General features: G+C 33.7%; 1 protein-coding gene and 2 long non-coding RNA genes across 6 annotated transcripts; all 3 read right to left on the bottom strand.

The window, feature by feature from the left end:
• Positions 1 to 26,857: 26,857 nt before the first annotated feature.
• Positions 26,858 to 28,437, bottom strand: LOC140013697 (uncharacterized). The gene is made up of 2 exons (XR_011820524.1): positions 28,068 to 28,437; positions 26,858 to 27,179 (listed from the first exon to the last, which is right to left on the bottom strand). It is a non-coding gene; the product is annotated as an uncharacterized lncRNA (long non-coding RNA).
• Positions 28,438 to 33,616: 5,179 nt separating this feature from the next.
• On the bottom strand, positions 33,617 to 34,976 carry LOC140013828 (uncharacterized). The gene is made up of 2 exons (XR_011820643.1): positions 34,179 to 34,976; positions 33,617 to 34,087 (listed from the first exon to the last, which is right to left on the bottom strand). It is a non-coding gene; the product is annotated as an uncharacterized lncRNA (long non-coding RNA).
• A 2,184-nt stretch (positions 34,977 to 37,160) lies between these two features.
• Positions 37,161 to 47,771, bottom strand: LOC113705370 (thiamine-repressible mitochondrial transport protein THI74). Of its 4 annotated transcripts, XM_072063462.1 has the most exons (9): positions 47,675 to 47,691; positions 47,259 to 47,604; positions 44,962 to 45,351; positions 44,016 to 44,230; positions 40,780 to 40,850; positions 40,572 to 40,673; positions 39,911 to 40,028; positions 37,618 to 37,753; positions 37,161 to 37,534 (listed from the first exon to the last, which is right to left on the bottom strand). In XM_072063462.1, the coding sequence occupies exons 2-9, from the start codon at positions 47,337 to 47,339 to the stop codon at positions 37,475 to 37,477; spliced, it is 1,173 nt and encodes a 390-aa protein (XP_071919563.1). In that variant the 5' UTR covers positions 47,340 to 47,604; positions 47,675 to 47,691; the 3' UTR covers positions 37,161 to 37,474. The 4 variants fall into 4 exon arrangements, with proteins under 4 accessions (XP_071919563.1, XP_027083001.1, XP_071919564.1 ...); XM_027227200.2 differs by having other exon boundaries at positions 47,259 to 47,771; XM_072063463.1 differs by having other exon boundaries at positions 44,962 to 45,272; positions 47,259 to 47,771.
• Between the last annotated feature and the right edge of the window lie 7,749 nt (positions 47,772 to 55,520).

The following is a 55,520-nucleotide window of genomic DNA, read 5'->3' as shown; positions in this document are numbered from 1 at the left end:
TGGCGGCAGATAAGGGAAGAAGAAGAATAGGAAAAAGAAAAAATGACCAAAAAAGTGTGAAAATACCTTTATATCCCTACTTTTTTGGTTTATAACAATTATACATACACATTAATGGAGCGTGCCCCCCACCACCTTAAGCTACCGTCAATTTTTTGGATTCTATCACAGATTTTATTTAAGTGGATTAGATTTTATAATTTAGGAATTTAAGTGTCCCATTTTGAAGTTCAAGAATTGAAATGGGATTCTGTGTATAGTTTAAAGGGACAAAGTAGAATTAACCCCAAAAGATATAGAGTAGTTTTAGTAAGAAAACACTCTCCAAAGAAGATTTGTAATCTTGGTGGTGTGAAATTCATTATAAATTTTTCATTTATGAGTAAATATTTCAATAGTGTAGTTCTGTGAGGGTTGTCCTGAGGAATAGTAAAACTTCCTAACTTGACTGAGTAGAGCTTGGAAAAAGGAGGAAGTGAGCCTTCCTTTGTACATAAGATTGGTTGTATTTCATCAATTTAAAGAAACTTATTTGAATTGATCTACAAGATCAATAGGAGCTTGGTAGTCAATTGGTTTGCAATTCTTCCCTTCTTATTTACTTATTATTATCGTGTGATCTTTAAATTGCTTATATCTTCTACTTCTTTCAAGTGATTTTGTTCGTGATCATTTAGAAAAGAGGGTAAATTTTATATTGAGCAAAAAGTACCCATAACTTGATTAGCTTTATAATCAACCTAATTCACCTCCTCTTAGGTTGTTTTCGATCCTTACAATAGTGATAAAAATAATGCCACCATTATGTAATCTCTTTAGCCTCGATAACCATGTAAATATGAGCCTTTAATGTCAAAAGGTTACTCTTCTCATAACTATTCTGCTATCTGCTTTGAACCCCTTCAATCTTCGATATCAGTGAACCATATTTCGCCATCTATCATAAAATGTCCTTTTCTAGCAACCTTTTACGATAAATTGTAAGGATTGTCTTTTGGCAAAATCCAATGAAATGAATAAGATACATGAAAAATTTTAAACAATATGGTTTCGCACGTAATTACACAGAATCGAGTAAAAAAAATTTATTGAATTATGAACAAGAATTTAGAGATTCTAAACAAGTGAGGGTACATATTTGATCAGATGGCTTTTGGATGAAGAAAGCAAAATGCTGCGCTCGACCTCTTTTGATGTCATCTATTTGGAATCCAATGTTGGCAGAGAAATGATAGTCTGAAGAGAAATCCAAATAAATCTAGTCACCAGCTCTCCCAAATTTCAGCATCTTCCCCTCCATTTATGATTCTCTTGTATTTCAAAACCCTAGCTTAGCAGCCTTTCGGGTTTTCACAAAGATTGCCCCACCTTTTTTTTTGTTTTGTTCTTTTTTTTTGTTTTTGTTTCTTTTTTTTTTTTTTAAAGAAAAGGTATCCTTTCAAGTTTTCATCTTGAGACATAGACAAGATAATTTTAATCTCAACTGTATCAATCCAGTCATATTTTGACAATTATTGGCATCGTTGAGACAATGTTCTGTGACATGGTTCAGAGAAGCTATATTTACAACATTTGCCAATTGATTAAGAAAATTTTTCTCAAAATATTGCAAAAGATGAAGGACGACAACATTTTGGGCTTGTAATTAGGATCAGGTAAAGTATAAAAGAAAGGCTAAGTCTTGAAAACAAATCATATGATGGATGTGGGATAATTTTGAGATCGCATTCTTTCAAATTTTACCCCAGTTTACATTTGTTTGGGCTTCTCTTTTTTTTGTTTTTTTTTGTTTTTTATTTCCTTTTTTTCTTTCAAAGAAATAAATTTGGCCCGGTATGGGGGTTTGTGATCTTAAGGGATTGCCAAGTGAAAATGGATAAGTTATTCTAAAAGGTCAAAGGGAAAAACTAAGGATAAAATATCCACATAAAAAAAAGGAAAGAAGGCTTGTCTTAAACCCATCTCTTGCAGTAATTTTAAAAGAAAATTTCATAATCAAATGAAAATTTTTTGCACATATCTGAATTGATTGGTTGAAGAAAAATTTACCCATCAATTTTCATAAAATAAGCACTCCCTCGACTAGCACTCTTCTAACAATGAATGGTTCTTGTCAATTTGGAGCAAATTTTTCTTTAGTCTCCTCTTACACTGGAAGAATTCGCTTCAAGACCTTATTCCCGACTTCAAATAAACGAGACTTAACTTTTTTGTCGTAAGTACGAGCCATTTTTTTGTTAATAACATTGTCCATGAAAGACAACATTTAATCTCCTTTCATCAATTAAACACAACTGCTCATGATGTTCCCTAACCCATTCAATTTCTTCTATCTGGGCATCCATTAGAACGCGTAAGAAGAGAATCTCAACTTCTGCGGGTAACACTGCTTCCATTCCATACATAAGCTAGTAAGGAGTAGTTTCGGTAGAGGTCCTAATCGCAGTCCTATATGCCATTAGTGCATAAGGTAGTTTCGCAGTCCTATATGAATGACTTTTTTCAAATTCTTATTTGCAACTTTCACAATTCCATTCATCTGAAGTGTGTAAATAGCAAAATTTCAATGTCTGATTTTGAACTACTCACATAATCCATCTGCCATGTTATTATTGAGGTTCTTTTGCATTGTCAGTGATCAGCATTTTTGATACTCCAAAATGACGAATAATATTATTTCTCAAGAAATTTGACATCATTTTTTCAGTCACATGCTTATAAGATACAGTCTCAACCTATTTAGTAAAATATTCTATCGCCACTAAAAGGAATTCATACCCATTCGAAATAGGAGGATCAATAGTTTCAATCACATTTATTTCCCACATTGAACATAACCATAGAGCAATCATACTATGAGCTCTATAGGAGAAGCGTGTATAATATCACCATACATTTGACATTGACATACTTTCTGACAAAATCGCACAGTCATGCTCAATGGTAAGTCAAAACTATCATGTTCTCATGATTTTCTTAGCCAGTAAATGTTCATTTATATATGGTGCACAAACGTCACTATACATTTTCTTTATCATATAATCGATTTCTTCTTCATCAATGCACATCAAAAAGCTCAAATAAGATGTTTTCTTGTATAGCACTTCTTCGTTCAAGAAGAATCTTGACGACATTCTACGTAAGAAACCTTTTGTAACATAATCAACGTCAAGAGGGTATGATCATGTCTTTATGAATTTCTTAATATTACTGTACCAGGGACAACCATCAAAAACCTTTTCCATGACTAGACAATGTGCTGTCTTATCTTGAAGTTGAATCTGTATAGATTCAATCATCAGCTCATCTGGATGTTGGATCATCGAAAATAAAGTGGCTAAAGTATCAGCAAAAATATTGCAAGTGCGGGGATATGTCTAAATTTCAAATTTCTGAATTTGCTGGCCAAACTAAACAAGTTACAATGGTACAACATAATTTTCGAATTTCAAGTTGCCCATTACTTAAGTGTCTGGTGTAAAAGTAAATCGGAATCACTAAACGCTATCAGGCCCTTGATCTCCATATCCAATGTCATTTTCAATTCGAAAATACAAATTTCATATTCAGCTATATTGTTGGTATAAGGAAACCGTAACTGAACAGGTAGATCAGAAGTAAAGAAGAAAAGAAGAAAAGGTCCCTAGGCCGCGTTTTCTTTGTTTCTTTCTTTACGAAATGACTGTCTTCGGCTTGAAAACTACTTCAATTCCAACTTCAAAAGAATTCGAAACACTATTAAAGAATAACCTCCATCCAGAATACTGTTCACTCATGTCTTCAACAGCTCCAATGAATATAATTTTTTTATACGGAAAATAAGTATGTAGTGGCTAGTAATCATCCTCTCTTGAATTTTCTGTTAAATTGATTGCCTTTTGTATTGTGAAGACAATATCAAATTCTAAAAGGACCATCTGCCACTTAGCCATATGCCCTATGGGCATTGGCTTTTCCAACAAGTATTTTAGAGGATCAGAGCCAGAAATCAAATAAGTAATATAACTAATTAAGTAATGTCTCAACTTCTGAGTTGTCCAAGTCAAAATACAACAACTCCTTTCAAAAAACGAATAGTTGGTCTCATATGCTGTAAATTACTTACTGAGATAGTAAATGGCCTATTCACTTCTCCTAGATTCGTCATGCTGCCCCACAACCCATCCAACAGCCTTATAAAGTACAAACAAATACATAATTAGAGGTCTTCTCAGTTGAGATGGCACTAAGACCGAAAGATTTAATAGGCAATTCTTGATCTTATCAAAAATTTACTGACAATTTTCATTCCAATCCATCGACGCATTTTTTTCAATAATTTGAATAAAGGCACATAGGTGAATGTCAACTGTGCAATGAATCGATCAATGAAATTAATATTTCCAAAAAACTTCTCCATATATTTCTGAATTTTTGGAATGGACATATCTTGAATTGCTCTAATTTTATAGAATTTATTTCTATACCCTTTTTACTGACAATAAATTTCAATAATTTTACCAACCAGAGTACTAAAAGTACACTTCATAAGGTTCAATTTCAAATGATACTTTCTCAACCTTTCGAACAACTTCTTTAAATCAATCAAATGATTCTCGACCTTCTTGAATTTAATTATAATATCATCCACATAAATCTCCATCTCTTTGCGGATCATATCATGGAACAGGGTAGTCATGGTCTTCTGATAAGTAGTTCTAGTATTTTTCAATCCAAAAGGTATGACTCGATAACAAAACGTTTTTCATGGAGTAATAAAAAAAATTTTCTCTCTGTCCTCTTTTGCCATCAAGATCTGACGATACCCAACAAAAGAATCACCAAAAGATTTAATTTCGTGTCCAACATTATTGTCCAAAAAAATATGGATATTTGATAAAGAAAAATCATCTTTCGGACTGGTCTTGTTTAAATCCCTATAATCAACACATACTCGCACCTCTCCAAATTTCTTAAGCACTGGCACAGAATTTGAGAGTCAAACAGTATAATGAGATACCATGATGATCTTGGCAATGAACTGTTTCATAATTTGTTTCTTTATCTTGAGATTCATTTCTAGTTTAAATTTACATTGCTCTGCTTTATAGCAGAAAAATTTGGATTAGTTTGCAACTTGTGAACCACTATGTCTATAGAGATTTCGAGTATATCATCATATGATCATACAAATACATCTTGAAACAGTATTAAGAATTTGATCATTTTCTCTTTCTGTTTTCAAATGAATATTGATTTTAATTTTCTTAACCTCCGTTTTAGTACCAATATTGATTGTTTCTATTTCTTCTAAGTTTGATTTGAGTTTCTCTTAATATTGTTCTAGATCCTTTGAAATGTATTCATATTCTTTCTCAGTATCGCTCTCGTTTTAAATTTCAGATTGCATGATTTCAAAATTCATAAGAGATATCAAGATTGCAACTATCGAATTTCAAAATGGTGACATTCAAAAGGTCAAAAGATTTTATTTGTGACCATCTGAAAAAAAAAGAGCATAAGTAATAAATAAATAGAAAATAATTTAAAATGCAGGAGAAGTCTTCCATTCCATTAATTTCAAAATTCACTGAAACTTAACAAAATGACATATATATATAAGATTATTATTTAAAGACATATGTTGATCTTAATCCCTGTCTTTTGATGTTTACAAAATAAATGGATAGTACTAATATCTTTTTTAAGAAATTTTTTCAACTTTGAAACAATTTGATTTAAAGAACAAGAGCATTTGAAAGAAAAAAAAAGGAAGACGAAAGCTGTCGGATGCTCACAAAGACAACACCAGACATCCGATAGAAATTTTCTGTCTGCTATCGGACGCAAGTATCGGAAGTACCGGACGTCTGATAGAATCTTTCAAACTCTTTGTCTACTATCGGACGCAAGCATCGGAAGTACCGAACGTCCGATAGAATTCTTCAAACTCTCTATCTGCTATCAAACACAAACAACGGTAGTACCGGATGTCCGATAGTCCCAACGGCTAGTTAACTCTTCAACTATTTTCTATCAATTGAAAGCATTAATGAAGCACTTTTTTGGTTTCATATAAATAGAGTATTGTCAGAAATTTCAAACAACTTTTGCACACTGAAGAAACAAAAGATATAGAATAGTTTTAGTGAGAAAACACTCTCCAAGGAAGATTTGTAGTCTTGGTAGTGTGAAGTTCATTGTAAACTTTTCATTTGTGAGTCAATACTTGAATAGTGTAGCGCTGTGAGGGTTGTCCTGAGGGATAGTAAAACTTCATAACTTGACCGAGTGAAACTTGGGGTAAGGAGGAAGTGAGTCTTGCTTTGTACACAAGATTGGTTGTATTTCATGAACTTGAAGAAACTTGCATTGTGAATTGATCTTCAAACTCAAGAGGAGTTTGGTAGTTAATTGATTTGCAACTCTTCTCTTCTTATTTATTGATTATTATCTTGTGATTCTCAAATTGCATATATCTTCTACTTCTCTCAAGTGATATTGTTCTTTTATTGATTGATTCATTGTGTGATCATTTAAAAAAGAGCGTAAATTTCATATTGATAAAAAAAGTGCGCATACTTGATTAACTTTTTAATCAACCTAATTCACCCTCTCTTAGTTTGTTTTCAATCCTTACAATTGATATCAGAGTTTGGTCTCCTACAAATTAAGTTCAAGCGGTTTAGGAGTAAAGATGACAACCAACAATATCATGTTTTTTTAAGGACAATCTGTTATTAGACCTCCAATGTTCAATGGGTCAAATTATGTGAGTTGAAAAGAAAGAATGATTATATTCTTGCAATCAATTGATATTGAGTTGTGATTTATTATCAATGAAGGTCCACATGATACTTCTATAATAGATGAATTACTCATATATCAAAATAAAAAATCAGAAATGAATTGACTGGTGATGATAGAACTCATCTTACTTTGAATGCCAAACCTATGAATGTATTATATAGTACTTTAGATTCAAATGAATCAAATTAGGGTCAAAAGCGGCAAGTCAGTCAAGAAAATTTGGGATAAACTAAAAGAAATTCATGAAAGTAGCGAAAATGTTAGAGAGCAAAAGAAGTCTATCTTGGTTACTAAATATGAGTCGTTTAAGATGGAATCTCATAAAAATATTGACAAAATATATTATAAATTCAATGATCTAATTAAGGATTTAGAAGTGTTAGAAAAGAAATACTCCTTAAGAGAGAAAAATAGAAAAATCTTGAATATTTTATCAAAGGATTGGAAGAGTAAGGTAACTGTCATAAAAGAGACTAAAGATTTGAATTCTATACCTATTGAATCTCTTATTAATTTTCTAATCTCTTATGAGTTGAAATTTAAGATTAAGGTACAAGAGGAAAAGGATGCAAAGGTAAGAAGGAGCATTGCTCTAAAAGTTTCTCAAGATGAAGATGACTTGACTTCCTTGGATGAAGAAGATATGGAGGTGGATGATAATGATCTTACTCTCATCACAAAAAGTTTCAAAAGAATCCTCAATAAAAGAAGATTCAGAAAAGGAGAACCTAATAATTCAAATTTCAATCAATTCAATTTTGCAAGAAACAAAGAAAAACAAAAGGTCAATAAAAATAAACTGACAAATGCTATGAATGCAGCTAATTTGGATACTACATGAGTGATTGTCCAATGAAAAAGAAGAAAGGAGGAAGAAAATCAAGATTCAATGACTTCCAATTTACATGGAATGAGTGCAACTCCGATGGTGAAATTAAATAGGAAGAAGAATCTGCTCAATTGCCTTTTATGACCATTGGAGATAATGAGTTAACAATTTCTAACTCTCAATTTGAAAGTGATGATGAAACTGATGATGATCTTGAATGTTTCATTAAAAAATTGTATGATAATTTGAAATAATTTTATACTAAAAATAAGGAATTAAAATACAAAATTAATTTTTTTCTTTAGGATAATACACGCCTTTTTCAAGAAAACAAGAATCTAAAAATTGAGAATGATTTTTTGAAAAAAAATGAGGTTGATTTATAAAATAAGCTTAATGAAAAAGCAAGACTTTGTGAAATGTTCAAAAAAAAACAAGGTGATCTGAAAAGAAGAATAGATTATCTAAATAAGTTTCTCCAATGTAAGAAACAAAACTGTTTTTAAGAAAATGGAACAAAATCTCATATTGGCACTTATGAGAAGAAGATACATTCTTGTGCAAATGATTTTGCTATTTAAAAGAGAAAACAAGTAAAATTTATTAAACCTGTTTACGCAAATAACTCGTTGGTTATGTGTAATTTTTATTGTCAAAAAGGTCACATAAAAAGCAATTGCTATGTGAGGAAGAACATGAGAAGAGGTATGAAATACATGTGGATAGTTAGACATGATACTAACTCTCAAGGATCCAAAAATTAATGGGTACCAAATATTAGTTCTTGAACTCTTGAGTAGGTGAATTTGGTGAATATTATTAAGAAATTAAAGTGATTCATGGATACTGAATGTTCAAAACACATGATCGGTGATCTATCACAATTCATCAAATTCAATCTAAAGTCTAATAGCATAGTGACATTTGGAGATGACGTGTTTCTACCTCAAGATCATTGGAGCTTTCACATCTTGATTTGTTTGGTCCTACACAAATTGCTAATTTGGGTGATAAGATATATTGTTTAATCATTATTGATGATTATTCTAAATACACTTGGGTAATTTTCTTACTCACAAAGATGATACTTTCAAAAAATTTTGTTTTCTTATTTGCAAAAGTTCAAAATCTGTTTGGTTTGAATATTATTAAAATTAGAAGTGACAATGATTTGGAATTTAAATATTGTGACTTTCCAAAATTTTATGATTACACTTTATCCACTCTAGGGCCATTTGCACTTCATATTAGGATGCATTTTCAATTTTCTTTTGATATTTATGATGCTCTGAACTGGATTTTCATTGATATTTTTTGAATGATTAGTGATTTTAGTTGATATTACTGAATTTTTATGATGACAAAAAGGGAGAGAAAAGAATAATACTGATCTAATGATGCTGGATCTTGGCTGATGATACTTGCTGAATTTTGGTATTTTTAATGATTTTTGACTAATGAACGCTGTATGACTTTCTATTGTTATGATGACAAAAAAAGGGAGAATGGATAATGAATTAGATGCTGTATATAAGGGGGAGTTATTGGAGAGTTATTTTGTTCTAAGATACTATGAGTAAGGGAGAGCTTCTGCTCGTTTTTTTTTCTTCCATCCATTGTTTTGTCATCATAAAAAAGGGAGAGAATGTTGATCTTGATCCCTGTCTTTTGATGTTTACAAAATAAATTGATAGTATTAATATCTTTTCTAAGAAATTCTTTCAGCCTTGAAACAATTTAATTCAAAGAATAAGAGCATTTCAAAGAAGAAAAATGAAAACGAAAGTTGTCAGATGCTCACAAAGACAACACCGGACGTCCGATAGAAATTCTCTGTCTGCTATCGGACGCAAGCATCGGAAGTACCGGACGTTCGATAGAATCTTTTAAATTCTCTATCTGCTATCGGACGCAAGCAATGGTAGTACTGGACGTCCGATACTCTCAACAGCTAGTTGACTTTTCAGTTACTTTTTATCCGTTGGAAGTATTAATGAAACACTTTATTGGTCTCATATAAATAGAGTATTGTCAGAAATTTCAAACAACTTCTGCACATTAAAAATATAAAAAAATATAGAGTAATTTTAGTGATAAAACATTCTCCAAGAAAGATTTATAATGTTGGTGGTGTGAAATTCATTGTAAATTTTTCATTTGTGAATGAATATTTCAATAGTGTAGATCTGTGAGAGTTGTCCTGAAAGATAATAAAACTTCCTAATTTGACCGAGTGAAACTTAGAGTAATGAGGAAGTGAGTTTTCCTTTATACACAAGATTGGTTGTATTTCATCAATTTGAAAAAACTTGTTTTGTGAATTGATTTTCAAACTCAAGAGGAGTTTGGTAGTCAATTGGTTTGCAACTCTTCTCTTATTATTTATTGATTATTATTCCTAATTTGACCGAGTGAAACTTAGAGTAATGAGGAAGTGAGTTTTCCTTTATACACAAGATTGGTTGTATTTCATCAATTTGAAAAAACTTGTTTTGTGAATTGATTTTCAAACTCAAGAGGAGTTTGGTAGTCAATTGGTTTGCAACTATTCTCTTATTATTTATTGATTATTATCTTGTGATTATTAAATTGCATATCTCTTCTACTTCTCTCGAGTGAGAAAAGAGGGTAAATTTCATATTGAGAAAAAAAGTGTCTATAACTTGATTAGTTTTTTAATCAACCTAATTCACCTCCCTCTTAATTTGTCTTCAATCCTTACAATTGGTATCAGAGTTTGGTTTTCTAGAGATTAAGTTCAAGCGGTTTAGGAATAAAGATGACAACCAATAATGTCATGTTTTTTGAAGGACAATATGTTATTAGAATTCCAATGTTTAATGGGTCAAATTATGTGAGTTGGAAAGAAAGAATGATTATTTTCTTTCAATCAATTGATATTAAATTATGGTTTATTGTCAATGAATGTCTACATAATCCCTCTATAATAGATGAAATTACTCATAGATCAAAATAAAAAATCAAAATAAATTGACTGGTGATGATAGAGCTCATCTTATTTTAAATGCCAAAATTATGAATATGTTATATAGTGTTTTAGATTCATATGAATCAATTAAGGTCAAACGCTGCAAGTCAGCCAAGAAAATTTGGGATACACTAAGAGAAATTCATGAAGGTGGTGAAAATGTTAGAGAGCAAAAGAAATCTATTTTGGTTACTAAGTATGAGTCGTTTAAAATGAAATTTCATGAAAATATTGACAAAATGTATTGTAAATTCAATGATCTCATTAAGGATTTAGAAGTGTTAGAAAAGGAATACTCCTTAGGAGAGAAAAATAGAAAAATATTGAATACTTTGTCAAAGGATTGGAAAAGTAAGGTGACTGCCATTGAAGAGGCTAAAGATTTGAATTCTATGCCTATTGAATTTCTTATTAATTCTCTAATCTCTTATGAATTGAAACTTGAGACTAAAGAACAAGAGAAAGAGAATACAAAGGTAAGAATGGGCATTGCTCTAAAAGTTTCTCAAGATGAAGATGACTCGACTTCCTTGGATGGAGAAGATATGGAGGTTGATGACAATGATCTTGTTCTCATCATAAAAAGTTTCAAGAAAATTCTCAACAAAAGAAGATTTAGAAAAAAGAGAACCTAGCAATTCAAATTTCAATCAATTCAATTTTGCAAAAAATAAAGGAAAGTAAGAGACCAATAAAAAATAAACTGATAAATGCTATGAATGCGGTTAACTTGGACATTACACGAGTGAGTATCCAATGAAGAAGAAAAAAGAAAGAAGAAAATCAAGATTTAACAACTTTCAATTCACATGAATGAGTGCAACTTTGATGGTGAAATTGAAGAAGAAGAAAAATCTGTTCAATTGACTTTTATGATCATTGGATATAATGAGGTAACAACTTCTAACCCTCAATTTAAAAGTGATGATAAAACTAATAATGATTTTGAATCTTTCATTAAAAAATTGTACGATAATTTGAAAGAATCTTATGTTAGAAACAAAGAATTAAAACACAAAATTAGTTTTCTCCTTCAGGATAATACACGTTTTTTTTCAAGAAAACAAGAAACTGAAAACTGAAAATGATTTCTTGAAAAAGAATGAGATTGATTTACAAAATAAATTTGATAGAAAAACAAAACTTTGTGAAATGTTCACAGAGGAACAAGGTGATCTGAAAAGAAAAATAGATAATTTAAATGAATTTCTCCAATATAAGAAACGAAACTGCTTTCAAAATAAATTTCATATTGAGTAAAAAAGTACCCATAAGTTGATTAGTTTTTTAATCAATCTAATTCACCCCCTCTTAGGTTGTCTTCGATCCTTACCACATATCTATCGCAAACCTTTATTTCCGTTTTACCAATTTCCTTGAGTGAGACAAACTATGTTAACTGAAACGAAAATAAAGGTTCAAAAAATAAATACAATTTAATTTAATAGAAGATCCAGACTATAGTTCGATTTGAATATGAATCTAGACCAAAAGATAATTCTCTTAAATTTATCAAAATTTTCTTTAAGAGAAAAAATAATCAGCAATCCAATTTTACATAGTTTCTTGAAAAATCGACAGAAATTCTGAAATCTCATATGGCTCCTTCTGACAAGTAGTTCTGACAAACAATTGGGATAAACCCACTTCAACAGGATCTTTTTCTCTGACTTGATCACCTTTGATGGACGAGAAAAAGTGTGATGTAGTGGTGGGACATATAAGATAATTTGCTTTCCCTTCTTTTCAACTTACTTTCGAACTTGTATTTTCCTCCTATCTTTAGTAGTTGGATGAAATCCCAATCCAAATGTATTTTTTTTGCATTGGAATCTCTATCGGTTTCAAGATTCCTTGTAATTTTTTACCACGATCTTTTCCTATTTCAAATCCGTCTCAGATCATTTTCTTAGCCATCATGACACTAGCCTCTCACAAATTTGATTTAGTGAGCGACTTATCCTTTGATGCCTACCCCATAAAAACTATATCAGTAAAATGATGAGATAAAATTAGAGTCCTTTTTCACCTTTGAATTTTGTATTAACGATCATAGTACAGTTATCTTCAGCAAACACAGTAATTAACTAATCATTCATGATAAATCTCAACGTTTGGTACAGAAAAGATAGAACTAAATAGAAGCATGTATCCAAGATCTTCCAAGTAAATATTATAAACACTGAAAAAATTCATGACTTGGCAAGTAACTTAAAACTGAGCAGGCCCTATTTCTAATACCAGATCGGTTTCACCCATGGATTTCCTCCTTGAACTATCGAATCCTCTAACCACAGTTGTGGACGGATGAAATTTGATGTTAAAAATTTCAAGTTTGGTGAGGGTGTTTTATGGACAGATATTTAACACTTACCCATTATCCACTAAAACACTTGGCAACAACTTTTCATTATAGCATATTGATATATACAAGGCTCTGTTATGTCCAATTCCTTCTGCAGTCAGATAATCATCGGAGAAGGCAATATAATTGACAGCAAGCACATTTTTCACAATGTTAGAATATTTTTTCTCAGGGATATCTTTAGGCACTTGAATCTCGTTCAAAATTTTGAGTAGTGCTTCTCTATGTAACTCAATGGTCAAGAGTAGGTTCAAAAAAGAAATCTGAGCAGGCATCATATCCAATTGCTCTATTTTGTACTCGCTTCTCTTCAGTATTTTTAAAAAATTCACAACTTGATTATCAGATACAGGAGGTTTTGGCCGCAGGGAATTAATCTTAGCTTTGGATTGAACATCGATTTCAGGATTTCCCACAATTCTCCTAGACTTGGTGATAATAGATACATCTTTCTTCAAACACTTCTTATTTCCAATCAATAAAATAGGCTCATCATAATTTCATGGCACCTTTTGCAAATTATTGACAGGCATTTGTTCTGAAAATTGGAGGACAATAGGTTATGATATATTGATGCGAATGACCAAGCTGGCCGTGGTGTTCACATAGACCCGTGACACGTGCACAAGTTAAGAGGTTTAAAGAATCACTTCAAACCTTAGTTCATGCCGTATAAGCTCAAGAGAAACCAAGTTCAAGCAATGAAGGAATTGACTTGAAAGATCCTTGCAAGACTATCAAGATATTGCTTACAATTGAAGGTGCAAGTGATCAAGTTTCAAATGGAGGATTGGGCCTTGATTAAGTAGCTCTTGTTGAGCTTAGCTTCGGCCATGTGGGCCTTAGGTCCAATAGTACTTTAGTTAGTCATTAAGTTAGTTAATTAGTAGTTTAGCTTTTGGCCAAGAGAGACCCAATGGGCTGACTGATTTTCCCTTAATGTTTTCCAAGATTTATTAGGTTTAGTCAAGATTATAAATAGCCCTAAAGTTAATATTACATTTAGTTTTTCGATATTATTCAATAAAATTCTAGAATTTCATCCATTAATTGTGGCAAATTCCTTTAGCTTGTGAAAACTAATTTGAACATCCTAGAGTTGATCCTAGATTGTTTATTTATTTATCAATCAAGCGATCACACTTGATTGTGGCGTCATCTACCGTTGAATTCGTTCTTGAATGGTCCAAGTTTGGGTTCAACTCCGTCGAATCGTCAACGTGCCCTCTAAGATCCTAAATAGCTTCCGCATCTCGTATCATCTGGTCATCAGAGCTAATTAGAGGTATCACGTATATCCCTTTTTATTGTCTTCGAGTCTGTTCTTTATCTTCCATATTCATAGCTGCGTATTAGGGTTTGTGTCTTGAGTCGTTGGTTTCTTTCTTATCAAGTCCGAAACTGTTTTCTTTGTTTGCCTTCATTGTTGCGTTTGTTGTTTAGTTGCTGTCCGTATCTTCTCCGTCCAGATTTGTCTTCGTGCATCGTGTTTTGGGTGTTGCTTGTCGGTATCTTGTCCAACAAGAAAAACAAAAAAAAACTTGTGACGGCTAGGGTTTCTTTTCTTCTCGTCGCATCTTGCATTGGGTTGTCTTACGTCGCAAATCTGTCCAGGTTGTGTTCTCCGTTATTTGCTGTTAGATCATGGCCTAATCTGGTTGGTTGTTGTGTGTTTGGGTCGTGTAAACAACCCAGCAAAGTAAAAAAAAAAAAATTTGGGGCAACAAGGGGTTCTTGTCGCACCTTTGCGTTAGTTTTCCTTATGTAGTAATCTGTCCAAAATTTTCCTTCGTTGTTTGTTGCTGGTTTTTGTCTAGTTCTTGGTCTAACTCTGGCTGGAGTCTTGTGTCATTTGGGGTTGCAAAACAACCCAGGAAAAAAAATAAAAAAAGAGTGTTGCGTACCTTATTGTTGTTTGAACCGCGGCTGGAATTTGTTCCTTTTGGTGGCTGCCAAACCTGTTTGCCCTTTGCCCCTTGAATATTTGTGTTGTTTCTTGCAAATCCTGGATACCAAAACATAATTTGGGAAGTTCTTGAGCTTCTTGATTAGAAATCTTGAAGTTCTTGGATCCACCAAATCTGATTTAGTAGTTCTTGATTACAAAACCAAGGGTTTCTTGAAACTTGAAAAAACCTTCTGTCTTGTTTGCAAATCTTGAATTTGGATTCGAATACAAGGAGTTTTTGGGACTGAAATTACGTTGTGAAAGAATCTGATTGAGCCAAAAAAAAGAAAGAAAGAAAGAAACAAAAAAGAGAAAAAAAAAAGAGAGGAAAGAAGGTAGCATCGGCTCTAGTCTTCTTCTTGGAAAACAAGTCCCATTCTCGATCCACTTCTAATCCTAAGGCCATTAGGATTGAAGTCAGCCAAGAAAATCAAGAAAACAAATCCAAACAACTTTCCTAAAACCTTGTTTCCTAAAAGACAGCTGCCACCTATTACCCAATTGTTCCCAAGGTCGATTGCAACCATAAGTGCAAACCGAATTGACCCATCTGTTAGGGCTGATAACTGAACCAATTGGGCACCCTAAAACAGCCACCTTACACCTCAATTTCGTTGCCAAAATCCCAAAGCCAACCGCCACAACCTTGTGTGCCAAACCAACCCGCAAATTGAATTGGTTGAGCATCACTTTGTGATCCAATTGACCTGCAATTTAAAAGCTGGTCTATACACCAAAACAGCAACCAAAATACCCCAAAAATCCTGACCAAAAGGCCCCGAAACCAGCTCCTCAAAATTCCAGAAAATTTGGTCTTCAGGTAGATTTTTCTAGAATTTTCAAAATTTCAGCCGTGAAGTCACTTGTCTTGTTTTCTTTTTGAGTCGTTAGTTGTTGTTAGCCTAATCTAAGTTTTAGGTCACGTCTAAGTCATCATTCACCTCCATTCATTGCTATTATCGTATGTCACTTATTGACTAGTCAAGAACGAATCTTACGGTGACGCTTAGCTTGTTCAACCCGAGCAACTAGTAAGCCAAGGAATTGTTTGGTAAGACTATTAGAGAGTGATACACTTAAGTGAAACACAAGCATGAGTGACCTATACATTGTACAAAAAAAATAAAAAATAAAAACAACAAAAAAAAGAGAGGAAGTCACTTTCTTTTATTTTCTTTTGCAGGTGTACCTAAGCATGTCTAGTGAAGTTGGTGACCAAACAATGGACATTAAATTACACATGGAGGTCATGATGGAAGAATTCAAGCAGACTTTGGATGAAGCTTTCGAGCCTCTTTATAGGCGCCTTGACCGAATGGTGAATAAGGATGTCAAGAGGAGGGGTTTTCCATAGTGTCACCCCCACGTCCAATCTATCTCTTCAATATATTCAAGGAAAAGGGAGGAGGTTCATTCGACAACAAAGCATGCAAATACATTATCCATAGATGAAGGACTTAGTAGAGTGTGGGAGACATATCAACAACTCCTCCAACAAAAACTTGAAAAAGAGTGAGTTGAATGTGGTGATGAGAGTGCACTTGAGGTAAAAGTTGAGGAATGTGAGTTAGAAAAAGAGGTAAAAAAAATCTGAGGAGATAAGTGAAGCATCAAGTGAACTAATTGTGCATGGGAAGGCGAGTGTTTATAATTTTTCTAACAAACTTAACTTTGTCTTGTTTAGTGTTTATGCTTTTGTACAGATTAAGCGAAGTCAAGTGAAGTTAGTCATGCAATGTTCCATTCCAAAGTCACTTGCACAATTTACTAACTTCCATGAAGTTTGTCTTCTAGGAGATAAATCTATTTGGTATCACTTCATAGAACAACTTCAATCCAAATCTGTCCGCACCAATGGAGAATTAATTCAAACTCATCATGAATGGAGAATTCCATATTTCTATTCTTGTTTGTTACCTATGGTTCATTCATCATCTTTACCTTCTTTTGAGCGTCATTTCCATCCTCACACTTGTATTTCCTATGCAGATTTTGAAGGAAAATGTAAAAAACCATCAATGCAGTCTCAAGTTGAATCGATTGATGGAAGGAATCATGTGTCAAAGGGAGTTTTTGCATTTAACTCTTATTCTACACCTTCTTACCACTTAATTAATGATGTTCCATTGCTTATATATCCAATTTCTGGTTCAAACAAGCTGAGACTTATTTTGTTTTTGTAGGTTGTAACGCTGCTCAAAATTTTCCAACTTTGATTAAAGAGTTGCAACCTGATTTCATGCTTGTGCCAGCTGCTTGTTGTGATCCTCCATGCATATTCATATATCCAAAAATTGGTCACCATAAGCTCATTTTATCAACTCTAACTGGCGCAAATGCAAGTGACTCGTCTGGAGTGACTTTAATTTCATTGCTGCCACTTATGTTAGGTGATGCAGACAAGTGTGTCAATCAAGACCCGAATGTTGCTCTTACCTCACTGGTTCATGCTTCCACGAAAGTGCAACACGAATGGCTCATTGTTCTATCTCCAGATGGACAAGTAGTGCCAAATCAGCAACAACTAGGGTCGAATTATACTACCTTGCACAATCAGATTCGAGATTTTTCTAAACTGAATGAGAGTCATCATGAAGATCCCTATCTAGTGCATGTGAAACGTAAGTTGTCAAGTAGTATTAACCCTACATATACTAATTGTGTGATTTGTTTTGTAGGTTTGAATTTGACATGCAACGACCAAGGGTTGATGAGAGAGTTTTAGAGTGCTACATGGAATTTTCACAAGATTTATACAAGGTGTTTCTTGTCTTAGCGAATGTCCTTGTTCAAGAGTATCACGAGGTTGTCCAAGCGACATGTGACGTGGCTGGTGCTCATTCATCTAGGTCCCACATTGCTATCCTATAAGCGCACCAACATGGAGTATCACTTTTCCCTAAGATTTGAGGACAAATTATTTTCAAGAGGAGGGGAATGATATGAATAAACAAACTGACCGTAGTGTTCACATAGGCCCGTGACACATGCACAAGTTAAGAGGTTCAAAGAGTCACTTCAAACCTTAATTCATGCCGTATAAGCTCAAGAGAAACCAAGCCTAAGCATTGAAGGAATTGACTTGGAGGATCCTTGCAAGACTACCAAGATATTGCTTACAATTGAAGGTGCAAGTGATCAAACCTCAAAGAGAGGATTGGGCCTCGATTAAGTAGCTCTTGTTGAGCTTAACTTCGGTCATGTGGGTCTTAGGTCCAATAGTACTTTAGTTAGTTATTAAGTTAGTTAATTAGTAGTTTAGCTTTCGGCCAAGAGAGACCCAATGGGCTGGCCTATTTTTCCTTAATATTTTCCAAGCTTTATTAGGTTTATTCAAGGCTATAAATAGCCCTAAAGCTAATGTTACATTTAGTTCTTCGATATTATTCAATAAAATTCCAGAATTTCATCCATTAATTGTGGCAAATTCCTTTAGCTTGTGAAAGCTAGTTTGAACATCCTAGAGTTGATCTTAGGTTGTTTATTGACTTATCAATCAAGCGATCACACTTGATTATGGCGTCCTCTACTGTTGAATTTGTTCTTGAGTGGTCCAAGTTTGGGTTCAACTCTGTCAAATCGTCAACGTGCCCTCTAAGATCCTAAGTAGCTTCCGCATCTCGTATCATATATCCCATTCAAAAGATGGCAGATTCAAAATAAAAGAAATTTTAGAATTGTCAACCTCAGAAGGTCCTCCTTCTACTACAAACGGCTCCTCTTTTCCGATCACAAGAGATTCCAACTTTTGTTCAAAGATATCATTCGTACTCTTAGTGATAAACTCTTCAACAGACAGTAGCTTTTTTATTCTTATATGATCAGCCTCCATTATGCCAAACACCTAAGTTTCATCGATAATGTAATGAGTGGGAATCTGAACTTTCGAAATGGTAAGCGCAAATAGCTTGTAGATGATAGCCAGTAGGGATGCTTTTGGGGTAGATTTTGGGGGATACAATACCTATCTTACCTACCGCTGTAAGTTCTTTATACAATTGGTCAATAGGTCGGTCTAAATTTGTGAAAGTTTGGAATGACTTTTGGGTTTGATTGGCATTGACTTGGAATGAATTTTGAATGGAATTATTGTTTTGCGGGACTGAGCTGTAATGATAAATAGGACGAGAATGATCATGAAAGGTAAGTTGTGAGGTTGGGGATAACAGTGGGGTATTCAAATGATTTTGTTGATAATGATAAAATTAGATAGTAGTGTGGTAAACCAGTTGAGAATTAGGGTAATGTGGGATAGTTTTGAACTCTGGGTCTAAAGGACGAGTCTTGATCCCATATAAAAGCAGTTTCTCCTTCTTTCTTCTTGAATGGGGGCTTTTTCCCATTGTTGTTTTGATTCTGTAGAGCCTCCAACTGCAACTTCAATACTGATACATTAACAATCTTTTCTATCTTGGCAAATTCATCATATTCCTCCAACTTGTTAATGATAGTACTAAATGAACTTTCAATCATGCAAAAAATCTCTTCAAAATAAGGTGAGTCATGAGTCTTAATAAAAGTACGAATAATCTCCTCTTTAGTCATAGGAGACTCTACCTTGGTAGCTAACTTTCTTCGCCGTTTTACATAGGTTTTGTGATTTTTTGATGACTTTTTTGTGTACCCTCTAGTGTTGTTTGCGTCAGTGCCAACTCAGTTGAATTCATATTATTTTACAAAATCTATTGACAAAACCAATCAGATTTTAATCTCTCCAAACTTCAAATTTGAGTACTAGTTTAGAGCATCTCCTTTCAAAATTTTTGGAAATAGATGCAGAGGTAAATTTTCATCATCCATGGGTTTACCTAACTTGTTGGTAAACATCTTGAGATGCATCTTAGGATTTTCAATTCCATCATACTTACTAAATTTAGGAGTTTTGAATCCCAATGGTAGTTGAATATAGAGAAAAATGCAGTTTTGGTACTTAAACTTTGACACATGAGCGGTTTTAGTCCCCAAATTTTGGACGAAAACAAATCCAGTACCTAAACTTTCAAATTTTGAGCACATTTAGTACCCTTGACGATTTTTTCCCAAATTGCAACGGGAAAAAGTTATGTGACAATCATATATTAGGCCACTATTGTATAAAATATGTCAAAAAAAGGTCAAATGCCATTCTAATACTAAGTATTAAGTTTAAGGACTAATAATATAATAAAAAAAACCTAAGAACTAAATAACATTACATGAGTCAATTGATTATCACCAAGAACAAAAGCAACTATATGAACACAATTATCAAGATCAGCCTTCATTGTCTTGATTCTAGATCTATTGCATTCATGCTTCTTGACGAATCAAGAATAAGAAATTGATGTCTTCGACATATGTTGGATCACGCCATGCCCAACTTGAATTTTTGTTGAAGTTTGGTTCTTAGGTTTTCTTTTGGAGAGAGAGAGAGAGCGAGAGAGAACACAAATAGAAATGAGTTTGGTAGAGTTTTACATCGTTTCCTTTTTCTTTTATTTTTTAAATGACTCATGTGATGTTATTTAGTCCATAGGTTTTTTTATTACATTATGAGTCCTTAAACTTAATACTTAGTACTAGAATGGCATTTGACATTTTTTATACAATAGTGGCCAGACATGTGACTGTCACATGACTTTTTTCGGTAGCAATTTAGGGAAAAATTGTCAAGGGTACTAAATATGCTCAAAATTTGAAAGTTTGGGTATCAGATTTGTTTTCGTCCAAAATTTGAGAACTAAAACCGCTCATGTGTCAAAGTTTAGGTACCAAAACTGCATTTTTCTCTTGAATATATGGAAAAAGACACAATTCATCATAGTCCAAATCATCATATCTACCCAATCCTTGATTCTTCTTCATAAATTTATCAAATCGATCCAACCTTCTCAATAGATTTTTTGTCAATAGAGACGGGCTATTCCTCCATCATTGTCTTCCCTTGAGAGGCAATATCCAACAAAAAAAAAAATCCTATAAAATGGTGGTGAGGACTCTGAGGGTTGGATGAAATATTCAGATTGATTTGTGAATGAATTTGAGGAATTTGACTACTAATTGAATTCATTAAAAGATAACTCAGGTGCATATGAGAAAAGTCCGAATTCAATTGGGGAAAGACATTTTTAGAAGGATTAGTGAAAGATGGAAAAAAATTGTTTAAATATTGAATGTGTGGAAAGGTTGATTATTTTGTATAGGTGAATGATTATCAATAGGTTCTTGATCGTTCAAAGCACCACTACTACTATTATTTGCAACCAACTTATCAGCAGCCAATTCATTGAACTTGTCGAATACCTCACTTAACTGAGCTCCCAATGCTGTCAAATCCGGTGGCACAACTATAGTAGATTTTTTGAAATTTTCTGACACTGAACTTATGTTTGCAGGTTGTCTTAAAACTCTACTTCGGGACCTGATGATGATGGAGCTTCTCTATGAAGTTATGTTTAAGAGAACCTGAGGGTTTAGAAGAGAAATTGATTTCGAAATTTATTCTCAATGAGACCTGCCAAACATTTGTTCAAAAAGAAGAAAAAGAAAAAAGGACAGAGTTAGTAAGTATTTAAATAATTCGAATGCATGTCATATGAAAAAACCCTTTTATGCCAAGAGTAGGCCTAACATGATGCAACTCCTTCGGAACAAAATTTCAATTCCAAACCTTTAAGTGAATGTAGATACCAGAATAAAGATTCTCATAAAATACTGATAAGTTCAATCATTTTTTACAACTTCATTGATGATTTGGCTAACCATTTTTACAAAATTCTCGTGTTTTGCTAAACTGATACGTTGTGACTCTCTAGAGTTTCCTATACTAAATTTTTGAATTTCTTCTCGAATTCTATCAAATGCATCCAATGCTCTCTCCAACTTTTTAGTTTTTCTTGTCTCTTTCTTTAATTGCGATTTGGCATCTTCCAAGTCATGATCAGCCACTATAAGTTACAACTGATAATCCTCTAGCTCCTTTCTCAATTTCTCTATCTACTCTTCAGAACTGATGGAGTAGACTGCTGCTTTCCCTTCCTTTTGTTCTATTTTCAGTTTGATCCATTCAGCATATTCTGAAATGACCTTTGTGATACTCCGACTTTTAGGATATTACGGTTTCTATATTTTATTTTTTGTTTTAAGACATTGTTTTGTTTTAAAGATTAGAAACCCTACTTGTACTCAAAACTCTAGTTTTACTTGTGACTAACAGGTTTTCTTAAATCTGTCATATTTTAGTCGAGACCCTAATTTTAATCTATGAAATTGTAAAATCCATCATATTTTTCTTAAAAATTCTTTTTATTTGAAATCCATTATCTTATAATATCTATACTACTCATTTACATCCCCAAGAGTTGGAATAAAGAATAGAATTAAGAGTTTTTCCTTTTCATTCATCGTTAGGGTAAACTAAGATTTTTACGTCTTTTTGTAGTGTGGGTAATCGGTACGGAGTATGTACTAAATTTGGTGATTAAGAGTGAGTTTTAGATGATATTAAGTGTGTGATTAGAAGTGATAATAATAAGTTAGTAAATTATAAGTTAAAACCCTAGTACGTGCGAGTTGAGGAAAAACGGTGCGAACTGACGGGTACCGTTTGTTACCGAGTGAGTACACTATTTGACCACCACTTTATTAACTTAATCTCCTTGTAATTAGTGCATAAAATATCAGCTCTAAATCAGATCAAGCTGGCCGAAATTATTGACTAAAAAAAACAAGGGAAAAGAAAAAAATTTGAGATGTAATCTTGTGATGACACTTGGCAAGCATCCAACCATTTTTGACCAACTCAAGTCTAAGCTTCTTATCCCTTTCTTGGAGCTCAATTTCTGTCTTCTAAGCTTCATTTTGGCCGAGACTTAGAGAGGAAAAAGAGAGAAAGAAACCACTTCATTCAAGCTTGCTTTCTTGCTCAATCTTGCAAACTAACTGATAGATTCACCAAATAATCCATAGAAGTTGCTTAGGAGGATGGATTATCATCTTAGAGTGGAGAGTTTTGGTGGTTCAAGCTTCATAGGGGCTGTTGTACTTCTCCAATTCTAGGTAAAGATGGTATTAGTTCATGGTTGTGCTACTTATTGGTTTACAAGTGAAAGTTATGGCTGGTTAGATAGATTTCATGGTTTTAGTAGTAGTTTTGAGGATTATGGTGGATTTGTGAGTTAGGATTTTGAATTGTTTAGCTGTATTTCTTCTTGTTTAGATAGAATACGATGTGAATCAGCTTAGATAAGGAGTTAGAGTAGTGGTTCTATACATGAATAATATGTTAGACCTTGAATGCTTTGGATTCCAGCTTTAAATCCTTAAGATGCCCTGTTCTGACCAGTTTCATTCAGCCATGATGGAGGCCGAATTGGGCTTAGTTTAAAACATGAAAGTTATAATAAATGATGATTTATAGGTGCTTGTAAAATTTCAGCTCAATTTGAGTACTGTAGCATGTGAAATGACAAAAATATCCTTGACTGCCATAAATAAAGTTTTGCGGACAGTTGACATTTCATCATTCTAGCTTCATTTTTTTCACCTTGATCCATATCAAATTAGCATTTGGCCAAAACAAGAAAGTTGTAGTCCTATGTTTTGCTTTCCAACACATCTGAAAACGCCTCAATCAGACTTTTGTAGCCTAAGTTATTGTCATTTGAACTCAATGCTATTAACTAGCCTGACAGTGAAATTCTAGTTCGGTAATCTGTAAATTTGACCTGAATAAACTGTGAACCGGGCTGAGTTGTCTTCATGAAAGGTGTAGCCCTTCATCTTAGCTTCGAAATGATATAAATTTTACCCAATCCGATAGGTGTAGTTTCGGTTGTGACCAATATGTTAAAAGACGTCAAACCTGTCATTTTGTTCTTTACCTTAAATCTTATTTCCGGTCACTTTTCTAGCTTGATTTTGTAATGGAATGACTTTTATCCTATTCAATGGCTATTGTAATGAGATTATTTGTGTGTGATTTTGGGGGCTGATTGAGGAAAATAATGAAGCCATAAATAGTTAAAAAATAGGTAAATACAAAGGGCGTGCTGCCTAAATTTGCACTCGAGAGCTAGGTAGATGTACTCGTGACTTGAGTAAGGGTTGAGGATAAAACTAACTTGAATCATCTAAGGCATTCAAGTCTTCCTTCTTAGAGGTATATAAGTTAGAATTTGGCTGAAACTTGTACCCTTGAAAAAATGAAATTTACGACTAGTCGAAATACATTTTCTTCGTTTCTTCGACTCAAATGGAGATTTCAAAGTTTTACGAGCGAACATAAGTTTTACAAATATTTTACTCATGTTCTTTGGTTTAAATGTACTCTTTTCACTTCCAAAACTATACTTATACTTTGTACTAGTAGTTATTCAGATTTTTTGGTTCACCTAAACTTTGGATGGTTTAACTGTAATATTTTCTCTTGGTTATTATTAGAGTTCATTGGTGATTGAGGGTATTATCCAAAAAGAAACTTTGAACATTATTTTGCTTAAATATGTGAGTGTTCTTTGTACGTTATGTTTTCAATGACTATGTGGATTGTTGTGACTATGTGATTATTTGTGAATGTTGGATTAAATCTTAAATGTTTTCAATGATTTCTAAAAATGAATTTTGCTAGATGAGTGTATACTTTATCGCACTGGACCTAAATGAATGTGAAATTTATAATGATTAAATGATTAAATGTTTAAATACCACTTGTACATGAATGTAAGTCTTTTGGCTGAATTGGGCCCTTGCCCTCCGTTGCCGGTCGATCTGAGTCAAAAGCGGACTCGGTCGGGTGATTGGTAACCCTGGGTTAATGTTTGGTATACTCAAGTATGACCATGAAGTCTGATGGGGACTGGCCAGTGTCTAGTAGGGGAAAAATGAAATGAATGAATGAATGGCAAGAAAATGGAAGGGTTTTCACTTACAAATGAAATTATTTTTAATGCAGGAGGAATAAGAAAATGGTTGGTGGAATGAATGAACGAAGGGCTCCATGTGAGCATGTATCCTTTTAATGAATGTATTATCATTACTTTATATTGTAAATATTTTCTAGATTACTTGTCATTACATGATTAATGTCCTTGTTTAATTATTTGGCTATGTGTATGGAACCTCATTGGGCTTTTAGCTCATTCCGTTAGCTTTGTTTTTCTTACAGGGGATGCAAGCGAGGGCGTGAGTCCTGTGCAAACTAGCTTGGTCTAGTGTTTTGAAATTTTATTTTTTTATTTGTTCTTGCACTAGTGCTTGGATAAGGTTGGATGTAGTACGAACTTAAAACTTTTGTTCTAATTGGTATTATATTTTTGTTTGAGATTGATATGAATGTAAGTATATGTTTCAAGTTGGGAATTGTTTTTCACTTAGTCTCGAGGTTATATCTTATTTCACTTGATGAGAGCGATCGAATCCTGGCGAGAGTTGGACAGGCGACTCGCTAAACCCTAGGGTACGCTCTAGGGGGAGGTGAGGTCGTCACAACCTTAGGTTCTAATTTATTCACATGATCCAAGTGCAGGTTCTCTAAGCCATGAAAATTCTCCTAAACTTCTAATACTATGTTTCAATTCTCAATAACTGTATTGAATCTGACCTCAATTTCTTGTATCATCAGAACTCTTTGTAAATACCTAAATTGCCTCATGACTACTTGTGGAATATAAATGACCAATCTGTTGGTGCCTGCGAAAGGGATAAAATTATGCTAAATAGTTTTGAAAGCCGGATCTCTAATTTTTGTATAATCCAAAACCCATTGCACTTTATCCGAGGTCAAGCTATCAAACTCTTGAACAAACTGACTTGGAGATGCTATTCAGTATACCTTTTGACCCTTTTTCGGTGTGATTCGATCTATCCTCTGTTGGGAGATAAGATCCCAAGGGTTTAAGCGTTCTTTTCACTAGATGTTTCATTACCCACATTTGGAGTATCAAATTTGATGCATATAAGAATCCCTCCCTTTTTTTGACATTCAGTAACGGTTGTAAAGATGTCAGCGATAATAACAGGTACCAAAGTAGGCGTCTTTCCGTTGAAAAAGTGACTTTTTTATACCTTTGCAGAAACAATAATAGATTGATCAAAACTAACCCAAATATTTGAACATGCTTCTCTTCTCATTGATCTTTATTTATGAAGAAATCAACACGGCATCGTTATTAAGATTCTTTTTTTCCAAATCGTTTATATAGAAACTCCAATGGATGTGACTTAATATCTGGATGTCGGTCCATGCTATCTTGGCTCAATCCCAAAAATTTACAAAACTACTCCCTCGCTCCATCACTTGGGTACACCATAGAATGACTTTTCCCTGGTACTTGCAACAAACCTTCTATTTCTTCCAAAGTCTGTGTCAATTCACATTTTTCAAATCGAAAGACTAAACCCTCTAGATCCCAATATTTGAGTAAAATTCGGATGATTGCAACATTAGGTGTCACGTTCAAAAGACTTGGCAAGTACCCCACATACTTGAACAACTTTTTCACTTCATACGACATTTTTTTTTTCAGTCAATTAATTCTCGAGGTATCTAATTTATTACTCTACAAAGAGCCATTTAAGTAGAAATTCACTTTTAATACCTTATCTTAGGATTTTACCTCTTAGGATAGTATAAAAGTATAAACGTGCGAGTTTTATTGGATTACATATCCGAGACAAAAAGGTAACTTATCCCTAACGTAGGATCCCCTATGTGGCATTCCTTCTATGGTTGATGTATGATGAAAGTTTATTAAACCGAATAAATGTGCAATACAATAATTGAAACATGATTTAAAAATGCTCCGTTTAAATGTTGGGGTAAGGTTAAAGATGACATGCAATATATATAGTATTAATATGATAAATTGAAATTTAAACGTATTATTTATAAAATGCAGGACTGTCCTAAATAAGTACCATATCAGGATTCTTATTTTTAAACCTTATAAACGCAAGACAGAAAAGAAAATAATGGTTAGTTCATTTCATAAATAAAACATAACACATTGGAACAACAAAATGATACATAAAATATAAGATAAAGAAAGAGGGGTAGATCCCTCCCCTCGTATCTAGTACTCCTAATAGGATAAGGTAAATTCTATCTTAAATAATTTCTAAATGGATGAATGAGATTGGGGTTCACTAATATATCTAAATTCGATAAGGTTTCATATTCCCAAACTTTCAGATCAAAAGGCAAAGGATCATCAATCTCAATACCTCTAGTCGATGACTCGAATGATCCCCTAGGTATCGCTATGAGCACAAGGCACACTATCTGTATATCCAAGAAAAATCAATCCTAATCTTATAAGAAAATGTGAGATGACGCCCTCGAAAAAAATAAAATTAGGATAAAAGTAATGCATGCACGTATGAATTATTTCAAAACAAAAAGCCCAACATTTTTCTTTCTTTATTTTCTTTCCTTTTTCTTTCTTTTACTCTTTCTTCTTCTTCCTTTCTCTCTTCTTCTTCTTTCCCGGGAAGGCAGAAGCTTTAGCCAACAATCATGGCTAATGCTGACGATGGCATCATCGCCGATCGACGGCCTCTCCAATTTGTAGAAATTCAACAAAATACACCCTCAATTCGATTTTTTTGCATAGAATCCGTTTTTGGGCTTAGTTTTTGCAAAAAAAAAAAAACAAATAGAAAATGGCAAAATTGATATTTAAAAAAAAAAACAGTTCAGCTTTTATTTTTTAAAACCACTCTAATCACCACTAAAATTCATAAAATCTATACCAAAATAATTCTTATGCATTCTAGGGTACACCTATAACCTTAGTTTGGCCAAAAAACAACAAAATGATACATTAAAGCAAAACAGTCCAAAAATGAAGAAAAATATTTCAATGCTTTTAAGGCTCAAAAACTCCAAAAATTTGAAATCACCAAACATTTTTCAGGCCACATACTAGCTATAATCATCTATTTTAACAAAAATGTGTACAAAAACTCACCCCTTTAACTTAATCTTCATTTAGGCATTTTACCAAATACTTAGCATACATACACAAAAATCATTTCCCTTTCCTTAATCTTGTTTATAACTTAGCCCCAGATTTCAAAAACATAATAATGACAACAAAGCCAGAAAAAAACAAGAGAAATTAAACAATTAAAATATGGGTTTAACATGATTAACAAAGCTGGAAAATACCTCAATGTTAGCAAGAGTTTCTCGGTTAAATTTTTTGAAGGAATTCCCAGGTTTCAACCCTTTGTTGCTTGCTTTATTGTGTTTGATTTGTATGTGGGTATGTTGTGTGAATTGAGAGAAAAGAGAGGGATAGAGTCGAGAGAGTGCGGGAGAGTTTTGAGTAGGAGTGTTTGTAATGGTGTCTTGAGAGTTGAGAGAACCGATTGAGAGAGCCGAGGGGAAGTTTTTTTTTGTGTCGTTAGAGTTGTTATGTTGTGTCTTGGCCTCTTGAACCAAAGAAAAGGAAAAAAGCTAAGAGATAGAGAGAACCGAGAGTTGAGAGATTCGGGGAGAGGGTTGGAGTTGTTATTGTACCAATGTGTTGAGAGAAAAAAAAAAAAACCGAGAGAGTGGGGAGTCAGTGAAGGGATTTGGTTAGAAAGTGGTGATTTTTTTTCAATTAATATGTAATACATAGGATGTATATGAGATAAAAAAAATTATTGATAATAATAATTGAATTTTAACAAATAAAGTTTCCTATTTGACAAGTCATAGTATTATTATACTCCAGTCATCGTTACAGCTGCACATCTCGCTTTTTACCCTAGTAATTGGCTGAAAAATTGGTCTGGACTCCCACCATGGACTATAATTTCATCACTGCCTGTATGGATTGGCAAACTACCAAAACATGGGACAAGAATAAGACTTTTGCCCACAATTATGATTTATTGGCAGCCTATTTGAGGAAAAAATTTGACATGCCTGTCTCAAGTGGATAGTGCCAGTCTAGAATGTACAGGTTTAAGAAAAAATTGGTATCTATTCGCCTACCTTTGAGGGTTGTCTTGTAAATTCAAGACCGAGATTGGTTGGGATGAAGAAAGTAAGTGCTTCACAGCCAATAATTGGAACCGGTATGTTTGCCGGTTTTCTCTTATGTTTCTCTTTCCTCTCTCGATATCTTCATCATTGCTTTGTAAGTTATTGCAATAGTTGATTGTTATCTATTATAATTTCTTTCCTATGCCCCATTCATATGTTTTAATAAGCAAATATGGGCATAATACAAAATTTCAAATTTCATCATATTTCAGTCCATTATAGGGGCTAATAAGAGCATATAGCCTGTACTTCAACCCTTAAAAATGACCTCAAGAATGGCCTAATGTTTAGCTATATTGTGTTCAACATAGGGGAATGCTAATTATAAGGATTTCAAATTGCCTAAAAGCTGCTTCCTTTATAACATTTACACTCCTACTATATGGAGAAAACTGTCATAGGCAACTATGCCCAATCTACTAGTTAACCAGTCTCAGTAGTACAACCAATCCATTCAAACCCCAAAAGTTGAAAGAGTCATAAGGGAAAGGCCATGGCTTCCACCTTAGTTGAGCATCTATACACCAACTACCCTTAGAAAGGTGAGAATATATAAGCGATGTTAGAAAAGCTTCCAAGTTCTAGTCTCGGAACAAGTTATGATCGTGAGAGTTCTAGAGGGACAAAATCAACCTGATCCTCAATTGATATGGAAAGACTAGATGATATAATTAGTGAAATTACCCTTTTCACCACTGTCTCCATGAAAGATAAGCACGATAGGCATGAGGAAGATGCTAAGTATGGTGTGCCTATGGTTCAGGACCTTGTGATTGCCATTTCATTGCCAGAACCTATGAAGTTGAAAGCAACCATGTACTTTGCTCAAGACAAAAACAAGGGGTAGTGCATTAGCTTTGTCTGGTATGATGAACCGTAACAATATGCCCATATTGGATTGATAATAAAGGAACTTGAATGTGGCATGCCACTACAGTAAGTGATCTTGGACAACTTCGGAGAATTTTTCATATGCTCCATGTGGATTGAAGAGAAGCTATAACTCCTAATTGTACTATTTTATAAACTCCTCTTCTACGTACTTTGTGAATCAGCATTCTAGTGTTTGAATGTCATTGTTGGAGACCTCTATTCTTTCACATATTTGGTTTACTGTGAATGGGGTGTAATAACCCTTGGAAGGTGGCTGTTATTTGATGGTCGTTGCTCTATATGAGTGTCTTACCTTTGTTGGTTCTCATTTTTCATTTTTCCCCTATCATCAAAGTTTTAGCAAGCATGTAATATTTGGTAATGGATTAGACAGATGCCACAAATTGGATTTTGTCGACAGATGCTTAATTACTTAATGCTCACCTAATTGTTCATGTTATAAGCAATGTTTTGAAAACCGGTCATGCCTTCGATCCGGTTCAATCACCAAGCCAAAGAATTAATTAAACCGGTCAAGACCTGGTTGAACGGGTAAAAATCGAAAGGTTCAACCAGTTTTTATTAAATATTTATTTTCTAAAATGAATATTTTAGTTTATTCAAAATTTTTAATACTAAAATGAATAAAAAATTATTAAACCTTTGAACCGATGTTGAATCGGTCGAACCATGAACCGGAAGGTTTTCCGGTTCGGGTTTAAAAACATTGGTTATAAGGGACTTGAATAAGTATAGCCTGAATTTGATTCACATTTTTAAAATTATGTCCCATTTGAAGAAGATGAAATGTACATGAGTACATTTCAATAACAGAGTGAACAACTTATTAAAAAAGGAAAGGCCTAAAAAAGAACATGAGTAGGCTGTTAAAGTGGAAAAACATATAAAAGTCCAACCCGTCTGATATGTTACTTTTTTTTTGGACTGACATGTACATGCCACTACTGATTTATAGACTATTTTGTGAATTGGATACATCATCCAATTTCTACTAATATCCAACATGAACTTCATATGGTGGGGGAACATCAAACAGGTCACAGCTTTGTTAATGATGAAGTGACCATTTTTATCAACTATTGAATGAAAGTTATTACGCCTTTAGCTGGGTTGATGTAGTTTACAATATGCATCTCCATTTATTAATAGCCCTTTCTTAAGTATATCATGTGAAAATTGCTAATTCAATGCACCGTATCCAATTTTTGAAGATTGCATAAACTATAGAATAGTTGGTTCATCACTTCTATACGTTAGTTTTTTTATTATATAGAATGTACAATAGTTGTTCAACTCTCAAGCCCTTTATATGTGGTTCAAATGGCTATTTTGCAAGTGCCCAAAATTGTCACCTAGTCCAACTTTTTGGCCAAGTACACTCCAGTCAACCATACTCGGTGGAGGCTCAACTAAGGTCACCAAAGCAGGTCAATTCAATTAACTTGAAGTTTATAATTGAATCTCTTGGTTACTCAAAGTTTCCTTGACTAATGCGGGGCCATGGATTGGAACGACTACAGTAGTGGCATCTGGAGCTCAAGTAAGACATGGACATCTGATGATGACGAAGAGGATTTGTTCATTGCACTAGGAGTGGAGTTGAACTGGGATATCCAGATGCGGAAAGATATGGAGAGCCAAAACTAAAAATTTCTCACCATGATGGATCATTAACAAGCCGCCAATGCATAGAAGAATTGATCAATGGTTACTAACAAACGTATAATAGAGAATTATCGTATTACCATTAACAATTTCCTCCTCCTATGTGACATACTTAAGCAAAATAACTACGTGCCTCAGAACTATCAAAAGCATGGTGAGATTGAGGAGGCACTAGCCATGATTTTGGTAATGATTAGTCATAGAGCATGGCAGTGAGTATTAGCAGACCGATTCAACGGGTCCATCAAGACAATTAACCAAAATATCAGGGAAGTTCTAAAGAGGCTTTGTATGTTTGCAGCAAGACTAATTCACCCATATGACTATGATCAAGTGCATCCATGAATTGGGAACTCTATGAAATGATTTCCATGGTTCAAGGTCAGCACAAGCTACTATTGCAAATAGTATGCAAAATGTTGTACTTCCTTGTAAATAGAATTTTCACAAGTGTTTAAATTTTGACGATAGTTTGTAAGCATTGCAGGATACTGTATGGCACTTGTATTCCTGCATGTCTCCCACCAGGACAACAAATAGCTTACACCAATTAACATGGTACTCAATCGCAAAATCTTTTGGCCGTTTGTGACTTCGACATGCGTTATATATATGTGTGTATGTACGCGCGCGCATGCGCTGGATGGGAGGGAAGTACACACGATGCACTAGTGTTGGAGGATGCTCTATCATACCCATCTGATTTTCCAATGCTACCCAAGGGTGATATGCTAACTTTAGCTCATTGCTTTATGTAATCCTAATTTGGTGGTAGGGACATTGAGTATTATCACTAATGCCAAACTATTCATATTTTAGGCAAGTAGTACCTTGTCAATGTTGCACACAAGAATGTTCCTGAGTTTCCACCTCCATACAAGAATGTAGATTAGGGGCTCAAAAAGAAGTGATTTAATACGTGCCATTCAAAGGTTAGAAATGTCATTGAGCTAACCTTTGGAGTATTGAAGTAGAGATTGCATTCTTAAGGAGACTAGTTCCTAATTTTTGCATGACCACTCAAATAAGTGTTGTTATAGCTTGTTGTGCATTACACGACTTTCTTAAGTTGAACCAACTAGGCAACTCCACTTTCAATTCTATGAGCAAGAACATTGGATTGAAGCATGAAGATGGAGGTGCTGCAATGCCAAATATTCAGCCATTAAATGCTTCTTGAGCTGAAGTTACAGCAGGGAAACAAGGCGGGACTCAAGTGCGAGTGAAATGTATGGAGTGTAGCATAGGAGAATGTGCTAACAAGTCATAATCAATTGTCATACAGATCAACCGATGTTGTAGTTTGCTCCTTTTGTTACCCGTTTGTGGTTCCTAAATAGGGTGCAACGTGTGCCAAAGAATTTCTTCTTAGTAGGAATAATAGACAATCAAGTTTGTATGTGGCTAGAGTGTCTATCATGTCATTTTTCATTTATTAGTGGCGTAGTAATTTCCCCGATCATTTTTGTAAGTTGGTTGTTTGTCCTGATATGCATGGTATTAGTCTAACTTTCAATATGCTAGTCAATTTAGTCGTGCACCTGACTGGATCCAAAGAGTCAATAAGAGATTAAATAATCATTTGTGCTGTTCAAATAGTTATTTGGAATAATTTACTACTAATCCAACAGTTATTTGGTATTTTGAATTTGCACAAAAGTCAACAAATAATTATAGGGAAAAAAGCACCAATTCGAACACTCTCATATCACTTGTGGCTAAGGAGCTATCAATTCATCACCTTTCATCATTTTGATTCCCCATTCACCATCATCTAGATCCTTTAAAATCCCAAGACCCATCATCGGCATCATCCATTTGATTCTTATCATGAAAATTTAAAATTTCAGCCTTAACCTTTTAACTTCCATCAAAGTTTAAAAAGGGAAAAACCAGAAGAAAAGAAGAAAAGAGAAAAAAAAAAAAAAAAAAAAAAAGAACAAAAAGTTATTTTTGTTTAGGAAAAATGACCATTTTCGTCCCTAAACTTTTTTTCCGTCGATTTAGTCCCTAACTTTTATTTTTGACCAATTTAATACATGAATTTAATTTTTGGATCCAATTAAGTCCTTCTACGGCGGCGCCACCACCTTTAGCTTCTAATTTAACATTAAACAAGGGCATTTTGGGAAATGCAAATTATCTCTTCTCTGCTACCAATCTCTGCCACCAACAACCCATCTCCTCCTTCTTCTCTTCTCCTTCTCTTTCCATTCACCTTTGAGTTTACATTATAATTGAGAAAATAGAAGAGGAAATCTGCAAATGTAGGTGAATGGTTCCCCAATATTTCAGCCCTTAAAGGTCTAGCTTTTTATTTCTTTGGAGCATGACCTTGTAGCTTTAGGTCTCAACCATGTTGCTTTTTTGAAAAGGGGTTTGCAGATGTGGCTAAAATCTGCAAAGCAAATGATAATAAGTATATTACACGCAAATTACTTCAGACCAATAAGAATAAACTGCTCTAAGTAATAAGAAAACAACCTTTAACATCTTCACTCTCCAAAAGCTATACAAGGTGGCCTCCAGGCAGCAGAATCCCACGATGCTCTGGATCAGAACCAGAGCCATCTGATTGTTCCTTTTGTTCAACACTATTATCAGATTGCACGAAGGAATTTTCTTATATATTTGGGTCAAATGCATCAAAGAGAACAAATTCAGCTTTGAGAGAGAGTCACTCACGATTTTGAGATTTCAAAGAGGGTTCAGCGGCAGCAGCGATGCTGATTACTTTGGAAGAGGGTTCAGCGGAGATTCATCTTTGGAAGTTCGCTCAAGGAAAGATGGCTTTACACGAGATGAACATCCGGCATTACACAAGGTGAAATTGGATTTCTAGGCATATGGTTGTTCAAACCACGCATATCCCATGAACTATTTGGTGGAAAATTAAGAGGTTGGAAATAAGGCGCTTGAACTGGTAGTGGTGGTGCAATAGAAGGCCCAACAGTTGGTGCAGATATTCGTGGAATGCTTCGTGGTCCAGAATGCAACTCTGCTTCTGGCTTTCTGTACATCCATATCAGTTCAGCAGAACTTGAAACAACAAGACCCCCTGAGCATGAACAAAATGGCCATTTTCCCAATAAAATATTTTTAGTGTTTATGTTTTATTGGTGTCGCTGGTATTCCAAAATCGCCGATCAGGAAGAAAGAGATGGGTTGTTGGTGGCAGAGGTTGGTAGCAGAGAAGAGATAACGTGCATTTTCCAAAATACCCTTGTTTAATGTTAAATTAGGAGCTAAAGGTGATGGCGCGCCATAGAAGGACTTAATTGGATCCGAAAATTAAATTCATGTATTAAATTGGCCAAAAATAAAAGTTAGGGACTAAATCGACAGAAAAAAAATTTAGGGATAAAAATGGCCATTTCCCCTTTTGTTTATTTCTGGGAGAGAAAGAAAAAAGAACAAAAAGAGAGCCAGGAGAGTTGAAGCTCGAGGGTCTTTCTTTGTTTATTTCCTTTTCATCTTTGTTGTTTTTTCTATATATTTTTTTTGTGAGGATTCAGTCTGTGCATTGTGTATTTTGAGCGTGAAAGGTAGAGAGGTGGCTTGGGCCAATCCAATGCTGGCCGAAGTTGACGGTTTCTAGCTTCTAGTAGGTTGCTGGTGAATGGAAGCAACGCAGAAGCAGCAATAGATTACAAGACTAAATGGATAAGGAGGCTTCCAGTGTTATTATTTAATATTTATAAAGGACAATTCTGATATTTCACGCGTAATCATTAGTTTAGACATTTTCTGTCCAAATTCCAATTTATTTAAAACAACAAGTAGTTAAATGTAGGTTTCTAAACCATAGAAAGTTAAATTAAACATTCGACAAATTACAAATAACCCTTAGTTTAGACATTTTCTGTCCGTGTTTCAATTTATTTAAAAATAATTAGAATATAGATTTCTAAACCATAGAGAGTTAATTTAAACATTCAGCAAATCATAAGTATCCTCCTGGCATTTAACCATTAGTTTTAACTTGTCTAGACTTTTAGCCAAATCTAATCGTGAGTAGTAGTCATGTGTCCATTCGAGATTTGACAATGTGGTTTGTAAGTGTAGGATTTATGTGTCCATCCAAGATTTAGACAATGTGTCTTGTAAGTAGTCTAATCAAGATTTAAAAACGTGGGTTGAGCCGTTCGTAATCTTATTTTGAAACATGAAAACTAAGGTCTCAAAATGAATTTGACAATGCAATTTCAGGGGCATGCGCCAAGAAACTTAAAAACTAATGTATTGGCTAGGATGCTTCCATGGTTGGAACTCCAAGAAAATGGTAATTTTGCTAATATGTTTTAAAAATTGAAATTGAACCTTCACATAAAAATTAGGGATGATTTCAGAAACCTCCCCTGAGGTTTCTGACTATTGCAAGAAGCTCTCTTTAGTTTAAAAATTTACACTTACCTCTTCTATAATTAGCATTTCAGTTACAATATAGACTCAATATGCTAACTTTCTCCTCAAAAATCCTAAAATACCCTTTTTATTACTTGGAAGGGGGAAAAACAAACTAATAAATTTCTTTCACATTGCAACTATTATAAACAACATGACCACCACTTTAACGAACTCAATAAACCACTTCACCTTAATTCCCATATTCTTACAAGTTTGACATCCTACTATTGCCGCCCCAAAGCTTCCCATGCAAATCAACTGTGACAATTAAAATCTGCATTCAACCGAATATTTAGCCTTTTTTTTTTTTTGCCTAAATTCAATGTTTGAATTGACCAATGTCACTATTCAACCTTGTTGTTACTAAAATAATGCAACCTACCAAGAATATCAACACGGAGTAACCAAAAGCAACACTAGAGACCGCATCCCATGTCTCCAGGCAAATCTGATTATAGTTTTTATATCTCAAAATTCTTTTTTACACAATTGGAATAATATCATAACCTTCTTTAATCCACATTCCTTTTTTAGCTATCATTTTTATTTTCTTTATGTACTCTGTATCACCACCATCTTTTTCACCTTCATTTAGTTTGATAACAAATATGATCCAACAACTTATCATTTTGTAATTTCAATTCAAGAATACTTATAAAAAAAAACGAAAAAGAGAGAGTGTGTCTATTTGCAAAAAAAGAGATGTAGAAGAAAGAAGATAAGAGAAAGAGTCGGAGAGATAGAACAAGAGTTTAGTTTGTGAGACAGCAGTTATTTTAGGATAACAGATTAGTTGTAATTGTAGAGTTTTTTTGTTTGTGGAAATTATTTATAAGTGAAGGATATTATTGTCATTTTACTACATAAAGGGAAGTTAGTGTAATTATTCAAACCTGAAGGGAGGTGAGTGAAATTGTTAGAAACCTCAGGGGAGGTTTCTGATATTATCCCGAATAATTAAAGAATATGGAAAGTCAAAGAAAAGTTTAGTTAAAACTGTACTTTGAAGCAAACTAGAATTCAAATTGGGTGCATTGAAAAGATTATTTTTACCCCCCTTTATTATCCAAAACTTGGGAATTCATCTTGAAAAGTTTTAAAGAAGTAAAACATTGTGATTTACTTGAATATCTCTAGCTTTCTACGTATTTTGTCGTCTAATAAGAAATAAAACGATCCATTGAGGATCCAATCTTTCTGGCATTTCATATCCTCCAGCTGAGCAAGGAGGAGGACAAAGTTGTAGGTCAATTATGAGAATTGCTGGTAATAAGCTAGAGGATTTACTTCACATTGCAGCTTTCCATCAGAAGAGGACTAAGGACCAAACATTGTTCCAGAATACTAAAACAAGTATCCAAGATTACACATTAATTAACACTAGCAATAGGATGTTGAAGAAAGAGGCATGCATAACATTGCAGCCCTCACACACTTTACATACTAACCACAAAAAAAATGGGAATATAGTTCTATCACCTAATCATATTAACACAGATAATATTCTGTCTAGGAAAAATTAGCTTTCTTCCAGCGTTGTCAAAAGGTTAAGGTCATGTAGTTGGTAAAGCACTTCATCTTCTGTTACCCGCAAACTTATCAGAGAGGTTAGCAATGACAAAACCTGCAAACACCTGATTGCGTCCTCCATTTATCAGTAAGTTACAAACTGAATACACCATATCTAAGTCAGTTCAGAAAAATAAGTTAACTAAACCTGGACGCATCCAAGGATGTAGATTGCAGAGTAGTGACGGCCATGGATAAGCATGTCAGCCAGCATTGCCAAGGGGATTGTCAAGGACATGCCAAGTGTCGCGACTAATGGCGTAGTCCACACCACAGAAAGCGCCCTGTTTCATAGAGAACACTAGATAAATCCATAATAGTACCACAATGTTGGAGGGGACATATAAAAGAAAACTGGAAGTTTGATTGAATAGGAAAGACAAAATTGCACAAGTAAAATAAGCTAATCCAGTTGTGATTAGAATCTTGTGCTAAAGTTTAGCTAAGATGAATCGAATTCACAACCTTAGTCACTAACATGGGGCTAACAGCTTGCTGTAGAAGCAAAATACAAATTGAAACATCAGAATATAGAAGCATGGCTTGAAGTCAAACATACAAAATATCCTTAAATCAAGCTCGTAAGGCACTGAAATAACAGAAGACTACTCCAAAGAGTAGAGCTAGTAGGCACGTATGAATACAAATGGTAATCAAAAGCAGTTATTGCTACCTGCAAAGCTTAATCAACAAGAGAGCTGACTACCTCGAACAATTTGCCTACTCACAATCTAACCAACATCCATTATTTAAGGTAGATCTTTCCATCTTTCACCATAGGGAGACAGTCGTTTCATAACGACAAGTTAGGAAATCCGAACAAGAAGATCTATCCTTTTCATAGTGCTGCTTTAATTCAAGTGGGGGTTTAGTTTTTTGTTTTTTCACTCTCTTTTTTCCTAGGTTGATTAACTAAACACGAATGAATACATATTAGCCCTGTTATTTTTTTATCACTTTTGGCAGCCACATAGTTTTCAATAGGTATACATAATAGTTAATTTTTTGCAAAGACATGCCAAAACTAATTCTCATGAGAACAATTTCAAATAAAAATATTGAGATTAAGCACCTTGAAAAGAAAAAAGAAGAAGAGTGCCTTATGAAATTTGGTAATTCACCTTTAAATTGTGGCCATGAAATTCTTTGTGAGACAACTACAATAGAAAATCATAGCCACGAAGAGAGGATGAGGGATTCATTTGGAGATTCATTAATTGTTATAACCTATGCATGAAGGAAATACTGAAATGCATAGACTCAGATGGTTTATTAAAATTTCACATATGACAAACCGCAAAACACAAAGCATACTGTCTTTTTTCTATCTGTATCTCCAGTAAATTTTCCCTGCTTTTTTGGGAAGAACTAAAAAAAGAAGACTACCAAATATGTAAAACTCCAAATTGGATTTACATGGTTGGAATCCTTTTCCTGTAATCTCTCTCTTTTCTTGTTCACTTCTTTTTTATGCATGTAGATATACCTTATACATTTTATTAACTTCTGCTTTTCCAGCTAAGTAACAGGTACTAGCTCATTAATTTGCTCAAAAGCAGAAAACTAATAGAAAATACCATAGGTTAGTCAAAACATCAGTGGCAGGAACCACTTAATCATCTCGTGAAGCCATAACTATGATTTCCGATCTCTGGTCTGCTTACTGTGACAAAAATTATACTGGAATTAAATGAATGTTGTTGATTAAATTCAGTGACATTGTGTTGGGCTTTCCCTGAAAGTTGAAAGCAAGGTTACCTCTTAGTTAGCTTCTGTTATTGGTCAAGTTTGAAGTTGTATTTTATAGTAGCAAAACAACTTCTGATTTCTATAAATCTTCTGCTGTATTAAACTTGTCATACATTGTCCATGTAGCATATCTTTTGGAGGATATCAAAAAGATAAATGTCCACATTTACTAAAACACATGATTTCTTCCCCCCCCCCACCCCCCCAAAAAAAAACACAAAAAAAAAAAAACAAATAGTAAGTCCTATGAATGGGAAAACAGATCTGAAGTTGCTTTGACTAAATACTGCAACTGAAGATCCAGTGATGTTGATCTACTCACAAATCACCCAGTACAGCACTTTATTCTATTCATTACCTTAGTAGAAGGAAATGTAACTCCAGTGGTCTTAATTTTCCTGTTACCTTTTAGACCATAAATGACTAAACTGCTTTTTTGTAGAATTTCCAGGCAAATGTATTATAGTGAAGTGCTTTGGTGGCATAAGCCACTTGACATTGTGTCAAACCAAAAGTTCTTTGTTTACATATCCCAGTTATAGAACTTCAATAAATATCTCTCATACACTAAATACATTTCTGGAACCAAGAGCCAAGGCAGATTAACCAAGACACAGAAGATATCTATGAAAATATACCATATATAATGTAAAAGACTAACTACTTGTAATAGTATGAAAGGTAGACCATACCATAAATAATCTGAAATAACGCTCCCCACTAAGCCATTTAACAGCACAGCTTCTTTGATGGATGCTGAACTTGGAAATTCGAAAGTCGGTTCTATTCCAAGAGCATTAAGTGGCCATACTGAAAAAACATAACTCGAGAGTAAATAAAGCAATGTAGTTAAAAGTTAAATGAACTTAAAAGGAGACAGTGTTTGGAGGGAAAAAAACGGGAAAAAACAATGAGCATTTGGATTTCCTTTTGAATAACGAAGATAGTGCAGTGGTCTAAAAGCTAAAACTGTTCTATGGAGGAAGAAGCTTTAGCAAAACTGAACAAGTACAGGACTTTATGGATGTATGACCACTTAAAAAGTACAGATGGTGTGATGACTTGGATGTTCCTTATTTTAGCATAGGAACAGTATCAGTATTAATCTCCTTTCTAGAAGGCTATTGTGAAATGCTATTGTTGGCTCCTCATTGTACGATGTACTATTGTGGAACCAGGACATCTTAAAGCCCAATTAGTTGGCCTTTTTTTCCACCAACTTAACATCAAAATCCATACAAATGTGATTGCATTGTGCCAAAACTAATGTAGTAATTCTATGTTCCAAATTTTGCATGATAGTCCTCTTTAGCCACACAAAATTCTGCAGGGAATGCATTACTTGTCACTTACTAATCCACCAAAGGCCAAGAAGAGTAAAAAGTCCAATATATCCAAGAATCTTCTGCATATCAACTCTCTCTCCATCTGATCCAGCAGATCTCTTTAGTAGCACTGGATTTGAGGTTGCATTTATTTAGAAAAAGTCGTCCACTTCACCGAAGCAAAATATAAATTAAAATAAATAAACAGAACCTCTCGATGAAAGTATATTCTATACCCGTAAATAAGCCGTAGGACACTGCTGAGAGAAGACCAAAAAAATCTCCAATGATGCTATGTCTTTTACTCCTAGGCAATGTAAAGCAAATTTAATTAATAAAGTGAACAATAAAGAAATACTAGAGGAAAAAGCAGAGACCTCTTGAGCAATTAGATATTAAAACTAATCTAGGACGATCAGGCAAGAAGATCTTATTAAGATCTAGCACATAAACTGGACTTGTCAAGTAAATAGACATGCAAGTCATGTTAGTACAAAGAAATTGTAAGAAAGAATAGATGTGGACTTTTTTCCCTCATAAAGTAATGGATCGTGTTATGTCTAATACTATCACGTCGAAAAGTTCTATACATCTGCCCTTTCTCAATGCTACTGAGTGGTTACTTCCAGGCAGTTTAGATTTCCAATGTCTTTCGTAGCGGCATGGATCAGTAGCTCTGTTTACTGCATGACTGTCGCCATGTTGGTTAAGCATACTATGAAACATGGAAAAAATTGATTTATCTTTTCTTACAGCCTTTTCAAATCGATAATTTTTATGATCCAAATAAACAAAAGACCGAACCAATGAAATCTTGCTTGGTATTTACTAGGAACTTGAATAAACATTAGATCTTTTTATTTGGAAGTTGAAAGAAAAGAATAAAATCAATAAGGAAAAAAGGATTTGGGCCAGATTTTAATAAAATCATTAGCAAACATTCCAATGAAGTAATTGATTGAACCATCAACAGGAGTTCCACAGGCACTCAGCTAGATCTATTTCTTTATCTCCCCATGAATCGTATGCTTGTAACAATAGGGAGAGAATTTTTTAATTCTAATCGATTGGACGTATTGTGCAAGCTCAGAGAAGCAACAGATAAGAGGGCCCAATGGAGACCCAGGATTCTCTTTTGTCATCAATCCAATTTCAAGTTTCTTAAGAGGAGCTGAGGGAGGCGAAGGATAAATTCAATTCCTGTTCTCGACTCATGACCAATATGAGCTAGCTTAAGCTCCCAGAACTTCTTTGTAGTGGCTACCTTTTCAGTCCTTTGCTCTAACCAGCTGAGCTACGTGAACTATTTTTCCGAAGTATATTTGCTTCGTCAAATAGTGCCCTAGCTTACCACTTGACTAATAAGAAAAAAGTCTAGGTAACTCTTATGGTTGAGAGTAAAAGCTTTGGTTTCTCTCTTTCTGTTTGCCCTTTAGTGGAAAGACATAGAAGAGGCTTCTGCTGTTGAATTCGCATGGTAAATTCCAATCACAACGTTATTTTCTGGAAATGTCCTATATGAGGAAAAGCCTCCTCATTCTATAGGAAAAATTCAAAGATAAGTGAAAATGTACACTACATGAAACAACAATATGGGAGAAACTTTATCCTAGCACCCCCGTGGTTTGTGCTTGGAAAGCATAGTTAACAACGGGATGATATCATGAACATAAAAATGTAGAGACACATGCTATACCTGAATATATTTCATTAAAAAAAAATGTAATATCTAACACTGTCATAAAAGCATTTCAAAATATTACTTGATAATCTGTCTTCAAAAGCAAATTAAATCATAACCATTGGGTCCTGACATGAGAATGCCAGTATAAGGGAAATAATGCAAGTGTTAAGTGAAAATAAAGTGTGTTACTTGCGAGGATACTCTACTGAAAAATGATTAGCTGGTGAATGACAAGCATGGGTGCTTAGTGCATGTATTCAGTACTACTAGATTATTATAATTTATAGTATATTACTCAGAACTTTGCATGTTTATGATTTGTGTCATATAGCTTTTTGTCAATTCAAAACATTCCTTTTACTTCCTTCTTCAGGTACAAGATTTACAAGAGCTCACTTTGGAAACTTCAGATCTACACTGTATGCACCAGTTAGTAATCTTCTTGACAAAAATAGAGCTCTGCAGTTTTAACATCTTGAATATGGCGGAATGCTAACTGTCCAGCAGCCCAACCACATGCGGAACCTCAATCAGTCCAAATATAGAAAGTGAAACAAAGCCTAGTGGTATTTATTCAAATAGTACATAAAAAGTGCAAGAAAGACTTGCTTCAAAGAATCAGCATGACCCTAGGTGCAGGCGAGTTATAAGTAGGCCTGATGTTTTGACTCAGATGCATGCATTTGCAAATACGAAAGCTATGAAAATTCTGAATGGGATTTCTTGCCAGTTAATACACTCTTTCCACTACTTATACTGAGGAAAGTGATGGTCATTGAGGTAAATCTCTGGTCAGTTATTCTAGGAGGCTCACAAAGTTTTGGCAGGACTGAGATAGTGCCAAACAAAAAGAGACAAATCAACACTAGGCAGAAAATGAGAATGTCCTATTAAAAGGATTGGGTGACAGTAGTGTGTATTTATGATAAGCTTCCATATGGCTAAGTTTGGGATTGGTAGCCTTGTAGGCATGAGACTGTCCAAGGTTTTCATGAAAATGGGCATATATGTAATTGTGCACTGTCAAGAAATGCCTAGGTTCAGAGCATGACAGATGATGTGTTAGAAATACATGCCAAGTTAACAACTGATGTGATATCCATCACATTGTGTTAAAAAGAATTAGTGATTGTCAACAATGGTACTTTTTGGGATGAGCAAAGTTCCTGAGGGTAGAAAGAAACGTCACCGCTAGTTGTGAGAGTTTTAATTATGGAGGCAACTGACAAAGAAAGATGACCGTATATATCTTCATACATATGTACCAACTTTCGAGATTTTCACCTACCGTCTGTGTTTCAGTAAAAAAAAATCTTTGATATTTCTGACACGGTGTACATTTTTATACAATATGTTTGGTTTGATTATTACTACATCCATTATTCATTGAAGTTGAGTTCACATCAGATAATGAAACACCATAAGATCGTACTATAAACAAGTTTGACCACTAAGCATTTAGGTTCAAACCATTGTCAATGCCATATAGTAATCTAGTTTCCATCAGTTCGCTTTGTTTTTCAGAGATTTCCACTTTTTTTGGAGAACTTGTCATAAATTTTTCGAGGGCTTGCATATTGGGAAAACATTTATTTTGCCAGATATTCTTCTGGAAGAAGTCACTAAGGTGAAATACTAAAAAAGAGTCTACACCATATGGAGAAATCAAGTGTCAAAGATGCAACTTAACAAAGAGAATTTCCAAAAAAAAAATAAAATATGGGAGCAATTTATTGTACATGATTGTTGAGGGGAAAATGTAGAAAGCTTTCAACGAATAATACTTACTGAGAGGCACTCAGCATTTCATCCGAAGCCCATGTTTTCCCAATGGTGGTCATGAGAACACCAGCAATACTAACAAATACAGCAAGAACCTTAGCAACATTTATGGAATCCTGACCAATGAGTGCTGCAAAGAATAGAGTGAAGAGCCCTGATGTTGAAGTCAACACTGTCGTATTGGCCACACTAGTATTAGCAAGGGCAGAGTTTGATAAATACTGCAAAAGTTTCAAAGTGGTCAACATTTAATGGACAATCATGGTTGGTCATCTAACGGATAATCTAAAGGATCCAGCATCAATATGTACAGATGGTAGGCACAGTTCATGCAACAGTGCATATGGCTGACTTTTAAGAGAATCATTTAAATACTTGCATTTCCCACCTCTTTAGCACCTTTTTTACTTGTTCAAACAAAATGTTGAAAAGCTTCATTGTGCAACTTAGGATAACAATTATTGGCCAAACAAAACTCATTTTCACTGATACGAGTCAAAACTGTTTTACATCACATGAAAAACATCAATATTGCACTGATACAAGTCTATTGAAAACAATTTTTCTAACAAATAGCAAGCCATCCTTTAGGTTGATTGCTACCTCTCTACCACTTTGCAAACTTTTCAAAGATTACTTTGTGAATGTGGAAATATCAAATTGTAGTTGAATAAGATTTTTTGTGTTATGACTAAAAAAGTATGGCCTGCGTATAGCTTTAGATGTTTAAGGTAAGAGTTGAAATTTCTTAAACCCTGTTCTACGGAGTCCTCTATCTCCTCTTCTCCTTTCTTTTCCTTCTTTTTTAAAATTCTTAATTGGTAGGCAAAAAATGCATGTTTTGAAGTCTAAAATAAGTCAAGTGTAGTCAAGACTTTTTCTACAACTGTGTTGAGGGTGTGTATTAAGATAAGATGTGATTTTGAAGCCAACAATCGAATAAAACAATTACCTCAGTCGCAAACCATATTGGAGCAAGATAAAAGCTGCATTTGACAATTTCCCACGAACTAAGTTTATAAGCCTTTTCAAGTATAGGAATTTCATCATCTCGGTCAAACGTCAATAGCACTTCTTCTGTTGCATTTAGGTCTGTATCATCAAGATCGCAGCTCTTCAACATGTCCCTTGAATCAAAGGTAGTTTCACTTGCTCTTAGAGGAACATCCAGTTCAATTGATGGATCTATGAGTAGATTGTCCCCGTAAAACTTAGTAGACGAGCTCTTGCCCAATAAATGGAAAATCCAATCTTTACAAACTGCTATTGGCAGGAATAGCACCATTAGGGATACCCCCAGATAAGTAAGAGCAAACGGTTGTCTATACTGAGCAAAAATTTTCTGCAAGAAGTTGCAGGTGCTTGACTTTAGAGATTTAATGCACAAATCGAATCCCGCAAATAGGTTAACTTTCATTTAGAAGTATATAAAATCACATATTAAACCAATAATAAAAGAAATATGGCATTTGTTTTGGCACTTGACATTCGTGAAACTTATATGAACTTGACATAAATTTCAAGAATTGTAGTCCTTTCCAATGTATATAAAAAGGGAAGTTCTTTCTGGTTCCCAATTAAATCAGAGGATGAGACTAATTATCCTAGAAACAATACCCAGCCTGGTGACAAATATGTCTTCATATAGCCAGCTGATTGATCTACAGTATCTAAAATTAAAAAGCAGCAAGAAAGAACAAACTCAAAGGGCAAACAATTGGACGGCACAAGATTAAACTCAAATGATTACTGAATGTAGACTGACCATGACTCCAGGAAAACTATAGGTTGCAATAGATAGGCTAGACACAAGAATTTCACAGAAGGATATAGAAGTCCATCTTAATTGGCATCTAAGATACTTGTTCAATGTCCAGTACTTAATCAATGAAAACAGTACTATCACTCCTATAACCAGGTATCTGACAGAAAAAAGCAGAACAAAAACTAGCACTCTTTCTCACTTCTCTTTTCCTTTGTTTTCTTAGTGAAATGTTAAGCACGGTATGCACCATAGCTGTACCTGAAAGATATCCATAAATTATAATAACCTTTTACTCAGGTGAAATTTGGAATATCCAACATACCAGAGTTGAAGAAGCCACACAAGCAACACCACAATTAATGCCCGTCAGACATTATAATACTCTAATTCCAGGCAATCAAAATGCACGGAAGCACTGGACAAAATAAATGCAATTCACAAGTCAAAGGCTATGAATGAATTCGAGTCATGAGACTTCTAATATACCTCCCATATTGCATATGATTGCATCTAATAATTTTTTTCCTCACTTTTTTTACACAGGAACTGAATTATACCACCAATCAGTGAGCAAATTCATGAAGAAGCCCAAACCAGCAAATGCTAAGTGGGAATGCCTAAAACTGGTTACGACACAGTTTTATACATCCTCTATCGTAAAACATTTGAACAAGATTAACATTTATCATGTTAGGAACTCCAAATCACCCCTCTCTCTGCAACTTTGTCAAGCTTCGTCCTCAATTTTGAGAATTCTAATCGTTTGCCTCCTTTCCACGCACCCACTATCCTAGAACTTCTCAAATATCAACCTTGATCATTTCAGTACAGTCCACTCCATCCCCTTCCTTCCCCAACCCATCCAGCTTTCCAAGATGTTAAACATCGTCCCCTTCTCTCTTTATGTTTGATTGACATCTAATCTTCGACTTGTTGACAACATCTAGCCTCCTGCAATGTCCCTTTTTTTTTTCTTTTCTTTTTCTGGAATACACCTTTCAACATTTCTAAAACTGACTTTCTTGCTTTTACAATCAACAATTCTTTTCTCTTTACTTTTTTTTCTTTGTTCTTATAAGTCCATGTGAAGACCATACAAGAAACTTTTTGTATTAACATCAGGCCCCTTGTCCCACCCAAATTCATATGAATTCTTAAAAATTGCTACCTCCACCTAAAAAATACTGAAATTAAGGGTTGGAAGGAGTGGGAGCGGGGGGAAGGGAAGACAGAGAGAGAATAAACCCTCCAACAATTTCTAACATTTCATGACTGGTAATCAACTAAGCTAACCTTGCATGCCTGAAACATACCTAATTAGTCCTAGCACAGCTACAAGGAGATCATGCATCAATTACCATCAGAAAAGCTATAGTAACAATTAACCAAGAAAAAATAACAAATACATCATTCAAATTCAAGAAAAAAAAAAAAGAAAAAATTCAGATACCAATAAACTAATAAATGAACAAAATATATCCAACCTGAGTAATCTCTGCAGAAGCAACCCATATCAACACAACAGTTCCAATCAACCCCAACCCGGCATGGTACTTCCACCCCATCACCTCAAAACAGGAGAAACAATTAAATTTCAAAAAAAAAAAAAGAAAAAAAAATCCAGCCAGCAAAATCACTATTTAAAGGGATAAAAATATTAAATATTCTTGGTTTTCAACGTAATATTTAATGCCCTGGAGGAGTTTCAATTTAGTAGAACAATTTGACTTGGAAGGGTGCACTGCATACAAAATGGTAGAAAGTTATTTGGGTGTTCTTGGAGCTTGGCGCGGTTGACTGGTACTTGTTCTAGCTTCTATGTTCTAACATCTGTGAATATGACAAGGCTGATGTCAAACGTTAGCCACGTTAAAGTATTAACATTAAGAAGAATTTTTACGCATTTTCGGTTAGGATTCCTGCTTTCGCCTTCAGTTCCCTTGTGTGCAGTTTTGGAGTAATAATCTGAGTAGGAGTACTAATAACTTAATTAGTGGAGTTTAAGACAAAACTACACACCCAAAAAAAAATTTATTTATAGCTTTAGAGGTTCGGTTTATTTTGGAAACCGGAAAGGGGAAGACAGGAAAAGTAGAAATTTATAACCGTGTTCAAGTTTTAAGAAAATTGTGAATGGGTATGGACTATTGTTCATAATTTATAAAAGTATTTTTGTTGTAGTCAAAATTATGAATTTGCCCTTACATACACGATTAGCACTTCTGTGTGCAAACGCGAAGTATGCACGTTCGAGCATATATATATATATATATATATATATATATATATATATATATATATGTATGTATGTGCACATATATCAATTTAAATGTGTACATTTGGATGTATATCTATATTTACCAAGATATACATTTTCATTTGGTAAGGTACATGTTTTTATTTTAAAAAAGTGCACATTTGTGGGGGTAATTTGGTCATTTAATGATAAAAAATTAATTATTTTAATTCATGAATTGTGTCTCATACTCTATTTTTAAAGTTTTAAAAACGTCTATCATGTTTATGAATTTTCAATTTTTCTATCCCCTTTTTCAAAATTTCTCCAAAATTTTATACTAAAATCGTAAATAACTTAACAAGTGTTTATGTATCTAGAATTAGAACTACATTGCATTCCAAGCTATATGCATGGAAACTGTAGGAGATCCTGGGTTCAAGATCTCTCAATTATACAATATATACACACACATGGGAAATATATATATATACACGCACATGGGAAATATAGTAACATTTTTTAAATTATCAAGGCAAAGGGTTAAAATTGGATTGCATCTTGAATACAATTGTCATTCATTTGATTTTGAACATGGTTATTCAGAGATGGCAATGAGTAGGGTAAAACCCGGTCTCCGTGGGTATTCGACCCGATGGTTAATCAGGTTAGACGACACATAAATAATCTATTAGAGTTTGATATTAGGGTTTGATATTGATGAATGGAGGTTAATCTGATTAGACAAGAATTTTTTTTTTTTGGTATAAGTGGGAGTGTTCGAATCCAAGATCTCTCACTTATACTCCCTTTTTCCAAATCACCCAGTCCACCCTCTCCCTAATAAGAGAATCCCAAAAAACCAATAATACACATACACACATATAGACATATGTATGTATGTATGTACTAAGGAATTGGTATGTCTATAGAACTTGCTTATTCTCTTTAATTTGTATTTAGTTGATACACATGTTTGTCTTGTAAACTGTTATTTATCATGTTCTATTTACAATTCTTGTAGATAGCTGTTTCAATCATTTTTTAGAGGATTGGTAAATTCACCCTTCATAAAAATGTTGAATTTCTTTATAGCTCTGGTCAAGTTTAAAATTCAATGTAGTGTGTTAGTTTAGGATGATGTGTATTGATTTTAGTTTAATAAAAATTAATTTCTTTTTTTTTAATTATTCATATTAGCATATGGAGAGTACCTAACAAGTAATATGAACCCAAAACGAAAGGATTTAATAATGAGAATTAAAAGTCATAGGATTGATTGATAGATTTTTGTAAAAGATTTAAATATACGGGTCAGGATTTGATATGATGGATTTTTAAGAGTTTGATCCGCTGGCATCTCTTCGTTCATTTGTGTTTTTGGTATCCCAATTAAAAAAGGGTAATGGAAAATAATGATTAGTGGAGAATATAATAATTTCGTGGTCAACATAACAAAGTTTTCTTTTTCTTTTTTCTTTTTTCTAATGTAAGAACTTAACAAGTCTAAATCCAAAATCAGGAAACCCGGGGGAGGAGGGTGGGGAGTGGGGTTCCTCCAAATTATGGATTGGTATATAGGTTGCAGAATGAGACTTTGGGCTAAATTGCAACTTTTGGATACAATTAATCAATTAGTACAATACAAATGGGTCACCATCCCACATCGGTTGATTGTGGGATATTTACTCTGGGTTTAAGGTTTATGGGGTTGCCCTTCTGTCACCAATTGGCTGGATGGGTAATTCTTGTGGGTTCCCCTTAAATTGCTTTCGGGCCGATTTTCTGATGCTTGCTACGTGTCTCTCATTGTTTTTGTGTGTGTGTGTAATATTCCGTTTTAGAAAAAAAAAAAAACATTCCACGGAAGTGATGTCTGCATGTGTGGGAAGGGGTTGGGTCACCATTCCACATCGGTTGATTGTGAGGTATTTACTCTGGGTTTAAGGTCCATGGGATTGCCCTTCTGCCACCAATTGGCTGGATAGGTAATCCTTGTAGGTCCCCCTTAGTTTGATTTTGGGCCGGTTTGCTAATGCTTGCTGCGTGTCTCTCATTATGTGTGTGTGTGTGTGTGTAATATTCTGTTTCGGAAAAAAAACAATACAAATAGGACAACTTTTGATCCACCAAGAAAGGAGCAGAAGGAGGAGGAGGGGAAGAGAGATGGGGGTGTTAATAGGCTACCAATAATCACATGTTTGACTTTTAGTTTTTGCTTTGGTAAGAGGGCCAAATGGGCCATTAGCAATGTGCAAAACGCGGAGAAACTACTCCCACAAGATTAAAGTCCAACGAGCTCCTAAGGTATGGTAAAGGAATAATTTTTGAACTCTCCCCTAAGGTTTTTGGCAATGTCATTACTCGCCCTCAACTTTAAAAAATATCACATACCTCTCCTATCAGTCAATTGGGCCCACTATTGACATTAGTAATAGTGAAATGACTCTTACACCCTACTTTGATTGAGATATATATTTTGGATTAATTACAGATTATACCAATATATATAGGCGTCGATAACAAATTTCTTCATGCTTTTAGAAAATAAAAGAATGCCTCACGATGACTAACGCCATTAACCTTCTAATGATTCTCCACTTATATGTTGGATAGAAATGCCGACATTTTCATATATGTTTCTTTTAAGTTTCACTCTATATGTGTTTTTTCTTATAAGTTAAACATTCATATTTCTTTTCCTTCTTTCTCTTTCATCTTTTTTTTCTTCCTTTTTTTACGTTGCTAGTGCATTTTATTTTATATTCAGGTGTATATATTCAAATAAACTTTTGATTTGAATAAGCTTCTTCTCTCATATATAGTGTCATTTATGTCATTTTTAACAATTAATTTATCATTTTTTAGTTATTGTTCAAAAAATAAATTACTAATTTCTAGGTGAAGCATTAATTGTTAATAAAAAGTAATGTATGCTAATAACTAGCAATACTAATAAAAATAGAAAATTAATAAAACTTTTATACTATATGTATATATTTAATTTCTTATATAATTTCACATAATTATATATTCTCCTTGAAAAATAAAGAAAATACATTTGAGCATAAAGAGAAATGTTAATAAGGATAAAAAAAAACAAGAGGCAATAATAAATAGGATTAAAATTGCAACATTGTTATCGATCATTTAACTTTTATTGTTGTTGACATTTATTGTATAATATGAGGTTGTTAATAAAAAAAAAAGAGATTTACATGAGATCTCTAAATACTTTTTCATTTATGATGTTTAATTACGGCAATTAAAATTTTTCATAAGAAATAAAAAGTATGTATTTGGGCATTAAAAATTTCTTAATATGGATATGAAAGCACATGGTATAATTGCTATGAACTTGTAATTATTGGGGGCTTGAATTAAAGCCAAAAATTAGATATGTAAACAAACTAATGTTGAGGATAGTAAAAGGGCATTTGGGGGATAAAATTATCTTCTCTCCTATGAAATTAGTTTGTTAGTCTCACTTGGATTGACATGTTATAAAAACATATGAATTAGAGGAGGTATATAATATTTCTAAAACTTTATAGGAAACCAGTGATACTAAAAAATGCTTAGGGGAGGTTTATGAAATTATTCCTATAGAAAATGTAGTCAATCCCATGCAGCTTCTCTGGGGAAGGGGGGGATGGTTGTGAGATTCAGCTGTCCGGATTTAGCAAGCAGGGGGAATTGCTGTTACAAAGTTATAGAAATAGTTTGTACTAAATTACAACATATTCAAAAAATATTACATTATTCATGAACGATTGCATTTAAAACTGTTTTTGCCACTCGAGCCAATTTTGTCATTCCATTAACGCAATAATTCCCTTCTCTCCAAGCCTGCTTCAGAGAGCCATCACAAGGCATATCCAACTAATGCCTCACCTATGGATTAAGTTATAGTGGGGGATTCTTCTGATCAGTTTTCTTAACCAGTTCTTATGCTCATTTGTTGTAAAACTAATAAACTACTATAGTATGAATAGAGATATTAGAGGAAAAGTAGAGTAATGGAGAATGATATTCTTGTATTCCAACAAATACTAAAGTCCTCTCAAAGGGTGTCAATGTACCTCTATATATAGGTACTACAAGATCAATGGTACATAAATCCTATTAAACACCCACTACTACAATAATATGAAGAACTTATGAAACGGTTTCTCTACTACATGAATAGATTTATGGATTGTAACTTCTATACATAATGTAGCCATAAATCATGAATTAATCCTCTTGGGAATACAAAGGAACATCCATAATTTTAATTGTTTCATAACACTCCCCCTTGGATGTCCATTACACAAAGAATATGCCTTGTTAAAACCTTACCAGGGAAAAATCCATCGGGACAAAAACCCTAGTGAAGGAAAAAGAGTACACTATTCTTGTGTATTAATTTCTCCCCCTGATGCAAACATTATTTGAGATCTTTTAATCATCGCATTCCAATATATTCTTCGCCAATTGCACTGAGATATGGTACTTCTGGACCAAGTATCTCTTCATCTGCTCTTCGCGATCTAAAAGGATCCTTATTATGATCTAATGATCTGACGACCATTGGAGTAACCGCTTTAATACCTTCCAGGTATAAGCAATTTGGTGGACAAAAATTTCACTTTTCAAATGCTCAATTTGTAAGTCAAGGTAGAATTTTGTTTTTTCAAAATTTTTGATCTCAAATTCTTTCTTCAAATATTCAACACTATTTTGAATCTCTTCAGGAGTTCCAATCAAATTTTGATCATTAACATATACAGCAATTATCACAAAATTTGATCCATTTTTCTTGATAAAAACACATGGACATATTGGATCATTGGTATCCAAATATTTGTGAAAATTTTTGGGCAACTTGCTTTACACCTTCAAGTGTTTGGACTACAAGTCCAAAAACTTTTCTTTTAAAAAATAAATCCAATTCAGATTGGATCGTATCTTTCCACTTTGAACAATCATTTCTATACCGACATTCATCAACCAATATAGATTCATGATTCTCATCAACTTCTATAATATCAAGTGCCACATTTCATTAGGTTTCAATTAAATTTTCTATGATTTCATTCTCTTCAGGAGTTGGCTCTTCAGGAGTGACCTCTTCAAGAGGTTGAATTTTGCCATGACATTTATTTAATCTCCAGAGATATTTGAAATCAATTTATACCTTATTTAGGTAAACCGGCCTTAAATTTATTTGTAGCACTTGTGCATGTCCTTCAGGGACATCAATTTTAACTAAAGTATTTCCTGCAGGAATAGTTGATTTAATGACTCTTCTGGAGTTGATAAATATAATTTTCTACAAATGAAGAATTTCTTGAACTTCTAGTTCACATTATTTTGTATGAGGATCGAGGAAATCCAATTTTTCAAATGATTTCCTTTCGGTTGATTTTTTTCTTTCCCCTAATGTCGGGAATCGTAGCTCATCAGAATAAATAAATCATTCAATAGATCACTCATCAATATTTTACAATATTTAATCGTAAAAGCTGATTCATATCCGACATAAATTTTAAATTTCTTTTGGAGCCATATATAATATAAAGGGGGTATGTATAAATACTTGTTGGCTCTCAAATATTCTCATTTTTGTTAAATCATATATCCATTGGGATCAGTAAACTTTTGGTTTACTACAGGTGATAATTATAAATCAAATGAGAATGAAGACAACTATATCGATAACCATTTCTCTCTCGAATGGTTATTATGATATAATTAACCTTTATCTCATTTGATTTCTAAACATGATCTCTATTATTGTCTCATTTAATGTCTCAATTTGATATCCATTTCGATGGATATTCAAATTCAATAAATTTTTCGAGACATCGTAAAAAGTAGTGTTTTATTTATGATAAACTTTTCTCCTACAGGGAGAAATATAATAGTGGTTCTTTTGGAGCTTTCAATCACTTAAACACTACAACTGATTGTGTTTGTCTCTGTCATTGAAATATAGTGTATATAGTAGCACTTATTAATGAGACACATATTATTGTCACCATAATTCTTATGAGACAAATATCATCACCATAATTTTTTGATTTCAAATATTTAACATCCATTTCTTCTTCAGGAAGAAAAGTCAATTAATATCATAAATTAAATTAAGCATCATACACCTTCAGGGTGTTTAAAGAAATTTGCCATGTGACAATGCTATTATAATTTTTATTTGTCAAATGTACTTCGGGACATTTGTCTTCAAGATCCTTATTTTCTTGTCCTTATCATTATTATCCCACTTCAAGTGGTAACTTTTTCTCTTATCATGGTAAAATACATATTTATCAAAATCATAGTCATGGCATCAACCATAACTAATAAATTGAAATTTAGTCACATTCACTTCTGGGAATGGACTAGAATTAGAATGCAATAAGTACAAAATAATTCTCAAAATTTCTCTTAGTATTTCTACTACAGGAGCATATTAGAGAAATCAATTGTGGAGAATATTATTTTCAATATATCTTATAAGTAAAATTTTCTCGACACAATTTCAACTGAGAAGTAATTCTGAAAATTGCAGAATTATGTTCTTGTAGCCATAGGTAAATTTATCATACCAGGCTTTTGAAATAATGACCATTTTCTAGTGGCCAAATATTTTCGTTAAAGAACGACCATCTTCAGGTGGTCGAATCTTTTTCTTTAAATATTTCAAAGGACAAGTAGATCCTCAAATATAATTGATTTTCTATAATAGCATATCTAAAACTCAATGCATCAGAATATAAATATTTATAAAAAATAATTATAAAGATAAATAAGTAGAATTAAAAGGAGAAATATTACCTCAAAGATGTCAAACAATATATGTTTGTGTTTAGTGGTTGCTCAGCAATAGGCACTTGTATTTTTCGATCATTCAAATGTTAGCCATAAGAAATTGAAATAAGTTTGTGGGTCAGAAATTTACCTCAGAAGTTACTTGAAGAAATGCAGACAGAATTTTGGCAAAATCTCCTGTTTTACTTTTGTTTAAGGTAGAGCCTCCGTTTTCACCTTTTGCTCAAAAATAGAGACTCGTGCTGATAACGTGTTGTAAAACTAATAAACTACTATAGTATGAATAGAGATATTAGAGGAAAAGTAGAGTAATGGAGAATGACATTCTTGTATTCCAACAAATACCAAAGTCCTCCCAAAGGGTGTCAATGTATCTCTATATATAGGTACTACAAGATCAAAGGTACATAAATCCTATTAAAACACCCACTACTACAATAATATGAAAAACTTATGAAACAGTTTCTCCACTACATGAATAGATTTATAGATTGTAACTTCTATACATAATGTAGCCATAAATTATGAATTAATTCTCTTGGGAATACAAAGGAACATCCATACTTTTAATTATTTCATAACATCATTGAATACTCAAATTTTTTTTTGATTGTCCAACCCCGAGTCCGAGCAAATTGCAATCCCAGCACTATGACCCAAAACTCGGCTTCCAAAATTAGTAGCAATCCCTATTTTG

This window comes from Coffea arabica, chromosome 8c, assembly GCF_036785885.1.
Source record: "Coffea arabica cultivar ET-39 chromosome 8c, Coffea Arabica ET-39 HiFi, whole genome shotgun sequence".
Lineage (NCBI taxonomy): Eukaryota > Viridiplantae > Streptophyta > Magnoliopsida > Gentianales > Rubiaceae > Coffea > Coffea arabica.
The sequence above is the reverse complement of the archived record's forward strand: the minus strand, read 5'-3'. Positions and strand labels throughout refer to the sequence as shown.

Bases quoted from the DNA above. Each gene is read 5' to 3' on its own strand.
- LOC113705370 (XM_027227200.2), bottom strand. From the start codon at position 47,339: ATGGGGTGGAAGTACCATGCCGGGTTGGGGTTGATTGGAACTGTTGTG. The intron at 45,352-47,258 runs GTTGGATATATT...AACTTCTTGCAG, and splicing joins CTTCTGCAGAGATTACTCAG to AAAATTTTTGCTCAGTATAG. The intron at 40,851-44,015 runs GTAAGTATTATT...TACATTGCCTAG, and splicing joins GAAATGCTGAGTGCCTCTCA to GAGTAAAAGACATAGCATCA.